Source organism: Poromitra crassiceps, assembly GCF_964638095.1.
Source record: "Poromitra crassiceps genome assembly, contig: HAP1_SCAFFOLD_69, whole genome shotgun sequence".
Classification (NCBI taxonomy): Eukaryota; Metazoa; Chordata; class Actinopteri; order Beryciformes; family Melamphaidae; genus Poromitra; species Poromitra crassiceps.
In genome coordinates this window covers 1,117,683-1,184,440 of record NW_028152254.1, presented here as the reverse complement: position 1 = coordinate 1,184,440, position 66,758 = coordinate 1,117,683, and positions in this window count along the sequence as shown.

Sequence of the window (66,758 nt, the reverse complement as noted above, 5' to 3'; positions counted from 1 at the left end):
GAGAGTGTATGTTTATTAGGAGAGTAGTAGGAATAGAGTGTCCAGTCTGAGTAGTGAAAGTGTGGGTATAGGAGAGTGAATGTTGAGTAGGAGAGTAGGAGGAATACAGTGTGAGCAGTGAAAGTGTGAGTAGTAGAGTGAGTGTGGAGTATAGGAGAGTAGTAGGTATACAGTGTGCAGTGTGAATAGTGAAAGTGTGAGTAGTAGAGTGTGTGTTGAGTAGGAGAGTAGTAGGGATAGTGTGTGCAGTGTGAGTAGTGGAAGTGTGAGTAGGAGAGTGCGTGTTTAGTAGGAGAGTAGTAGGAATAGAGTGTGCAGTCTGAGTAGTGAAAGTGTGGGTAGGAGAGTGAGTGTTGAGTAGGAGAGTAGTAGGAATACAGTGTGCAGTGTGAGTAGTGAAAGTGTCAGTAGTAGAGTGAGTGTTGAGTAGGAGCGTAGTAGGAATACTGTGTGCAGTGTGAGTAGTGAAAGTGTGAGTATTAGAGTGATTGTGGAGTATAGGAGAGTAGTAGGTATACAGTGTGCAGTGTGAGTAGTGAAAGTGTGAGTAGTAGAGTGAGTGTGGAGTAGGAGAGTAGTAGGTATTCAGTGTGCAGTGTGAGTAGTGAAAGTGTGAGTAGTAGAGTGTGTGTTGAGTAGGAGAGTAGTAGGAATAGTGTGTGCAGTTTCAGTAGTGAAAGTGTGAGTAGGAGAGTGCATGTTTAGTAGGAGAGTAGTAGGAATATAGTGTGCAGTCTGAGTATTGAAAGTGTGGGTAGGAGAGTGAGTGTTGAGTAGGAGAGTAGAATTAATACAGTGTGCAGTGTGAGTAGTGAAAGTGTGAGTAGTAGAGTGTTTAGTAGGAGAGTAGTAGGAATAGTGTGCAGTCTGAGTAGTGAAAGTGTGAGTAGTTGAGTGAGTGTTGAGTAGGAGAGTAGTAGGAATAGAGTGTGCAGTGAGTAGTAAAAGTGGGAGTAGTAGAGTGAGTGTGGAGTAGGAGAGTAGTAGGTATACAGTGTGCAGTGTGAGTAGTGAAAGTGTGAGTAGTAGAGTGTGTGTTGAGTAGGAGAGTAGTAGGAATAGTGTGTGCAGTTTGAGTAGTGAAAGTGTGAGTAGGAGAGTGCATGTTTATTAGGAGAGTAGTAGGAATAGAGTGTCCAGTCTGAGTAGTGAAAGTGTGGGTATAGGAGAGTGAATGTTGAGTAGGAGAGTAGGAGGAATACAGTGTGAGCAGTGAAAGTATGAGTAGTAGAGTGAGTGTGGAGTATAGGAGAGTAGTAGGTATACAGTGTGCAGTGTGAATAGCGAAAGTGTGAGTAGTAGAGTGTGTGTTGAGTAGGAGAGTAGTAGGGATAGTGTGTGCAGTGTGAGTAGTGGAAATGTGAGTAGGAGAGTGCGTGTTGAGTAGGAGAGTAGTAGGAATAGTGTGTGTAGTTTGAGTAGTGAAAGTGTGAGTAGGAGAGTGCGTGTTTAGTAGGAGAGTAGTAGGAATAGAGTGTGCAGTCTGAGTAGTGAATGTGTGGGTTTGAGAGTGAGTGTTGAGTAGGAGAGTAGTAGGAATACAGTGTGGGTAGTGAAAGTGTGAGTAGTAGAGTGAGTGTGGAGTATAGGAGAGTAGTAGGTATACAGTGTGCAGTGTGAATAGTGAAAGTGTGAGTAGTATAGTTTGTGTTGAGTAGGAGAGTAGTAGGAATACAGTGTGCAGTGTGAGTAGTGAAAGTGTGAGTAGTAGTGTGTTTAGTAGGAGAGTAGTAGGACTAGTGTGCAGTCTGAGTAGTGAAAGTGTGAGTAGTAGAGTTAGTGTTGAGTAGGAGAGTAGTAGGACTAGAGTGTGCAGTGTGAGTATTAAAAGTGTGAGTAGTAGAGTGAGTGTTGAGTAGGAGAGTAGTAGGAATAGTGTGCAGTCTGAGTAGTGAAAGTGTGAGTAGTATAGTGAGTGTTGAGTAGGAGAGTAGTAGGAATAGAGTGTGCAGTGAGTAGTAAAAGTGGGAGTAGTAGAGTGAGTTTGGAGTAGGAGAGTAGTATGTATAAAGTGTGCATTGTGAGTAGTAGAGTGTGTGTTGAGTAGGAGAGTAATAGGAATAGTGTGTGCAGTTTGAGTAGTGAAACTGTGAGTAGGAGAGTACGTGTTTAGTAGGAGAGTAGTAGGAATATAGTGTACAGTCTGAGTAGTGAAAGTGTGGGTAGGAGAGTGAGTGTTGAGTAGGAGAGTAGTAGGAATACAGTGTGAGTAGTGAAAGTGTGAGTAGTAGAGTGAGTGTGCAGTAGGATAGTAGTAGGTATACAGTGTACAGTGTGAGTAGTGAAAGTGTGAGTAGTAGAGTGTGTGTTGAGTAGGAGAGTAGTAGGGATAGTGTGTACAGTGTGAGTAGTGGAAGTGTGAGTAGGAGAGTGAGTGTTGAGTGGGAGTAGTAGGAATAGAGTGTGCAGTGCGAGTAGTGAAAGTGTGAGTAGGAGAGTGCATGTTTAGTAGGAGAGTAGTAGGAATAGAGTGTGCAGTCTGAGTAGTGAAAGTGTGGGTAGGAGAGTGAGTGTTGAGTAGGAGAGTAGTAGGAATACAGTGTGCAGTGTGAGTAGTGAAAGTGTGAGTAGTAGAGTGAGTGTTGAGTAGGAGCATAGTAGGAATACTGGGTGCAGTGTGAGTAGTGAAAGTGTGAGTAGTAGAGTGATTGTGGAGTATAGGAGAGTAGTAGGTATACAGTGTGCAGTGTGAGTAGTGAAAGTGTGAGTAGTAGAGTGAGTGTGGAGTAGGAGAGTAGTAGGTATTCAGTGTGCAGTGTGAGTAGTGAAAGTGTGAGTAGTAGAGTGTGTGTTGAGTAGGAGAGTAGTAGGAATAGTGTGTGCAGTTTCAGTAGTGAAAGTGTGAGTAGGAGAGTGCGTGTTTAGTAGGAGAGTAGTAGGAATATAGTGTGCAGTCTGAGTAGTGAAAGTGTGAGTAGTTGAGTGAGTGTTGAGTAGGAGAGTATTAGGACTAGAGTGTGCAGTGAGTAGTAAAAGTGGGAGTAGTAGAGTGAGTGTGGAGTAGGAGAGTAGTAGGTATACAGTGTGCAGTGTGAGTAGTGAAAGTGTGAGTAGTAGAGTGTGTGTTGAATAGGAGAGTAGTAGGAATAGTGTGTGCAGTTTGAGTAGTGAAAGTGTGACTAGGAGAGTGCATGTTTAGTAGGAGAGTAGTAGGAATATAGTGTGCAGTCTGAGTAGTGAAAATGTGGGTAGGATAGTGAGTGTTGAGTAAGGGAGTAGTAGGAATAGAGTGTGCAGTGTGAGTAGTAAAAGTGTGAGTAGTAGAGTGAGTGTGGAGTAGAAGAGTAGTATGTATACAGTGTGCATTGTGAGTAGTAGAGTGTGTGTTGAGTAGGAGAGTAGTAGGAATAGTGTGTGCAGTTTGAGTAGTGAAAGTGTGAGTAGGAGAGTGCGTGTTTAGTAGGAGAGTAGTAGGAATAGAGTGTGCAGTCTGAGTAGTGAAAGTGTGGGTAGGAGAGTGAGTGTTGAGTAGGAGAGTAGTAGGAATACAGTGTGAGTAGTGAAAGTGTGAGTAGTAGAGTGAGTGTGGAGTAAGAGAGTAGTAGGTATACAGTGTGCAGTGTGAGTAGTGAAAGTGTGGGTAGGAGAGTGAGTGTTGAGTAGGAGAGTAGAATGAATACAGTGTGCAGCGTGAGTAGTGAAAGTGTAAGTAGTAGAGGGAGTGTTGAGTAGGAGAGTATTAGGACTAGAGTGTGCATTGTGAGTATTAAAAGTGTGAGTAAGACAGTGAGTGTTGAGTAGGAGAGTAGTATGAATAGTGTGCAGTCTGAGTAGTGAAAGTGTGAGTAGTTGAGTGAGTGTGGAGTAGGAGAGTATTAGGACTAGAGTGTGCAGTGAGTAGTAAAAGTGGGAGTAGTAGAGTGAGTGTGGAGTAGGAGAGTAGTAGGTATACAGTGTGCAGTGTGAGTAGTGAAAGTGTGAGTAGTATAGTGTGTGTTGAATAGGAGAGTAGTAGGAATAGTGTGTGCAGTTTGAGTAGTGAAAGTGTGACTAGGAGAGTGCATGTTTAGTAGGAGAGTAGTAGGAATATAGTGTGCAGTCTGAGTAGTGAAAATGTGGGTAGGATAGTGAGTGTTGAGTAAGGGAGTAGTAGGAATAGAGTGTGCAGTGTGAGTAGTAAAAGTGTGAGTAGTAGAGTGAGTGTGGAGTAGAAGAGTAGTATGTATACAGTGTGCATTGTGAGTAGTAGAGTGTGTGTTGAGTAGGAGAGTAGTAGGAATAGTGTGTGCAGTTTGAGTAGTGAAAGTGTGAGTAGGAGAGTGCGTGTTTAGTAGGAGAGTAGTAGGAATAGAGTGTGCAGTCTGAGTAGTGAAAGTGTGGGTAGGAGAGTGAGTGTTGAGTAGGAGAGTAGTAGGAATACAGTGTGAGTAGTGAAAGTGTGAGTAGTAGAGTGAGTGTGGAGTAAGAGAGTAGTAGGTATACAGTGTGCAGTGTGAGTAGTGAAAGTGTGGGTAGGAGAGTGAGTGTTGAGTAGGAGAGTAGAATGAATACAGTGTGCAGCGTGAGTAGTGAAAGTGTGAGTAGTAGAGGGAGTGTTGAGTAGGAGAGTATTAGGACTAGAGTGTGCATTGTGAGTATTAAAAGTGTGAGTAAGACAGTGAGTGTTGAGTAGGAGAGTAGTATGAATAGTGTGCAGTCTGAGTAGTGAAAGTGTGAGTAGTTGAGTGAGTGTTGAGTAGGAGAGTATTAGGACTAGAGTGTGCAGTGAGTAGTAAAAGTGGGAGTAGTAGAGTGAGTGTGGAGTAGGAGAGTAGTAGGTATACAGTGTGCAGTGTGAGTAGTGAAAGTGTGAGTAGTAGAGTGTGTGTTGAATAGAAGAGTAGTAGGAATAGTGTGTGCAGTTTGAGTAGTGAAAGTGTGACTAGGAGAGTGCATGTTTAGTAGGAGAGTAGTAGGAATATAGTGTGCAGTCTGAGTAGTGAAAATGTGGGTAGGATAGTGAGTGTTGAGTAAGGGAGTAGTAGGAATAGAGTGTGCAGTGTGAGTAGTAAAAGTGTGAGTAGTAGAGTGAGTGTGGAGTAGAAGAGTAGTATGTATACAGTGTGCATTGTGAGTAGTAGAGTGTGTGTTGAGTGGGAGAGTAGTAGGAATAGTGTGTGCAGTGTGAGTATTAAAAGTGTGAGTAGTAGAGTGAGTGTTGAGTAGGAGAGTAGTAGGAATAGTGTGCAGTGTGAGTATTAAAAGTGTGAGTAGTAGAGTGAGTGTTGAGTAGGAGAGTAGTAGGAATAGTGTGCAGTCTGAGTAGTGAAAGTGTGAGTAGTATAGTGAGTGTTGAGTAGGAGAGTAGTAGGAATAGAGTGTGCAGTGAGTAGTAAAAGTGGGAGTAGTAGAGTGAGTTTGGAGTAGGAGAGTAGTATGTATAAAGTGTGCATTGTGAGTAGTAGAGTGTGTGTTGAGTAGGAGAGTAATAGGAATAGTGTGTGCAGTTTGAGTAGTGAAACTGTGAGTAGGAGAGTACGTGTTTAGTAGGAGAGTAGTAGGAATATAGTGTACAGTCTGAGTAGTGAAAGTGTGGGTAGGAGAGTGAGTGTTGAGTAGGAGAGTAGTAGGAATACAGTGTGAGTAGTGAAAGTGTGAGTAGTAGAGTGAGTGTGCAGTAGGATAGTAGTAGGTATACAGTGTACAGTGTGAGTAGTGAAAGTGTGAGTAGTAGAGTGTGTGTTGAGTAGGAGAGTAGTAGGGATAGTGTGTACAGTGTGAGTAGTGGAAGTGTGAGTAGTAGAGTGTGTGTTGAGTAGGAGAGTAGTAGGGATAGTGTGTACAGTGTGAGTAGTGGAAGTGTGAGTAGGAGAGTGAGTGTTGAGTGGGAGTAGTAGGAATAGAGTGTGCAGTGCGAGTAGTGAAAGTGTGAGTAGGAGAGTGCATGTTTAGTAGGAGAGTAGTAGGAATAGAGTGTGCAGTCTGAGTAGTGAAAGTGTGGGTAGGAGAGTGAGTGTTGAGTAGGAGAGTAGTAGGAATACAGTGTGCAGTGTGAGTAGTGAAAGTGTGAGTAGTAGAGTGAGTGTTGAGTAGGAGCATAGTAGGAATACTGTGTGCAGTGTGAGTAGTGAAAGTGTGAGTAGTAGAGTGATTGTGGAGTATAGGAGAGTAGTAGGTATACAGTGTGCAGTGTGAGTAGTGAAAGTGTGAGTAGTAGAGTGAGTGTGGAGTAGGAGAGTAGTAGGTATTCAGTGTGCAGTGTGAGTAGTGAAAGTGTGAGTAGTAGAGTGTGTGTTGAGTAGGAGAGTAGTAGGAATAGTGTGTACAGTTTCAGTAGTGAAAGTGTGAGTAGGAGAGTGCGTGTTTAGTAGGAGAGTAGTAGGAATATAGTGTGCAGTCTGAGTAGTGAAAGTGTGAGTAGTTGAGTGAGTGTTGAGTAGGAGAGTATTAGGACTAGAGTGTGCAGTGAGTAGTAAAAGTGGGAGTAGTAGAGTGAGTGTGGAGTAGGAGAGTAGTAGGTATACAGTGTGCAGTGTGAGTAGTGAAAGTGTGAGTAGTAGAGTGTGTGTTGAATAGGAGAGTAGTAGGAATAGTGTGTGCAGTTTGAGTAGTGAAAGTGTGACTAGGAGAGTGCATGTTTAGTAGGAGAGTAGTAGGAATATAGTGTGCAGTCTGAGTAGTGAAAATGTGGGTAGGATAGTGAGTGTTGAGTAAGGGAGTAGTAGGAATAGAGTGTGCAGTGTGAGTAGTAAAAGTGTGAGTAGTAGAGTGAGTGTGGAGTAGAAGAGTAGTATGTATACAGTGTGCATTGTGAGTAGTAGAGTGTGTGTTGAGTAGGAGAGTAGTAGGAATAGTGTGTGCAGTTTGAGTAGTGAAAGTGTGAGTAGGAGAGTGCGTGTTTAGTAGGAGAGTAGTAGGAATAGAGTGTGCAGTCTGAGTAGTGAAAGTGTGGGTAGGAGAGTGAGTGTTGAGTAGGAGAGTAGTAGGAATACAGTGTGAGTAGTGAAAGTGTGAGTAGTAGAGTGAGTGTGGAGTAAGAGAGTAGTAGGTATACAGTGTGCAGTGTGAGTAGTGAAAGTGTGGGTAGGAGAGTGAGTGTTGAGTAGGAGAGTAGAATGAATACAGTGTGCAGCGTGAGTAGTGAAAGTGTGAGTAGTAGAGGGAGTGTTGAGTAGGAGAGTATTAGGACTAGAGTGTGCATTGTGAGTATTAAAAGTGTGAGTAAGACAGTGAGTGTTGAGTAGGAGGGTAGTATGAATAGTGTGCAGTCTGAGTAGTGAAAGTGTGAGTAGTTGAGTGAGTGTTGAGTAGGAGAGTATTAGGACTAGAGTGTGCAGTGAGTAGTAAAAGTGGGAGTAGTAGAGTGAGTGTGGAGTAGGAGAGTAGTAGGTATACAGTGTGCAGTGTGAGTAGTGAAAGTGTGAGTAGTAGAGTGTGTGTTGAATAGGAGAGTAGTAGGAATAGTGTGTGCAGTTTGAGTAGTGAAAGTGTGACTAGGAGAGTGCATGTTTAGTAGGAGAGTAGTAGGAATATAGTGTGCAGTCTGAGTAGTGAAAATGTGGGTAGGATAGTGAGTGTTGAGTAAGGGAGTAGTAGGAATAGAGTGTGCAGTGTGAGTAGTAAAAGTGTGAGTAGTAGAGTGAGTGTGGAGTAGAAGAGTAGTATGTATACAGTGTGCATTGTGAGTAGTAGAGTGTGTGTTGAGTAGGAGAGTAGTAGGAATAGTGTGTGCAGTTTGAGTAGTGAAAGTGTGAGTAGGAGAGTGCGTGTTTAGTAGGAGAGTAGTAGGAATAGAGTGTGCAGTCTGAGTAGTGAAAGTGTGGGTAGGAGAGTGAGTGTTGAGTAGGAGAGTAGTAGGAATACAGTGTGAGTAGTGAAAGTGTGAGTAGTAGAGTGAGTGTGGAGTAAGAGAGTAGTAGGTATACAGTGTGCAGTGTGAGTAGTGAAAGTGTGGGTAGGAGAGTGAGTGTTGAGTAGGAGAGTAGAATGAATACAGTGTGCAGCGTGAGTAGTGAAAGTGTGAGTAGTAGAGGGAGTGTTGAGTAGGAGAGTATTAGGACTAGAGTGTGCATTGTGAGTATTAAAAGTGTGAGTAAGACAGTGAGTGTTGAGTAGGAGAGTAGTATGAATAGTGTGCAGTCTGAGTAGTGAAAGTGTGAGTAGTTGAGTGAGTGTTGAGTAGGAGAGTATTAGGACTAGAGTGTGCAGTGAGTAGTAAAAGTGGGAGTAGTAGAGTGAGTGTGGAGTAGGAGAGTAGTAGGTATACAGTGTGCAGTGTGAGTAGTGAAAGTGTGAGTAGTAGAGTGTGTGTTGAATAGGAGAGTAGTAGGAATAGTGTGTGCAGTTTGAGTAGTGAAAGTGTGACTAGGAGAGTGCATGTTTAGTAGGAGAGTAGTAGGAATATAGTGTGCAGTCTGAGTAGTGAAAATGTGGGTAGGATAGTGAGTGTTGAGTAAGGGAGTAGTAGGAATAGAGTGTGCAGTGTGAGTAGTAAAAGTGTGAGTAGTAGAGTGAGTGTGGAGTAGAAGAGTAGTATGTATACAGTGTGCATTGTGAGTAGTAGAGTGTGTGTTGAGTAGGAGAGTAGTAGGAATAGTGTGTGCAGTTTGAGTAGTGAAAGTGTGAGTAGGAGAGTGCGTGTTTAGTAGGAGAGTAGTAGGAATAGAGTGTGCAGTCTGAGTAGTGAAAGTGTGGGTAGGAGAGTGAGTGTTGAGTAGGAGAGTAGTAGGAATACAGTGTGAGTAGTGAAAGTGTGAGTAGTAGAGTGAGTGTGGAGTAAGAGAGTAGTAGGTATACAGTGTGCAGTGTGAGTAGTGAAAGTGTGGGTAGGAGAGTGAGTGTTGAGTAGGAGAGTAGAATGAATACAGTGTGCAGCGTGAGTAGTGAAAGTGTGAGTAGTAGAGGTAGTGTTGAGTAGGAGAGTATTAGGACTAGAGTGTGCATTGTGAGTATTAAAAGTGTGAGTAAGACAGTGAGTGTTGAGTAGGAGAGTAGTATGAATAGTGTGCAGTCTGAGTAGTGAAAGTGTGAGTAGTTGAGTGAGTGTTGAGTAGGAGAGTATTAGGACTAGAGTGTGCAGTGAGTAGTACAAGTGGGAGTAGTAGAGTGAGTGTGGAGTAGGAGAGTAGTAGGTATACAGTGTGCAGTGTGAGTAGTGAAAGTGTGAGTAGTAGAGTGTGTGTTGAATAGGAGAGTAGTAGGAATAGTGTGTGCAGTTTGAGTAGTGAAAGTGTGACTAGGAGAGTGCATGTTTAGTAGGAGAGTAGTAGGAATATAGTGTGCAGTCTGAGTAGTGAAAATGTGGCTAGGATAGTGAGTGTTGAGTAAGGGAGTAGTAGGAATAGAGTGTGCAGTGTGAGTAGTAAAAGTGTGAGTAGTAGAGTGAGTGTGGAGTAGAGGAGTAGTATGTATACAGTGTGCATTGTGAGTAGTAGAGTGTGTGTTGAGTAGGAGAGTAGTAGGAATAGTGTGTGCAGTTTGAGTAGTGAAAGTGTGAGTAGGAGAGTGCATGTTTAGTAGGAGAGTAGTAGGAATAGAGTGTGCAGTCTGAGTAGTGAAAGTGTGGGTAGGAGAGTGAGTGTTGAGTAGGATAGTAGTAGGAATACAGTGTGAGTAGTGAAAGTGTGAGTAGTAGAGTGAGTGTGGAGTAAGAGAGTAGTAGGTATACAGTGTGCAGTGTGAGTAGTGAAAGTGTGAGTAGGAGAGTGAGTGTTGAGTAGGAGTATAGGAATAGTGCGCAGTGTGAGTAGTAAAAGTGTGAGTAGTAGAGTGAGTGTGGAGTAAGAGAGTAGTAGGTATACAGTGTGCAGTGTGAGTAGTGAAAGTGTAAGTAGTAGAGTGTGTGTTGAGTAGGAGAGTAGTAGGAATAGAGTGTGCAGTCCGAGTAGTGAAAGTGTGGGTAGGAGAGTGAGTGTTGAGTATGAGAGTAGTAGGAATACAGTGTGCAGTGTGAGTAGTGAAAGTGTGAGTAGTAGAGTGAGTGTTGACTATGAGAGTAGTAGGAATACAGTGTGCAGTGTGAGTAGTGAAAGTGTGAGTAGTAGAGTGAGTGTGGAGTAGGAGAGTAGTAGGGGTAGTGTGTGCAGTGTGAGTAGTGGAAGTGTGAGTAGTAGAGTGTGTGTTGAGTAGGAGAGTAGTAGGTATTCAGTGTGCAGTGTGAGTAGTGAAAGTGTGAGTAGTAGAGTGTGTGTTGAGTAGGAGAGTAGTAGGAATAGTGTGTGCAGTTTCAGTAGTGAAAGTGTGAGTAGGAGAGTGCGTGTTTAGTAGGAGAGTAGTAGGAATATAGTGTGCAGTCTGAGTATTGAAAGTGTGGGTAGGAGAGTGAGTGTTGAGTAGGAGAGTAGAATGAATACAGTGTGCAGTGTGAGTAGTGAAAGTGTGAGTAGTAGAGTGTTTAGTAGGAGAGTAGTAGGAATAGTGTGCAGTCTGAGTAGTGAAAGTGTGAGTAGTAGAGATAGTGTTGAGTAGGAGAGTATTAGGACTAGAGTGTGCATTGTGAGTATTAAAAGTGTGAGTAATACAGTGAGTGTTGAGTAGGAGAGTAGTAGGAATAGTGTGCAGTCTGAGTAGTGAAAGTGTGAGTAGTTGAGTGAGTGTTGAGTAGGAGAGTAGTAGGAATAGAGTGTGCAGTGAGTAGTAAAAGTGGGAGTAGTAGAGTGAGTGTGGAGTAGGAGAGTAGTAGGTATACAGTGTGCAGTGTGAGTAGTGAAAGTGTGAGTAGTAGAGTGTGTGTTGAATAGGAGAGTAGTAGGAATAGTGTGTGCAGTTTGAGTAGTGAAAGTGTGACTAGGAGAGTGCATGTTTAGTAGGAGAGTAGTAGGAATATAGTGTGCAGTCTGAGTAGTGAAAATGTGGGTAGGAGAGTGAGTGTTGAGTAACGGAGTAGTAGGAACACAGTGTGCAGTGTGAGTAGTGAAAGTGTGAGTAGTAGAGTGAGTGTTGAGTAGGAGAGTAGTAGGAATAGAGTGTGCAGTGTGAGTAGTAAAAGTGTGAGTAGTAGAGTGAGTGTGGAGTAGGAGAGTAGTATGTATACAGTGTGCATTGTGAGTAGTAGAGTGTGTGTTGAGTAGGAGAGTAGTAGGAATAGTGTGTGCAGTTTGAGTAATGAAAGTGTGAGTAGGAGAGAGCGTGTTTAGTAGGAGAGTAGTAGGAATAGAGTTTGCAGTCTGAGTAGTGAAAGTGTGGGTAGGAGAGTGAGTGGTGAGTAGGAGAGTAGTAGGAATACAGTGTGAGTAGTAGAGTGACTGTGGAGTAAGAGAGTAGTAGGTATACAGTGTGCAGTGTGAGTAGTGAAAGTGTGAGTAGGAGAGTGAGTGTTGAGTAGGAGTATAGGAATAGTGTGCAGTGTGAGTAGTAAAAGTGTGAGTAGTAGAGTGAGTGTGGAGTAAGAGAGTAGTAGGTATACAATGTGCAGTGTGAGTAGTGAAAGTGTGAGTAGTAGAGTGTGTGTTGAGTAGGAGAGTAGTAGGGATAGTGTGTGCAGTGTGAGTAGTGGAAGTGTGAGTAGGAGAGTGCATGTTGAGTAGGAGAGTAGTAGGAATACAGTGTGCAGTGTGAGTAGTGAAAGTGTGAGTAGTAGAGTGTGTGTTGAGTAGGAGAGTAGTAGGGATTGTGTGCAGTCTGAGTAGTGAAAGTGTGAGTAGTAGAGTGAGTGTTGAGTAGGAGAGGAGTAGGACTAGAGTGTGCAGTGTGAGTATTAAAAGTGTGAGTAGTAGAGTGAGTGTTGAGTAGGAGAGTAGTAGGAATAGAGTGTGCAGTCCGAGTAGTGAAAGTGTGGGTAGGAGAGTGAGTGTTGAGTATGAGAGTAGTAGGAATACAGTGTGCAGTGTGAGTAGTGAAAGTGTGAGTAGTAGAGTGTGTGTTGAGTAGGAGAGTAGTAGGGATTGTGTGCAGTCTGAGTAGTGAAAGTGTGAGTAGTAGAGTGAGTGTTGAGTAGGAGAGTAGTAGGACTAGAGTGTGCAGTGTGAGTATTAAAAGTGTGAGTAGTAGAGTGAGTGTTGAGTAGGAGAGTAGTAGGAATAGTGTGCACTCTGAGTAGTGAAAGTGTGAGTAGTAGAGTGAGTGTTGAGTAGGAGAGTAGTAGGAATAGTGTGCACCCTGAGTAGTGAAAGTGTGAGTAGTAGAGTGAGTGTTGAGTAGGAGAGTAGTAGGAATACAGTGTGCAGTGAGTAGTAAAAGTGGGAGTAGTAAAGTGAGTGTGGAGTAGGAGAGTAGTAGGAATAGTGTGTGCAGTTTGAGTAGTGAAAGTGTGACTAGGAGAGTGCGTGTTTAGTAGGAGAGTAGTAGGAATAGAGTGTGCAGTCTGAGTAGTGAAAGTGTGGGTAGGAGAGTGAGTGTTGAGTAGGAGAGTAGTAGGAATAGAGTGTGCAGTGTGAGTAGTAAAAGTGTGAGTAGTAGAGTGAGTGTGGAGTAGGAGAGTAGTAGGTATAGTGTGCAGTGTGAGTAGTAGAGTGTGTGTTGAGTAGGATAGTAGTAGGAATAGTGTGTGCAGTTTGAGTAGTGAAAGTGTGAGTAGGAGAGTGCGTGTTTAGTAGGAAAGTAGTAGGAATATAGTGTGCAGTCTGAGTAGTGAAAGTGTGGGTAGGAGAGTGAGTGTTGAGTAGGAGAGTAGTAGGAATACAGTGTGAGTAGTGAAAGTGTGAGTAGAGTGAGTGTGGAGTATAGGAGAGTAGTAGGTATACAGTGTGCAGTGTGAATAGTGAAAGTGTGAGTAGTATAGTGTGTGTTGAGTAGGAGAGTAGTAGGGATAGTGTGTGCAGTGTGAGTAGGAGACTGCGTGTTGAGTAGGAGAGTAGTAGGAATACAGTGTGCAGTGTGAGTAGTGAAAGTGTGAGTAGTAGAGTGTTTAGTAGGAGAGTAGTAGGAATAGTGTGCAGTCTGAGTAGTGAAAGTGTGAGTAGTAGAGTGAGTGTTGAGTAGGAGAGTATTAGGACTAGAGTGTGCAGTGAGTAGTAAAAGTGGGAGTAGTAGAGTGAGTGTGGAGTAGGAGAGTAGTAGGTATACAGTGTGCAGTGTGAGTAGTGAAAGTGTGAGTAGTAGAGTGTGTGTTGAATAGGAGAGTAGTAGGAATAGTGTGTGCAGTTTGAGTAGTGAAAGTGTGACTAGGAGAGTGCATGTTTAGTAGGAGAGTAGTAGGAATATAGTGTGCAGTCTGAGTAGTGAAAATGTGGGTAGGATAGTGAGTGTTGAGTAAGGGAGTAGTAGGAATAGAGTGTGCAGTGTGAGTAGTAAAAGTGTGAGTAGTAGAGTGAGTGTGGAGTAGAAGAGTAGTATGTATACAGTGTGCATTGTGAGTAGTAGAGTGTGTGTTGAGTAGGAGAGTAGTAGGAATAGTGTGTGCAGTTTGAGTAGTGAAAGTGTGAGTAGGAGAGTGCGTGTTTAGTAGGAGAGTAGTAGGAATAGAGTGTGCAGTCTGAGTAGTGAAAGTGTGGGTAGGAGAGTGAGTGTTGAGTAGGAGAGTAGTAGGAATACAGTGTGAGTAGTGAAAGTGTGAGTAGTAGAGTGAGTGTGGAGTAAGAGAGTAGTAGGTATACAGTGTGCAGTGTGAGTAGTGAAAGTGTGGGTAGGAGAGTGAGTGTTGAGTAGGAGAGTAGAATGAATACAGTGTGCAGCGTGAGTAGTGAAAGTGTGAGTAGTAGAGGGAGTGTTGAGTAGGAGAGTATTAGGACTAGAGTGTGCATTGTGAGTATTAAAAGTGTGAGTAAGACAGTGAGTGTTGAGTAGGAGAGTAGTAGGAATAGTGTGCAGTCTGAGTAGTGAAAGTGTGAGTAGTTGAGTGAGTGTTGAGTAGGAGAGTATTAGGACTAGAGTGTGCAGTGAGTAGTAAAAGTGGGAGTAGTAGAGTGAGTGTGGAGTAGGAGAGTAGTAGGTATACAGTGTGCAGTGTGAGTAGTGAAAGTGTGAGTAGTAGAGTGTGTGTTGAATAGGAGAGTAGTAGGAATAGTGTGTGCAGTTTGAGTAGTGAAAGTGTGACTAGGAGAGTGCATGTTTAGTAGGAGAGTAGTAGGAATATAGTGTGCAGTCTGAGTAGTGAAAATGTGGCTAGGATAGTGAGTGTTGAGTAAGGGAGTAGTAGGAATAGAGTGTGCAGTGTGAGTAGTAAAAGTGTGAGTAGTAGAGTGAGTGTGGAGTAGAAGAGTAGTATGTATACAGTGTGCATTGTGAGTAGTAGAGTGTGTGTTGAGTAGGAGAGTAGTAGGAATAGTGTGTGCAGTTTGAGTAGTGAAAGTGTGAGTAGGAGAGTGCATGTTTAGTAGGAGAGTAGTAGGAATAGAGTGTGCAGTCTGAGTAGTGAAAGTGTGGGTAGGAGAGTGAGTGTTGAGTAGGATAGTAGTAGGAATACAGTGTGAGTAGTGAAAGTGTGAGTAGTAGAGTGAGTGTGGAGTAAGAGAGTAGTAGGTATACAGTGTGCAGTGTGAGTAGTGAAAGTGTGAGTAGGAGAGTGAGTGTTGAGTAGGAGTATAGGAATAGTGTGCAGTGTGAGTAGTAAAAGTGTGAGTAGTAGAGTGAGTGTGGAGTAAGAGAGTAGTAGGTATACAGTGTGCAGTGTGAGTAGTTAAAGTGTGAGTAGTAGAGTGAGTGTTGACTATGAGAGTAGTAGGAATACAGTGTGCAGTGTGAGTAGTGAAAGTGTGAGTAGTAGAGTGAGTGTGGAGTAGGAGAGTAGTAGGGGTAGTGTGTGCAGTGTGAGTAGTGGAAGTGTGAGTAGTAGAGTGTGTGTTGAGTAGGAGAGTAGTAGGTATTCAGTGTGCAGTGTGAGTAGTGAAAGTGTGAGTAGTAGAGTGTGTGTTGAGTAGGAGAGTAGTAGGAATAGTGTGTGCAGTTTCAGTAGTGAAAGTGTGAGTAGGAGAGTGCGTGTTTAGTAGGAGAGTAGTAGGAATATAGTGTGCAGTCTGAGTATTGAAAGTGTGGGTAGGAGAGTGAGTGTTGAGTAGGAGAGTATTAGGACTAGAGTGTGCAGTGAGTAGTAAAAGTGGGAGTAGTAGAGTGAGTGTGGAGTAGGAGAGTAGTAGGTATACAGTGTGCAGTGTGAGTAGTGAAAGTGTGAGTAGTAGAGTGTGTGTTGAATAGGAGAGTAGTAGGAATAGTGTGTGCAGTTTGAGTAGTGAAAGTGTGACTAGGAGAGTGCATGTTTAGTAGGAGAGTAGTAGAAATATAGTGTGCAGTCTGAGTAGTGAAAATGTGGGTAGGAGAGTGAGTGTTGAGTAAGGGAGTAGTAGGAATAGAGTGTGCAGTGTGAGTAGTAAACGTGTGAGTAGTAGAGTGAGTGTGGAGTAGGAGAGTAGTATGTATACAGTGTGCATTGTGAGTAGTAGAGTGTGTGTTGAGTAGGAGAGTAGTAGGAATAGTGTGTGCAGTTTGAGTAGTGAAAGTGTGAGTAGGAGAGTGCGTGTTTAGTAGGAGAGTAGTAGGAATAGAGTGTGCAGTCTGAGTAGTGAAAGTGTGGGTAGGAGAGTGAGTGTTGAGTAGGAGAGTAGTAGGAATACAGTGTGAGTAGTGAAAGTGTGAGTAGTAGAGTGAGTGTGGAGTAAGAGAGTAGTAGGTATACAGTGTGCAGTGTGAGTAGTGAAAGTGTGAGTAGGAGAGTGAGTGTTGAGTAGGAGTATAGGAATAGTGTGCAGTGTGAGTAGTAAAAGTGTGAGTAGTAGAGTGAGTGTGGAGTAAGAGAGTAGTAGGTATACAGTGTGCAGTGTGAGTAGTGAAAGTGTAAGTAGTAGAGTGTGTGTTGAGTAGGAGAGTAGTAGGAATAGAGTGTGCAGTCCGAGTAGTGAAAGTGTGGGTAGGAGAGTGAGTGTTGAGTATGAGAGTAGTAGGAATACAGTGTGCAGTGTGAGTAGTGAAAGTGTGAGTAGTAGAGTGAGTGTTGACTATGAGAGTAGTAGGAATACAGTGTGCAGTGTGAGTAGTGAAAGTGTGAGTAGTAGAGTGAGTGTGGAGTAGGAGAGTAGTAGGGGTAGTGTGTGCAGTGTGAGTAGTGGAAGTGTGAGTAGTAGAGTGTGTGTTGAGTAGGAGAGTAGTAGGTATTCAGTGTGCAGTGTGAGTAGTGAAAGTGTGAGTAGTAGAGTGTGTGTTGAGTAGGAGAGTAGTAGGAATAGTGTGTGCAGTTTCAGTAGTGAAAGTGTGAGTAGGAGAGTGCGTGTTTAGTAGGAGAGTAGTAGGAATATAGTGTGCAGTCTGAGTATTGAAAGTGTGGGTAGGAGAGTGAGTGTTGAGTAGGAGAGTAGAATGAATACAGTGTGCAGTGTGAGTAGTGAAAGTGTGAGTAGTAGAGTGTTTAGTAGGAGAGTAGTAGGAATAGTGTGCAGTCTGAGTAGTGAAAGTGTGAGTAGTAGAGATAGTGTTGAGTAGGAGAGTATTAGGACTAGAGTGTGCATTGTGAGTATTAAAAGTGTGAGTAATACAGTGAGTGTTGAGTAGGAGAGTAGTAGAAATAGTGTGCAGTCTGAGTAGTGAAAGTGTGAGTAGTTGAGTGAGTGTTGAGTAGGAGAGTAGTAGGAATAGAGTGTGCAGTGAGTAGTAAAAGTGGGAGTAGTAGAGTGAGTGTGGAGTAGGAGAGTAGTAGGTATACAGTGTGCAGTGTGAGTAGTGAAAGTGTGAGTAGTAGAGTGTGTGTTGAATAGGAGAGTAGTAGGAATAGTGTGTGCAGTTTGAGTAGTGAAAGTGTGACTAGGATAGTGCGTGTTTAGTAGGAGAGTAGTAGGAATAGAGTGTGCAGTCTGAGTAGTGAAAGTGTGGGTAGGAGAGTGAGTGTTGAGTAGGAGAGTAGTAGGAATAGAGTGTGCAGTGTGAGTAGTAAAAGTGTGAGTAGTAGAGTGAGTGTGGAGTAGGAGAGTAGTAGGTATAGTGTGCAGTGTGAGTAGTAGAGTGTGTGTTGAGTATGAGAGTAGTAGGAATAGTGTGTGCAGTTTGAGTAGTGAAAGTGTGAGTAGGAGAGTGCGTGTTTAGTAGGAAAGTAGTAGGAATATAGTGTGCAGTCTGAGTAGTGAAAGTGTGGGTAGGAGAGTGAGTGTTGAGTAGGAGAGTAGTAGGAATACAGTGTGAGTAGTGAAAGTGTGAGTAGAGTGAGTGTGGAGTATAGGAGAGTAGTAGGTATACAGTGTGCAGTGTGAATAGTGAAAGTGTGAGTAGTATAGTGTGTGTTGAGTAGGAGAGTAGTAGGGATAGTGTGTGCAGTGTGAGTAGGAGACTGCGTGTTGAGTAGGAGAGTAGTAGGAATACAGTGTGCAGTGTGAGTAGTGAAAGTGTGAGTAGTAGAGTGTTTAGTAGGAGAGTAGTAGGAATAGTGTGCAGTCTGAGTAGTGAAAGTGTGAGTAGTAGAGTGAGTGTTGAGTAGGAGAGTAGTAGGACTAGAGTGTGCAGTGTGAGTAGTAAAAGTGTGAGTAGTAGAGTGAGTGTGGAGTAGGAGAGTAGTAGGTATACAGTGTGCAGTGTGAGTAGTAGTGTGTGTTGAGTAGTAGAGTAGTAGGAATAGTGTGTGCAGTTTGAGTAGTGAAAGTGTGAGTAGGAGAGTGCGTGTTTAGTAGGAGAGTAGTAGGAATAGAGTGTGCAGTCTGAGTAGTGAAAGTGTGGGTAGGAGAGTGAGTGTTGAGTAGGAGAGTAGTAGGAATACAGTGTGAGTAGTGAAAGTGTGAGTAGTAGAGTGAGTGTGGAGTATAGGAGAGTAGTAGGTATACAGTGTGCAGTGTGAATAGTGAAAGTGTGAGTAGTAGAGTGTGTGTTGAGTAGGAGAGTAGTAGGGATAGTGTGTGCAGTGTGAGTAGTGGAAGTGTGAGTAGGAGAGTGCGTGTTGAGTAGGAGAGTAGTATGAATAGTGTGTACAGTTTGAGTAGTGAAAGTGTGAGTAGGAGAGTGCGTGTTGAGTAGGAGAGTAGTAGGAATAGTGTGTGTAGTTTGAGTAGTGAAAGTGTGAGTAGGAGAGTGTGTGTTTAGTAGGAGAGTAGTAGGAATAGAGTGTGCAGTCTGAGTAGTGAAAGTGTGGGTTCGAGAGTGAGTGTTGAGTAGGAGAGTAGTAGGAATACAGTGTGGGTAGTGAAAGTGTGAGTAGTAGAGTGAGTGTGGAGTATAGGAGAGTAGTAGGTATACAGTGTGCAGTGTGAATAGTGAAAGTGTGAGTAGTATAGTTTGTGTTGAGTCGGAGAGTAGTAGGAATACAGTGTGCAGTGTGAGTAGTGAAAGTGTGAGTAGTAGTGTGTTTAGTAGGAGAGTAGTAGGACTAGTGTGCAGTCTGAGTAGTGAAAGTGTGAGTAGTAGAGTTAGTGTTGAGTAGGAGAGTAGTAGGACTAGAGTGTGCAGTGTGAGTATTACAAGTGTGAGTAGTAGAGTGAGTGTTGAGTAGGAGAGTAGTAGGAATAGTGTGCAGTCTGAGTAGTGAAAGTGTGAGTAGTAGAGTGAGTGTTGAGTAGGAGAGTAGTAGGAATAGAGTGTGCAGTGAGTAGTAAAAGTGGGAGTAGTAGAGTGAGTTTGGAGTAGGAGAAGTGTGAGTAGTGAAAGTGTGAGTAGTAGAGGGAGTGTTGAGTAGGAGAGTATTAGGACTAGAGTGTGCAGTGTGAGTATTAAAAGTGTGAGTAAGACAGTGAGTGTTGAGTAGGAGAGTAGTAGGAATAGTGTGCAGTCTGAGTAGTGAAAGTGTGAGTAGTTGAGTGAGTGTTGAGTAGGAGAGTATTAGGACTAGAGTGTGCAGTGAGTAGTAAAAGTGGGAGTAGTAGAGTGAGTGTGGAGTAGGAGAGTAGTAGGTATACAGTGTGCAGTGTGAGTAGTGAAAGTGTGAGTAGTAGAGTGTGTGTTGAATAGGAGAGTAGTAGGAATAGTGTGTGCAGTTTGAGTAGTGAAAGTGTGACTAGGAGAGTGCATGTTTAGTAGGAGAGTAGTAGGAATATAGTGTGCAGTCTGAGTAGTGAAAATGTGGCTAGGATAGTGAGTGTTGAGTAAGGGAGTAGTAGGAATAGAGTGTGCAGTGTGAGTAGTAAAAGTGTGAGTAGTAGAGTGAGTGTGGAGTAGAAGAGTAGTATGTATACAGTGTGCATTGTGAGTAGTAGAGTGTGTGTTGAGTAGGAGAGTAGTAGGAATAGTGTGTGCAGTTTGAGTAGTGAAAGTGTGAGTAGGAGAGTGCATGTTTAGTAGGAGAGTAGTAGGAATAGAGTGTGCAGTCTGAGTAGTGAAAGTGTGGGTAGGAGAGTGAGTGTTGAGTAGGATAGTAGTAGGAATACAGTGTGAGTAGTGAAAGTGTGAGTAGTAGAGTGAGTGTGGAGTAAGAGAGTAGTAGGTATACAGTGTGCAGTGTGAGTAGTGAAAGTGTGAGTAGGAGAGTGAGTGTTGAGTAGGAGTATAGGAATAGTGTGCAGTGTGAGTAGTAAAAGTGTGAGTAGTAGAGTGAGTGTGGAGTAAGAGAGTAGTAGGTATACAGTGTGCAGTGTGAGTAGTGAAAGTGTAAGTAGTAGAGTGTGTGTTGAGTAGGAGAGTAGTAGGAATAGAGTGTGCAGTCCGAGTAGTGAAAGTGTGGGTAGGAGAGTGAGTGTTGAGTATGAGAGTAGTAGGAATACAGTGTGCAGTGTGAGTAGTGAAAGTGTGAGTAGTAGAGTGAGTGTTGACTATGAGAGTAGTAGGAATACAGTGTGCAGTGTGAGTAGTGAAAGTGTGAGTAGTAGAGTGAGTGTGGAGTAGGAGAGTAGTAGGGGTAGTGTGTGCAGTGTGAGTAGTGGAAGTGTGAGTAGTAGAGTGTGTGTTGAGTAGGAGAGTAGTAGGTATTCAGTGTGCAGTGTGAGTAGTGAAAGTGTGAGTAGTAGAGTGTGTGTTGAGTAGGAGAGTAGTAGGAATAGTGTGTGCAGTTTCAGTAGTGAAAGTGTGAGTAGGAGAGTGCGTGTTTAGTAGGAGAGTAGTAGGAATATAGTGTGCAGTCTGAGTATTGAAAGTGTGGGTAGGAGAGTGAGTGTTGAGTAGGAGAGTATTAGGACTAGAGTGTGCAGTGAGTAGTAAAAGTGGGAGTAGTAGAGTGAGTGTGGAGTAGGAGAGTAGTAGGTATACAGTGTGCAGTGTGAGTAGTGAAAGTGTGAGTAGTAGAGTGTGTGTTGAATAGGAGAGTAGTAGGAATAGTGTGTGCAGTTTGAGTAGTGAAAGTGTGACTAGGAGAGTGCATGTTTAGTAGGAGAGTAGTAGAAATATAGTGTGCAGTCTGAGTAGTGAAAATGTGGGTAGGAGAGTGAGTGTTGAGTAAGGGAGTAGTAGGAATAGAGTGTGCAGTGTGAGTAGTAAACGTGTGAGTAGTAGAGTGAGTGTGGAGTAGGAGAGTAGTATGTATACAGTGTGCATTGTGAGTAGTAGAGTGTGTGTTGAGTAGGAGAGTAGTAGGAATAGTGTGTGCAGTTTGAGTAGTGAAAGTGTGAGTAGGAGAGTGCGTGTTTAGTAGGAGAGTAGTAGGAATAGAGTGTGCAGTCTGAGTAGTGAAAGTGTGGGTAGGAGAGTGAGTGTTGAGTAGGAGAGTAGTAGGAATACAGTGTGAGTAGTGAAAGTGTGAGTAGTAGAGTGAGTGTGGAGTAAGAGAGTAGTAGGTATACAGTGTGCAGTGTGAGTAGTGAAAGTGTGAGTAGGAGAGTGAGTGTTGAGTAGGAGTATAGGAATAGTGTGCAGTGTGAGTAGTAAAAGTGTGAGTAGTAGAGTGAGTGTGGAGTAAGAGAGTAGTAGGTATACAGTGTGCAGTGTGAGTAGTGAAAGTGTAAGTAGTAGAGTGTGTGTTGAGTAGGAGAGTAGTAGGAATAGAGTGTGCAGTCCGAGTAGTGAAAGTGTGGGTAGGAGAGTGAGTGTTGAGTATGAGAGTAGTAGGAATACAGTGTGCAGTGTGAGTAGTGAAAGTGTGAGTAGTAGAGTGAGTGTTGACTATGAGAGTAGTAGGAATACAGTGTGCAGTGTGAGTAGTGAAAGTGTGAGTAGTAGAGTGAGTGTGGAGTAGGAGAGTAGTAGGGGTAGTGTGTGCAGTGTGAGTAGTGGAAGTGTGAGTAGTAGAGTGTGTGTTGAGTAGGAGAGTAGTAGGTATTCAGTGTGCAGTGTGAGTAGTGAAAGTGTGAGTAGTAGAGTGTGTGTTGAGTAGGAGAGTAGTAGGAATAGTGTGTGCAGTTTCAGTAGTGAAAGTGTGAGTAGGAGAGTGCGTGTTTAGTAGGAGAGTAGTAGGAATATAGTGTGCAGTCTGAGTATTGAAAGTGTGGGTAGGAGAGTGAGTGTTGAGTAGGAGAGTAGAATGAATACAGTGTGCAGTGTGAGTAGTGAAAGTGTGAGTAGTAGAGTGTTTAGTAGGAGAGTAGTAGGAATAGTGTGCAGTCTGAGTAGTGAAAGTGTGAGTAGTAGAGATAGTGTTGAGTAGGAGAGTATTAGGACTAGAGTGTGCATTGTGAGTATTAAAAGTGTGAGTAATACAGTGAGTGTTGAGTAGGAGAGTAGTAGAAATAGTGTGCAGTCTGAGTAGTGAAAGTGTGAGTAGTTGAGTGAGTGTTGAGTAGGAGAGTAGTAGGAATAGAGTGTGCAGTGAGTAGTAAAAGTGGGAGTAGTAGAGTGAGTGTGGAGTAGGAGAGTAGTAGGTATACAGTGTGCAGTGTGAGTAGTGAAAGTGTGAGTAGTAGAGTGTGTGTTGAATAGGAGAGTAGTAGGAATAGTGTGTGCAGTTTGAGTAGTGAAAGTGTGACTAGGAGAGTGCATGTTTAGTAGGAGAGTAGTAGGAATATAGTGTGCAGTCTGAGTAGTGAAAATGTGGGTAGGAGAGTGAGTGTTGAGTAACGGAGTAGTAGGAACACAGTGTGCAGTGTGAGTAGTGAAAGTGTGAGTAGTAGAGTGAGTGTTGAGTAGGAGAGTAGTAGGAATAGAGTGTGCAGTGTGAGTAGTAAAAGTGTGAGTAGTAGAGTGAGTGTGGAGTAGGAGAGTAGTATGTATACAGTGTGCATTGTGAGTAGTAGAGTGTGTGTTGAGTAGGAGAGTAGTAGGAATAGTGTGTGCAGTTTGAGTAATGAAAGTGTGAGTAGGAGAGAGCGTGTTTAGTAGGAGAGTAGTAGGAATAGAGTGTGCAGTCTGAGTAGTGAAAGTGTGGGTAGGAGAGTGAGTGTTGAGTAGGAGAGTAGTAGGAATACAGTGTGAGTAGTGAAAGTGTGAGTAGTAGAGTGAGTGTGGAGTAAGAGAGTAGTAGGTATACAGTGTGCAGTGTGAGTAGTGAAAGTGTGAGTAGGAGAGTGAGTGTTGAGTAGGAGTATAGGAATAGTGTGCAGTGTGAGTAGTAAAAGTGTGAGTAGTAGAGTGAGTGTGGAGTAAGAGAGTAGTAGGTATACAGTGTGCAGTGTGAGTAGTGAAAGTGTAAGTAGTAGAGTGTGTGTTGAGTAGGAGAGTAGTAGGAATAGAGTGTGCAGTCCGAGTAGTGAAAGTGTGGGTAGGAGAGTGAGTGTTGAGTATGAGAGTAGTAGGAATACAGTGTGCAGTGTGAGTAGTGAAAGTGTGAGTAGTAGAGTGAGTGTTGACTATGAGAGTAGTAGGAATACAGTGTGCAGTGTGAGTAGTGAAAGTGTGAGTAGTAGAGTGAGTGTGGAGTAGGAGAGTAGTAGGGGTAGTGTGTGCAGTGTGAGTAGTGGAAGTGTGAGTAGTAGAGTGTGTGTTGAGTAGGAGAGTAGTAGGTATTCAGTGTGCAGTGTGAGTAGTGAAAGTGTGAGTAGTAGAGTGTGTGTTGAGTAGGAGAGTAGTAGGAATAGTGTGTGCAGTTTCAGTAGTGAAAGTGTGAGTAGGAGAGTGCGTGTTTAGTAGGAGAGTAGTAGGAATATAGTGTGCAGTCTGAGTATTGAAAGTGTGGGTAGGAGAGTGAGTGTTGAGTAGGAGAGTAGAATGAATACAGTGTGCAGTGTGAGTAGTGAAAGTGTGAGTAGTAGAGTGTTTAGTAGGAGAGTAGTAGGAATAGTGTGCAGTCTGAGTAGTGAAAGTGTGAGTAGTAGAGATAGTGTTGAGTAGGAGAGTATTAGGACTAGAGTGTGCATTGTGAGTATTAAAAGTGTGAGTAATACAGTGAGTGTTGAGTAGGAGAGTAGTAGAAATAGTGTGCAGTCTGAGTAGTGAAAGTGTGAGTAGTTGAGTGAGTGTTGAGTAGGAGAGTAGTAGGAATAGAGTGTGCAGTGAGTAGTAAAAGTGGGAGTAGTAGAGTGAGTGTGGAGTAGGAGAGTAGTAGGTATACAGTGTGCAGTGTGAGTAGTGAAAGTGTGAGTAGTAGAGTGTGTGTTGAATAGGAGAGTAGTAGGAATAGTGTGTGCAGTTTGAGTAGTGAAAGTGTGACTAGGAGAGTGCATGTTTAGTAGGAGAGTAGTAGGAATATAGTGTGCAGTCTGAGTAGTGAAAATGTGGGTAGGAGAGTGAGTGTTGAGTAACGGAGTAGTAGGAACACAGTGTGCAGTGTGAGTAGTGAAAGTGTGAGTAGTAGAGTGAGTGTTGAGTAGGAGAGTAGTAGGAATAGAGTGTGCAGTGTGAGTAGTAAAAGTGTGAGTAGTAGAGTGAGTGTGGAGTAGGAGAGTAGTATGTATACAGTGTGCATTGTGAGTAGTAGAGTGTGTGTTGAGTAGGAGAGTAGTAGGAATAGTGTGTGCAGTTTGAGTAATGAAAGTGTGAGTAGGAGAGAGCGTGTTTAGTAGGAGAGTAGTAGGAATAGAGTGTGCAGTCTGAGTAGTGAAAGTGTGGGTAGGAGAGTGAGTGTTGAGTAGGAGAGTAGTAGGAATACAGTGTGAGTAGTGAAAGTGTGAGTAGTAGAGTGAGTGTGGAGTAAGAGAGTAGTAGGTATACAGTGTGCAGTGTGAGTAGTGAAAGTGTGAGTAGGAGAGTGAGTGTTGAGTAGGAGTATAGGAATAGTGTGCAGTGTGAGTAGTAAAAGTGTGAGTAGTAGAGTGAGTGTGGAGTAAGAGAGTAGTAGGTATACAATGTGCAGTGTGAGTAGTGAAAGTGTGAGTAGTAGAGTGTGTGTTGAGTAGGAGAGTAGTAGGGATAGTGTGTGCAGTGTGAGTAGTGGAAGTGTGAGTAGGAGAGTGCATGTTGAGTAGGAGAGTAGTAGGAATACAGTGTGCAGTGTGAGTAGTGAAAGTGTGAGTAGTAGAGTGTGTGTTGAGTAGGAGAGTAGTAGGGATTGTGTGCAGTCTGAGTAGTGAAAGTGTGAGTAGTAGAGTGAGTGTTGAGTAGGAGAGTAGTAGGACTAGAGTGTGCAGTGTGAGTATTAAAAGTGTGAGTAGTAGAGTGAGTGTTGAGTAGGAGAGTAGTAGGAATAGAGTGTGCAGTCCGAGTAGTGAAAGTGTGGGTAGGAGAGTGAGTGTTGAGTATGAGAGTAGTAGGAATACAGTGTGCAGTGTGAGTAGTGAAAGTGTGAGTAGTAGAGTGTGTGTTGAGTAGGAGAGTAGTAGGGATTGTGTGCAGTCTGAGTAGTGAAAGTGTGAGTAGTAGAGTGAGTGTTGAGTAGGAGAGTAGTAGGACTAGAGTGTGCAGTGTGAGTATTAAAAGTGTGAGTAGTAGAGTGAGTGTTGAGTAGGAGAGTAGTAGGAATAGTGTGCACTCTGAGTAGTGAAAGTGTGAGTAGTAGAGTGAGTGTTGAGTAGGAGAGTAGTAGGAATAGTGTGCACCCTGAGTAGTGAAAGTGTGAGTAGTAGAGTGAGTGTTGAGTAGGAGAGTAGTAGGAATACAGTGTGCAGTGAGTAGTAAAAGTGGGAGTAGTAAAGTGAGTGTGGAGTAGGAGAGTAGTAGGAATAGTGTGTGCAGTTTGAGTAGTGAAAGTGTGACTAGGAGAGTGCGTGTTTAGTAGGAGAGTAGTAGGAATAGAGTGTGCAGTCTGAGTAGTGAAAGTGTGGGTAGGAGAGTGAGTGTTGAGTAGGAGAGTAGTAGGAATAGAGTGTGCAGTGTGAGTAGTAAAAGTGTGAGTAGTAGAGTGAGTGTGGAGTAGGAGAGTAGTAGGTATAGTGTGCAGTGTGAGTAGTAGAGTGTGTGTTGAGTATGAGAGTAGTAGGAATAGTGTGTGCAGTTTGAGTAGTGAAAGTGTGAGTAGGAGAGTGCGTGTTTAGTAGGAAAGTAGTAGGAATATAGTGTGCAGTCTGAGTAGTGAAAGTGTGGGTAGGAGAGTGAGTGTTGAGTAGGAGAGTAGTAGGAATACAGTGTGAGTAGTGAAAGTGTGAGTAGAGTGAGTGTGGAGTATAGGAGAGTAGTAGGTATACAGTGTGCAGTGTGAATAGTGAAAGTGTGAGTAGTATAGTGTGTGTTGAGTAGGAGAGTAGTAGGGATAGTGTGTGCAGTGTGAGTAGGAGACTGCGTGTTGAGTAGGAGAGTAGTAGGAATACAGTGTGCAGTGTGAGTAGTGAAAGTGTGAGTAGTAGAGTGTTTAGTAGGAGAGTAGTAGGAATAGTGTGCAGTCTGAGTAGTGAAAGTGTGAGTAGTAGAGTGAGTGTTGAGTAGGAGAGTAGTAGGACTAGAGTGTGCAGTGTGAGTAGTAAAAGTGTGAGTAGTAGAGTGAGTGTGGAGTAGGAGAGTAGTAGGTATACAGTGTGCAGTGTGAGTAGTAGTGTGTGTTGAGTAGTAGAGTAGTAGGAATAGTGTGTGCAGTTTGAGTAGTGAAAGTGTGAGTAGGAGAGTGCGTGTTTAGTAGGAGAGTAGTAGGAATAGAGTGTGCAGTCTGAGTAGTGAAAGTGTGGGTAGGAGAGTGAGTGTTGAGTAGGAGAGTAGTAGGAATACAGTGTGAGTAGTGAAAGTGTGAGTAGTAGAGTGAGTGTGGAGTATAGGAGAGTAGTAGGTATACAGTGTGCAGTGTGAATAGTGAAAGTGTGAGTAGTAGAGTGTGTGTTGAGTAGGAGAGTAGTAGGGATAGTGTGTGCAGTGTGAGTAGTGGAAGTGTGAGTAGGAGAGTGCGTGTTGAGTAGGAGAGTAGTATGAATAGTGTGTACAGTTTGAGTAGTGAAAGTGTGAGTAGGAGAGTGCGTGTTGAGTAGGAGAGTAGTAGGAATAGTGTGTGTAGTTTGAGTAGTGAAAGTGTGAGTAGGAGAGTGCGTGTTTAGTAGGAGAGTAGTAGGAATAGAGTGTGCAGTCTGAGTAGTGAAAGTGTGGGTTCGAGAGTGAGTGTTGAGTAGGAGAGTAGTAGGAATACAGTGTGGGTAGTGAAAGTGTGAGTAGTAGAGTGAGTGTGGAGTATAGGAGAGTAGTAGGTATACAGTGTGCAGTGTGAATAGTGAAAGTGTGAGTAGTATAGTTTGTGTTGAGTCGGAGAGTAGTAGGAATACAGTGTGCAGTGTGAGTAGTGAAAGTGTGAGTAGTAGTGTGTTTAGTAGGAGAGTAGTAGGACTAGTGTGCAGTCTGAGTAGTGAAAGTGTGAGTAGTAGAGTTAGTGTTGAGTAGGAGAGTAGTAGGACTAGAGTGTGCAGTGTGAGTATTACAAGTGTGAGTAGTAGAGTGAGTGTTGAGTAGGAGAGTAGTAGGAATAGTGTGCAGTCTGAGTAGTGAAAGTGTGAGTAGTAGAGTGAGTGTTGAGTAGGAGAGTAGTAGGAATAGAGTGTGCAGTGAGTAGTAAAAGTGGGAGTAGTAGAGTGAGTTTGGAGTAGGAGAAGTGTGAGTAGTGAAAGTGTGAGTAGTAGAGGGAGTGTTGAGTAGGAGAGTATTAGGACTAGAGTGTGCAGTGTGAGTATTAAAAGTGTGAGTAAGACAGTGAGTGTTGAGTAGGAGAGTAGTAGGAATAGTGTGCAGTCTGAGTAGTGAAAGTGTGAGTAGTTGAGTGAGTGTTGAGTAGGAGAGTATTAGGACTAGAGTGTGCAGTGAGTAGTAAAAGTGGGAGGAGTAGAGTGAGTGTGGAGTAGGAGAGTAGTAGGTATACAGTGTGCAGTGTGAGTAGTGAAAGTGTGAGTAGTAGAGTGTGTGTTGAATAGGAGAGTAGTAGGAATAGTGTGTGCAGTTTGAGTAGTGAAAGTGTGACTAGGAGAGTGCATGTTTAGTAGGAGAGTAGTAGAAATATAGTGTGCAGTCTGAGTAGTGAAAATGTGGGTAGGAGAGTGAGTGTTGAGTAAGGGAGTAGTAGGAATAGAGTGTGCAGTGTGAGTAGTAAAAGTGTGAGTAGTAGAGTGAGTGTGGAGTAGGAGAGTAGTATGTATACAGTGTGCATTGTGAGTAGTAGAGTGTGTGTTGAGTAGGAGAGTAGTAGGAATAGTGTGTGCAGTTTGAGTAGTGAAAGTGTGAGTAGGAGAGTGCGTGTTTAGTAGGAGAGTAGTAGGAATAGAGTGTGCAGTCTGAGTAGTGAAAGTGTGGGTAGGAGAGTGAGTGTTGAGTATGAGAGTAGTAGGAATACAGTGTGCAGTGTGAGTAGTGAAAGTGTGAGTAGTAGAGTGTGTGTTGAGTAGGAGAGTAGTAGGGATTGTGTGCAGTCTGAGTAGTGAAAGTGTGAGTAGTAGAGTGAGTGTTGAGTAGGAGAGTAGTAGGACTAGAGTGTGCAGTGTGAGTATTAAAAGTGTGAGTAGTAGAGTGAGTGTTGAGTAGGAGAGTAGTAGGAATAGTGTGCACTCTGAGTAGTGAAAGTGTGAGTAGTAGAGTGAGTGTTGAGTAGGAGAGTAGTAGGAATAGTGTGCACCCTGAGTAGTGAAAGTGTGAGTAGTAGAGTGAGTGTTGAGTAGGAGAGTAGTAGGAATACAGTGTGCAGTGAGTAGTAAAAGTGGGAGTAGTAAAGTGAGTGTGGAGTAGGAGAGTAGTAGGAATAGTGTGTGCAGTTTGAGTAGTGAAAGTGTGACTAGGAGAGTGCGTGTTTAGTAGGAGAGTAGTAGGAATAGAGTGTGCAGTCTGAGTAGTGAAAGTGTGGGTAGGAGAGTGAGTGTTGAGTAGGAGAGTAGTAGGAATAGAGTGTGCAGTGTGAGTAGTAAAAGTGTGAGTAGTAGAGTGAGTGTGGAGTAGGAGAGTAGTAGGTATAGTGTGCAGTGTGAGTAGTAGAGTGTGTGTTGAGTATGAGAGTAGTAGGAATAGTGTGTGCAGTTTGAGTAGTGAAAGTGTGAGTAGGAGAGTGCGTGTTTAGTAGGAAAGTAGTAGGAATATAGTGTGCAGTCTGAGTAGTGAAAGTGTGGGTAGGAGAGTGAGTGTTGAGTAGGAGAGTAGTAGGAATACAGTGTGAGTAGTGAAAGTGTGAGTAGAGTGAGTGTGGAGTATAGGAGAGTAGTAGGTATACAGTGTGCAGTGTGAATAGTGAAAGTGTGAGTAGTATAGTGTGTGTTGAGTAGGAGAGTAGTAGGGATAGTGTGTGCAGTGTGAGTAGGAGACTGCGTGTTGAGTAGGAGAGTAGTAGGAATACAGTGTGCAGTGTGAGTAGTGAAAGTGTGAGTAGTAGAGTGTTTAGTAGGAGAGTAGTAGGAATAGTGTGCAGTCTGAGTAGTGAAAGTGTGAGTAGTAGAGTGAGTGTTGAGTAGGAGAGTAGTAGGACTAGAGTGTGCAGTGTGAGTAGTAAAAGTGTGAGTAGTAGAGTGAGTGTGGAGTAGGAGAGTAGTAGGTATACAGTGTGCAGTGTGAGTAGTAGTGTGTGTTGAGTAGTAGAGTAGTAGGAATAGTGTGTGCAGTTTGAGTAGTGAAAGTGTGAGTAGGAGAGTGCGTGTTTAGTAGGAGAGTAGTAGGAATAGAGTGTGCAGTCTGAGTAGTGAAAGTGTGGGTAGGAGAGTGAGTGTTGAGTAGGAGAGTAGTAGGAATACAGTGTGAGTAGTGAAAGTGTGAGTAGTAGAGTGAGTGTGGAGTATAGGAGAGTAGTAGGTATACAGTGTGCAGTGTGAATAGTGAAAGTGTGAGTAGTAGAGTGTGTGTTGAGTAGGAGAGTAGTAGGGATAGTGTGTGCAGTGTGAGTAGTGGAAGTGTGAGTAGGAGAGTGCGTGTTGAGTAGGAGAGTAGTATGAATAGTGTGTACAGTTTGAGTAGTGAAAGTGTGAGTAGGAGAGTGCGTGTTGAGTAGGAGAGTAGTAAAAATAGTGTGTGTAGTTTGAGTAGTGAAAGTGTGAGTAGGAGAGTGCGTGTTTAGTAGGAGAGTAGTAGGAATAGAGTGTGCAGTCTGAGTAGTGAAAGTGTGGGTTCGAGAGTGAGTGTTGAGTAGGAGAGTAGTAGGAATACAGTGTGGGTAGTGAAAGTGTGAGTAGTAGAGTGAGTGTGGAGTATAGGAGAGTAGTAGGTATACAGTGTGCAGTGTGAATAGTGAAAGTGTGAGTAGTATAGTTTGTGTTGAGTCGGAGAGTAGTAGGAATACAGTGTGCAGTGTGAGTAGTGAAAGTGTGAGTAGTAGTGTGTTTAGTAGGAGAGTAGTAGGACTAGTGTGCAGTCTGAGTAGTGAAAGTGTGAGTAGTAGAGTTAGTGTTGAGTAGGAGAGTAGTAGGACTAGAGTGTGCAGTGTGAGTATTACAAGTGTGAGTAGTAGAGTGAGTGTTGAGTAGGAGAGTAGTAGGAATAGTGTGCAGTCTGAGTAGTGAAAGTGTGAGTAGTAGAGTGAGTGTTGAGTAGGAGAGTAGTAGGAATAGAGTGTGCAGTGAGTAGTAAAAGTGGGAGTAGTAGAGTGAGTTTGGAGTAGGAGAAGTGTGAGTAGTGAAAGTGTGAGTAGTAGAGGGAGTGTTGAGTAGGAGAGTATTAGGACTAGAGTGTGCAGTGTGAGTATTAAAAGTGTGAGTAAGACAGTGAGTGTTGAGTAGGAGAGTAGTAGGAATAGTGTGCAGTCTGAGTAGTGAAAGTGTGAGTAGTTGAGTGAGTGTTGAGTAGGAGAGTATTAGGACTAGAGTGTGCAGTGAGTAGTAAAAGTGGGAGGAGTAGAGTGAGTGTGGAGTAGGAGAGTAGTAGGTATACAGTGTGCAGTGTGAGTAGTGAAAGTGTGAGTAGTAGAGTGTGTGTTGAATAGGAGAGTAGTAGGAATAGTGTGTGCAGTTTGAGTAGTGAAAGTGTGACTAGGAGAGTGCATGTTTAGTAGGAGAGTAGTAGAAATATAGTGTGCAGTCTGAGTAGTGAAAATGTGGGTAGGAGAGTGAGTGTTGAGTAAGGGAGTAGTAGGAATAGAGTGTGCAGTGTGAGTAGTAAAAGTGTGAGTAGTAGAGTGAGTGTGGAGTAGGAGAGTAGTATGTATACAGTGTGCATTGTGAGTAGTAGAGTGTGTGTTGAGTAGGAGAGTAGTAGGAATAGTGTGTGCAGTTTGAGTAGTGAAAGTGTGAGTAGGAGAGTGCGTGTTTAGTAGGAGAGTAGTAGGAATAGAGTGTGCAGTCTGAGTAGTGAAAGTGTGGGTAGGAGAGTGAGTGTTGAGTAGGAGAGTAGTAGGAATACAGTGTGAGTAGTGAAAGTGTGAGTAGTAGAGTGAGTGTGGAGTAAGAGAGTAGTAGGTATACAGTGTGCAGTGTGAGTAGTGAAAGTGTGAGTAGGAGAGTGAGTGTTGAGTAGGAGTATAGGAATAGTGTGCAGTGTGAGTAGTAAAAGTGTGAGTAGTAGAGTGAGTGTGGAGTAAGAGAGTAGTAGGTATACAGTGTGCAGTGTGAGTAGTGAAAGTGTGAGTAGTAGAGTGTGTGTTGAGTAGGAGAGTAGTAGGAATAGAGTGTGCAGTCCGAGTAGTGAAAGTGTGGGTAGGAGAGTGAGTGTTGAGTATGAGAGTAGTAGGAATACAGTGTGCAGTGTGAGTAGTGAAAGTGTGAGTAGTAGAGTGAGTGTGGAGTAGGAGAGTAGTAGGGGTAGTGTGTGCAGTGTGAGTAGTGGAAGTGTGAGTAGTAGAGTGTGTGTTGATTAGGAGAGTAGTAGGAATAGTGTGTGCAGTTTCAGTAGTGAAAGTGTGAGTAGGAGAGTGCGTGTTTAGTAGGAGAGTAGTAGGAATATAGTGTGCAGTCTGAGTATTGAAAGTGTGGGTAGGAGAGTGAGTGTTGAGTAGGAGAGTAGAATGAATACAGTGTGCAGTGTGAGTAGTGAAAGTGTGAGTAGTAGAGTGTTTAGTAGGAGAGTAGTAGGAATAGTGTGCAGTCTGAGTAGTGAAAGTGTGAGTAGTAGAGATAGTGTTGAGTAGGAGAGTATTAGGACTAGAGTGTGCATTGTGAGTATTAAAAGTGTGAGTAATACAGTGAGTGTTGAGTAGGAGAGTAGTAGGAATAGTGTGCAGTCTGAGTAGTGAAAGTGTGAGTAGTTGAGTGAGTGTTGAGTAGGAGAGTAGTAGGAATAGAGTGTGCAGTGAGTAGTAAAAGTGGGAGTAGTAGAGTGAGTGTGGAGTAGGAGAGTAGTAGGTATACAGTGTGCAGTGTGAGTAGTGAAAGTGTGAGTAGTAGAGTGTGTGTTGAATAGGAGAGTAGTAGGAATAGTGTGTGCAGTTTGAGTAGTGAAAGTGTGACTAGGAGAGTGCATGTTTAGTAGGAGAGTAGTAGGAATATAGTGTGCAGTCTGAGTAGTGAAAATGTGGGTAGGAGAGTGAGTGTTGAGTAACGGAGTAGTAGGAACACAGTGTGCAGTGTGAGTAGTGAAAGTGTGAGTAGTAGAGTGAGTGTTGAGTAGGAGAGTAGTAGGAATAGAGTGTGCAGTGTGAGTAGTAAAAGTGTGAGTAGTAGAGTGAGTGTGGAGTAGGAGAGTAGTATGTATACAGTGTGCATTGTGAGTAGTAGAGTGTGTGTTGAGTAGGAGAGTAGTAGGAATAGTGTGTGCAGTTTGAGTAATGAAAGTGTGAGTAGGAGAGAGCGTGTTTAGTAGGAGAGTAGTAGGAATAGAGTGTGCAGTCTGAGTAGTGAAAGTGTGGGTAGGAGAGTGAGTGTTGAGTAGGAGAGTAGTAGGAATACAGTGTGAGTAGTGAAAGTGTGAGTAGTAGAGTGAGTGTGGAGTAAGAGAGTAGTAGGTATACAGTGTGCAGTGTGAGTAGTGAAAGTGTGAGTAGGAGAGTGAGTGTTGAGTAGGAGTATAGGAATAGTGTGCAGTGTGAGTAGTAAAAGTGTGAGTAGTAGAGTGAGTGTGGAGTAAGAGAGTAGTAGGTATACAATGTGCAGTGTGAGTAGTGAAAGTGTGAGTAGTAGAGTGTGTGTTGAGTAGGAGAGTAGTAGGGATAGTGTGTGCAGTGTGAGTAGTGGAAGTGTGAGTAGGAGAGTGCATGTTGAGTAGGAGAGTAGTAGGAATACAGTGTGCAGTGTGAGTAGTGAAAGTGTGAGTAGTAGAGTGTGTGTTGAGTAGGAGAGTAGTAGGGATTGTGTGCAGTCTGAGTAGTGAAAGTGTGAGTAGTAGAGTGAGTGTTGAGTAGGAGAGTAGTAGGACTAGAGTGTGCAGTGTGAGTATTAAAAGTGTGAGTAGTAGAGTGAGTGTTGAGTAGGAGAGTAGTAGGAATAGAGTGTGCAGTCCGAGTAGTGAAAGTGTGGGTAGGAGAGTGAGTGTTGAGTATGAGAGTAGTAGGAATACAGTGTGCAGTGTGAGTAGTGAAAGTGTGAGTAGTAGAGTGTGTGTTGAGTAGGAGAGTAGTAGGGATTGTGTGCAGTCTGAGTAGTGAAAGTGTGAGTAGTAGAGTGAGTGTTGAGTAGGAGAGTAGTAGGACTAGAGTGTGCAGTGTGAGTATTAAAAGTGTGAGTAGTAGAGTGAGTGTTGAGTAGGAGAGTAGTAGGAATAGTGTGCACTCTGAGTAGTGAAAGTGTGAGTAGTAGAGTGAGTGTTGAGTAGGAGAGTAGTAGGAATAGTGTGCACCCTGAGTAGTGAAAGTGTGAGTAGTAGAGTGAGTGTTGAGTAGGAGAGTAGTAGGAATACAGTGTGCAGTGAGTAGTAAAAGTGGGAGTAGTAAAGTGAGTGTGGAGTAGGAGAGTAGTAGGAATAGTGTGTGCAGTTTGAGTAGTGAAAGTGTGACTAGGAGAGTGCGTGTTTAGTAGGAGAGTAGTAGGAATAGAGTGTGCAGTCTGAGTAGTGAAAGTGTGGGTAGGAGAGTGAGTGTTGAGTAGGAGAGTAGTAGGAATAGAGTGTGCAGTGTGAGTAGTAAAAGTGTGAGTAGTAGAGTGAGTGTGGAGTAGGAGAGTAGTAGGTATAGTGTGCAGTGTGAGTAGTAGAGTGTGTGTTGAGTAGGAGAGTAGTAGGAATAGTGTGTGCAGTTTGAGTAGTGAAAGTGTGAGTAGGAGAGTGCGTGTTTAGTAGGAAAGTAGTAGGAATATAGTGTGCAGTCTGACTAGTGAAAGTGTGGGTAGGAGAGTGAGTGTTGAGTAGGAGAGTAGTAGGAATACAGTGTGAGTAGTGAAAGTGTGAGTAGAGTGAGTGTGGAGTATAGGAGAGTAGTAGGTATACAGTGTGCAGTGTGAATAGTGAAAGTGTGAGTAGTATAGTGTGTGTTGAGTAGGAGAGTAGTAGGGATAGTGTGTGCAGTGTGAGTAGGAGACTGCGTGTTGAGTAGGAGAGTAGTAGGAATACAGTGTGCAGTGTGAGTAGTGAAAGTGTGAGTAGTAGAGTGTTTAGTAGGAGAGTAGTAGGAATAGTGTGCAGTCTGAGTAGTGAAAGTGTGAGTAGTAGAGTGAGTGTTGAGTAGGAGAGTAGTAGGACTAGAGTGTGCAGTGTGAGTAGTAAAAGTGTGAGTAGTAGAGTGAGTGTGGAGTAGGAGAGTAGTAGGTATACAGTGTGCAGTGTGAGTAGTAGTGTGTGTTGAGTAGGAGAGTAGTAGGAATAGTGTGTGCAGTTTGAGTAGTGAAAGTGTGAGTAGGAGAGTGCGTGTTTAGTAGGAGAGTAGTAGGAATAGAGTGTGCAGTCTGAGTAGTGAAAGTGTGAGTAGGAGAGTGCGTGTTTAGTAGGAGAGTAGTAGGAATAGAGTGTGCAGTCTGAGTAGTGAAAGTGGGAGTAGTAGAGTGAGTGTGGAGTAGGAGAGTAGTAGGTATACAGTGTGCAGTGTGAGTAGTGAAAGTGTGAGTAGTAGAGTGTGTGTTGAATAGGAGAGTAGTAGGAATAGTGTGTGCAGTTTGAGTAGTGAAAGTGTGACTAGGAGAGTGCATGTTTAGTAGGAGAGTAGTAGAAATATAGTGTGCAGTCTGAGTAGTGAAAATGTGGGTAGGAGAGTGAGTGTTGAGTAAGGGAGTAGTAGGAATAGAGTGTGCAGTGTGAGTAGTAAACGTGTGAGTAGTAGAGTGAGTGTGGAGTAGGAGAGTAGTATGTATACAGTGTGCATTGTGAGTAGTAGAGTGTGTGTTGAGTAGGAGAGTAGTAGGAATAGTGTGTGCAGTTTGAGTAGTGAAAGTGTGAGTAGGAGAGTGCGTGTTTAGTAGGAGAGTAGTAGGAATAGAGTGTGCAGTCTGAGTAGTGAAAGTGTGGGTAGGAGAGTGAGTGTTGAGTAGGAGAGTAGTAGGAATACAGTGTGAGTAGTGAAAGTGTGAGTAGTAGAGTGAGTGTGGAGTAAGAGAGTAGTAGGTATACAGTGTGCAGTGTGAGTAGTGAAAGTGTGAGTAGGAGAGTGAGTGTTGAGTAGGAGTATAGGAATAGTGTGCAGTGTGAGTAGTAAAAGTGTGAGTAGTAGAGTGAGTGTGGAGTAAGAGAGTAGTAGGTATACAGTGTGCAGTGTGAGTAGTGAAAGTGTAAGTAGTAGAGTGTGTGTTGAGTAGGAGAGTAGTAGGAATAGAGTGTGCAGTCCGAGTAGTGAAAGTGTGGGTAGGAGAGTGAGTGTTGAGTATGAGAGTAGTAGGAATACAGTGTGCAGTGTGAGTAGTGAAAGTGTGAGTAGTAGAGTGAGTGTTGACTATGAGAGTAGTAGGAATACAGTGTGCAGTGTGAGTAGTGAAAGTGTGAGTAGTAGAGTGAGTGTGGAGTAGGAGAGTAGTAGGGGTAGTGTGTGCAGTGTGAGTAGTGGAAGTGTGAGTAGTAGAGTGTGTGTTGAGTAGGAGAGTAGTAGGTATTCAGTGTGCAGTGTGAGTAGTGAAAGTGTGAGTAGTAGAGTGTGTGTTGAGTAGGAGAGTAGTAGGAATAGTGTGTGCAGTTTCAGTAGTGAAAGTGTGAGTAGGAGAGTGCGTGTTTAGTAGGAGAGTAGTAGGAATATAGTGTGCAGTCTGAGTATTGAAAGTGTGGGTAGGAGAGTGAGTGTTGAGTAGGAGAGTAGAATGAATACAGTGTGCAGTGTGAGTAGTGAAAGTGTGAGTAGTAGAGTGTTTAGTAGGAGAGTAGTAGGAATAGTGTGCAGTCTGAGTAGTGAAAGTGTGAGTAGTAGAGATAGTGTTGAGTAGGAGAGTATTAGGACTAGAGTGTGCATTGTGAGTATTAAAAGTGTGAGTAATACAGTGAGTGTTGAGTAGGAGAGTAGTAGAAATAGTGTGCAGTCTGAGTAGTGAAAGTGTGAGTAGTTGAGTGAGTGTTGAGTAGGAGAGTAGTAGGAATAGAGTGTGCAGTGAGTAGTAAAAGTGGGAGTAGTAGAGTGAGTGTGGAGTAGGAGAGTAGTAGGTATACAGTGTGCAGTGTGAGTAGTGAAAGTGTGAGTAGTAGAGTGTGTGTTGAATAGGAGAGTAGTAGGAATAGTGTGTGCAGTTTGAGTAGTGAAAGTGTGACTAGGAGAGTGCATGTTTAGTAGGAGAGTAGTAGGAATATAGTGTGCAGTCTGAGTAGTGAAAATGTGGGTAGGAGAGTGAGTGTTGAGTAACGGAGTAGTAGGAACACAGTGTGCAGTGTGAGTAGTGAAAGTGTGAGTAGTAGAGTGAGTGTTGAGTAGGAGAGTAGTAGGAATAGAGTGTGCAGTGTGAGTAGTAAAAGTGTGAGTAGTAGAGTGAGTGTGGAGTAGGAGAGTAGTATGTATACAGTGTGCATTGTGAGTAGTAGAGTGTGTGTTGAGTAGGAGAGTAGTAGGAATAGTGTGTGCAGTTTGAGTAATGAAAGTGTGAGTAGGAGAGAGCGTGTTTAGTAGGAGAGTAGTAGGAATAGAGTGTGCAGTCTGAGTAGTGAAAGTGTGGGTAGGAGAGTGAGTGTTGAGTAGGAGAGTAGTAGGAATACAGTGTGAGTAGTGAAAGTGTGAGTAGTAGAGTGAGTGTGGAGTAAGAGAGTAGTAGGTATACAGTGTGCAGTGTGAGTAGTGAAAGTGTGAGTAGGAGAGTGAGTGTTGAGTAGGAGTATAGGAATAGTGTGCAGTGTGAGTAGTAAAAGTGTGAGTAGTAGAGTGAGTGTGGAGTAAGAGAGTAGTAGGTATACAGTGTGCAGTGTGAGTAGTGAAAGTGTAAGTAGTAGAGTGTGTGTTGAGTAGGAGAGTAGTAGGAATAGAGTGTGCAGTCCGAGTAGTGAAAGTGTGGGTAGGAGAGTGAGTGTTGAGTATGAGAGTAGTAGGAATACAGTGTGCAGTGTGAGTAGTGAAAGTGTGAGTAGTAGAGTGAGTGTTGACTATGAGAGTAGTAGGAATACAGTGTGCAGTGTGAGTAGTGAAAGTGTGAGTAGTAGAGTGAGTGTGGAGTAGGAGAGTAGTAGGGGTAGTGTGTGCAGTGTGAGTAGTGGAAGTGTGAGTAGTAGAGTGTGTGTTGAGTAGGAGAGTAGTAGGTATTCAGTGTGCAGTGTGAGTAGTGAAAGTGTGAGTAGTAGAGTGTGTGTTGAGTAGGAGAGTAGTAGGAATAGTGTGTGCAGTTTCAGTAGTGAAAGTGTGAGTAGGAGAGTGCGTGTTTAGTAGGAGAGTAGTAGGAATATAGTGTGCAGTCTGAGTATTGAAAGTGTGGGTAGGAGAGTGAGTGTTGAGTAGGAGAGTAGAATGAATACAGTGTGCAGTGTGAGTAGTGAAAGTGTGAGTAGTAGAGTGTTTAGTAGGAGAGTAGTAGGAATAGTGTGCAGTCTGAGTAGTGAAAGTGTGAGTAGTAGAGATAGTGTTGAGTAGGAGAGTATTAGGACTAGAGTGTGCATTGTGAGTATTAAAAGTGTGAGTAATACAGTGAGTGTTGAGTAGGAGAGTAGTAGAAATAGTGTGCAGTCTGAGTAGTGAAAGTGTGAGTAGTTGAGTGAGTGTTGAGTAGGAGAGTAGTAGGAATAGAGTGTGCAGTGAGTAGTAAAAGTGGGAGTAGTAGAGTGAGTGTGGAGTAGGAGAGTAGTAGGTATACAGTGTGCAGTGTGAGTAGTGAAAGTGTGAGTAGTAGAGTGTGTGTTGAATAGGAGAGTAGTAGGAATAGTGTGTGCAGTTTGAGTAGTGAAAGTGTGACTAGGAGAGTGCATGTTTAGTAGGAGAGTAGTAGGAATATAGTGTGCAGTCTGAGTAGTGAAAATGTGGGTAGGAGAGTGAGTGTTGAGTAACGGAGTAGTAGGAACACAGTGTGCAGTGTGAGTAGTGAAAGTGTGAGTAGTAGAGTGAGTGTTGAGTAGGAGAGTAGTAGGAATAGAGTGTGCAGTGTGAGTAGTAAAAGTGTGAGTAGTAGAGTGAGTGTGGAGTAGGAGAGTAGTATGTATACAGTGTGCATTGTGAGTAGTAGAGTGTGTGTTGAGTAGGAGAGTAGTAGGAATAGTGTGTGCAGTTTGAGTAATGAAAGTGTGAGTAGGAGAGAGCGTGTTTAGTAGGAGAGTAGTAGGAATAGAGTGTGCAGTCTGAGTAGTGAAAGTGTGGGTAGGAGAGTGAGTGTTGAGTAGGAGAGTAGTAGGAATACAGTGTGAGTAGTGAAAGTGTGAGTAGTAGAGTGAGTGTGGAGTAAGAGAGTAGTAGGTATACAGTGTGCAGTGTGAGTAGTGAAAGTGTGAGTAGGAGAGTGAGTGTTGAGTAGGAGTATAGGAATAGTGTGCAGTGTGAGTAGTAAAAGTGTGAGTAGTAGAGTGAGTGTGGAGTAAGAGAGTAGTAGGTATACAATGTGCAGTGTGAGTAGTGAAAGTGTGAGTAGTAGAGTGTGTGTTGAGTAGGAGAGTAGTAGGGATAGTGTGTGCAGTGTGAGTAGTGGAAGTGTGAGTAGGAGAGTGCATGTTGAGTAGGAGAGTAGTAGGAATACAGTGTGCAGTGTGAGTAGTGAAAGTGTGAGTAGTAGAGTGTGTGTTGAGTAGGAGAGTAGTAGGGATTGTGTGCAGTCTGAGTAGTGAAAGTGTGAGTAGTAGAGTGAGTGTTGAGTAGGAGAGTAGTAGGACTAGAGTGTGCAGTGTGAGTATTAAAAGTGTGAGTAGTAGAGTGAGTGTTGAGTAGGAGAGTAGTAGGAATAGAGTGTGCAGTCCGAGTAGTGAAAGTGTGGGTAGGAGAGTGAGTGTTGAGTATGAGAGTAGTAGGAATACAGTGTGCAGTGTGAGTAGTGAAAGTGTGAGTAGTAGAGTGTGTGTTGAGTAGGAGAGTAGTAGGGATTGTGTGCAGTCTGAGTAGTGAAAGTGTGAGTAGTAGAGTGAGTGTTGAGTAGGAGAGTAGTAGGACTAGAGTGTGCAGTGTGAGTATTAAAAGTGTGAGTAGTAGAGTGAGTGTTGAGTAGGAGAGTAGTAGGAATAGTGTGCACTCTGAGTAGTGAAAGTGTGAGTAGTAGAGTGAGTGTTGAGTAGGAGAGTAGTAGGAATAGTGTGCACCCTGAGTAGTGAAAGTGTGAGTAGTAGAGTGAGTGTTGAGTAGGAGAGTAGTAGGAATACAGTGTGCAGTGAGTAGTAAAAGTGGGAGTAGTAAAGTGAGTGTGGAGTAGGAGAGTAGTAGGAATAGTGTGTGCAGTTTGAGTAGTGAAAGTGTGACTAGGAGAGTGCGTGTTTAGTAGGAGAGTAGTAGGAATAGAGTGTGCAGTCTGAGTAGTGAAAGTGTGGGTAGGAGAGTGAGTGTTGAGTAGGAGAGTAGTAGGAATAGAGTGTGCAGTGTGAGTAGTAAAAGTGTGAGTAGTAGAGTGAGTGTGGAGTAGGAGAGTAGTAGGTATAGTGTGCAGTGTGAGTAGTAGAGTGTGTGTTGAGTATGAGAGTAGTAGGAATAGTGTGTGCAGTTTGAGTAGTGAAAGTGTGAGTAGGAGAGTGCGTGTTTAGTAGGAAAGTAGTAGGAATATAGTGTGCAGTCTGAGTAGTGAAAGTGTGGGTAGGAGAGTGAGTGTTGAGTAGGAGAGTAGTAGGAATACAGTGTGAGTAGTGAAAGTGTGAGTAGAGTGAGTGTGGAGTATAGGAGAGTAGTAGGTATACAGTGTGCAGTGTGAATAGTGAAAGTGTGAGTAGTATAGTGTGTGTTGAGTAGGAGAGTAGTAGGGATAGTGTGTGCAGTGTGAGTAGGAGACTGCGTGTTGAGTAGGAGAGTAGTAGGAATACAGTGTGCAGTGTGAGTAGTGAAAGTGTGAGTAGTAGAGTGTTTAGTAGGAGAGTAGTAGGAATAGTGTGCAGTCTGAGTAGTGAAAGTGTGAGTAGTAGAGTGAGTGTTGAGTAGGAGAGTAGTAGGACTAGAGTGTGCAGTGTGAGTAGTAAAAGTGTGAGTAGTAGAGTGAGTGTGGAGTAGGAGAGTAGTAGGTATACAGTGTGCAGTGTGAGTAGTAGTGTGTGTTGAGTAGTAGAGTAGTAGGAATAGTGTGTGCAGTTTGAGTAGTGAAAGTGTGAGTAGGAGAGTGCGTGTTTAGTAGGAGAGTAGTAGGAATAGAGTGTGCAGTCTGAGTAGTGAAAGTGTGGGTAGGAGAGTGAGTGTTGAGTAGGAGAGTAGTAGGAATACAGTGTGAGTAGTGAAAGTGTGAGTAGTAGAGTGAGTGTGGAGTATAGGAGAGTAGTAGGTATACAGTGTGCAGTGTGAATAGTGAAAGTGTGAGTAGTAGAGTGTGTGTTGAGTAGGAGAGTAGTAGGGATAGTGTGTGCAGTGTGAGTAGTGGAAGTGTGAGTAGGAGAGTGCGTGTTGAGTAGGAGAGTAGTATGAATAGTGTGTACAGTTTGAGTAGTGAAAGTGTGAGTAGGAGAGTGCGTGTTGAGTAGGAGAGTAGTAGGAATAGTGTGTGTAGTTTGAGTAGTGAAAGTGTGAGTAGGAGAGTGCGTGTTTAGTAGGAGAGTAGTAGGAATAGAGTGTGCAGTCTGAGTAGTGAAAGTGTGGGTTCGAGAGTGAGTGTTGAGTAGGAGAGTAGTAGGAATACAGTGTGGGTAGTGAAAGTGTGAGTAGTAGAGTGAGTGTGGAGTATAGGAGAGTAGTAGGTATACAGTGTGCAGTGTGAATAGTGAAAGTGTGAGTAGTATAGTTTGTGTTGAGTCGGAGAGTAGTAGGAATACAGTGTGCAGTGTGAGTAGTGAAAGTGTGAGTAGTAGTGTGTTTAGTAGGAGAGTAGTAGGACTAGTGTGCAGTCTGAGTAGTGAAAGTGTGAGTAGTAGAGTTAGTGTTGAGTAGGAGAGTAGTAGGACTAGAGTGTGCAGTGTGAGTATTACAAGTGTGAGTAGTAGAGTGAGTGTTGAGTAGGAGAGTAGTAGGAATAGTGTGCAGTCTGAGTAGTGAAAGTGTGAGTAGTAGAGTGAGTGTTGAGTAGGAGAGTAGTAGGAATAGAGTGTGCAGTGAGTAGTAAAAGTGGGAGTAGTAGAGTGAGTTTGGAGTAGGAGAAGTGTGAGTAGTGAAAGTGTGAGTAGTAGAGGGAGTGTTGAGTAGGAGAGTATTAGGACTAGAGTGTGCAGTGTGAGTATTAAAAGTGTGAGTAAGACAGTGAGTGTTGAGTAGGAGAGTAGTAGGAATAGTGTGCAGTCTGAGTAGTGAAAGTGTGAGTAGTTGAGTGAGTGTTGAGTAGGAGAGTATTAGGACTAGAGTGTGCAGTGAGTAGTAAAAGTGGGAGGAGTAGAGTGAGTGTGGAGTAGGAGAGTAGTAGGTATACAGTGTGCAGTGTGAGTAGTGAAAGTGTGAGTAGTAGAGTGTGTGTTGAATAGGAGAGTAGTAGGAATAGTGTGTGCAGTTTGAGTAGTGAAAGTGTGACTAGGAGAGTGCATGTTTAGTAGGAGAGTAGTAGAAATATAGTGTGCAGTCTGAGTAGTGAAAATGTGGGTAGGAGAGTGAGTGTTGAGTAAGGGAGTAGTAGGAATAGAGTGTGCAGTGTGAGTAGTAAAAGTGTGAGTAGTAGAGTGAGTGTGGAGTAGGAGAGTAGTATGTATACAGTGTGCATTGTGAGTAGTAGAGTGTGTGTTGAGTAGGAGAGTAGTAGGAATAGTGTGTGCAGTTTGAGTAGTGAAAGTGTGAGTAGGAGAGTGCGTGTTTAGTAGGAGAGTAGTAGGAATAGAGTGTGCAGTCTGAGTAGTGAAAGTGTGGGTAGGAGAGTGAGTGTTGAGTATGAGAGTAGTAGGAATACAGTGTGCAGTGTGAGTAGTGAAAGTGTGAGTAGTAGAGTGTGTGTTGAGTAGGAGAGTAGTAGGGATTGTGTGCAGTCTGAGTAGTGAAAGTGTGAGTAGTAGAGTGAGTGTTGAGTAGGAGAGTAGTAGGACTAGAGTGTGCAGTGTGAGTATTAAAAGTGTGAGTAGTAGAGTGAGTGTTGAGTAGGAGAGTAGTAGGAATAGTGTGCACTCTGAGTAGTGAAAGTGTGAGTAGTAGAGTGAGTGTTGAGTAGGAGAGTAGTAGGAATAGTGTGCACCCTGAGTAGTGAAAGTGTGAGTAGTAGAGTGAGTGTTGAGTAGGAGAGTAGTAGGAATACAGTGTGCAGTGAGTAGTAAAAGTGGGAGTAGTAAAGTGAGTGTGGAGTAGGAGAGTAGTAGGAATAGTGTGTGCAGTTTGAGTAGTGAAAGTGTGACTAGGAGAGTGCGTGTTTAGTAGGAGAGTAGTAGGAATAGAGTGTGCAGTCTGAGTAGTGAAAGTGTGGGTAGGAGAGTGAGTGTTGAGTAGGAGAGTAGTAGGAATAGAGTGTGCAGTGTGAGTAGTAAAAGTGTGAGTAGTAGAGTGAGTGTGGAGTAGGAGAGTAGTAGGTATAGTGTGCAGTGTGAGTAGTAGAGTGTGTGTTGAGTATGAGAGTAGTAGGAATAGTGTGTGCAGTTTGAGTAGTGAAAGTGTGAGTAGGAGAGTGCGTGTTTAGTAGGAAAGTAGTAGGAATATAGTGTGCAGTCTGAGTAGTGAAAGTGTGGGTAGGAGAGTGAGTGTTGAGTAGGAGAGTAGTAGGAATACAGTGTGAGTAGTGAAAGTGTGAGTAGAGTGAGTGTGGAGTATAGGAGAGTAGTAGGTATACAGTGTGCAGTGTGAATAGTGAAAGTGTGAGTAGTATAGTGTGTGTTGAGTAGGAGAGTAGTAGGGATAGTGTGTGCAGTGTGAGTAGGAGACTGCGTGTTGAGTAGGAGAGTAGTAGGAATACAGTGTGCAGTGTGAGTAGTGAAAGTGTGAGTAGTAGAGTGTTTAGTAGGAGAGTAGTAGGAATAGTGTGCAGTCTGAGTAGTGAAAGTGTGAGTAGTAGAGTGAGTGTTGAGTAGGAGAGTAGTAGGACTAGAGTGTGCAGTGTGAGTAGTAAAAGTGTGAGTAGTAGAGTGAGTGTGGAGTAGGAGAGTAGTAGGTATACAGTGTGCAGTGTGAGTAGTAGTGTGTGTTGAGTAGTAGAGTAGTAGGAATAGTGTGTGCAGTTTGAGTAGTGAAAGTGTGAGTAGGAGAGTGCGTGTTTAGTAGGAGAGTAGTAGGAATAGAGTGTGCAGTCTGAGTAGTGAAAGTGTGGGTAGGAGAGTGAGTGTTGAGTAGGAGAGTAGTAGGAATACAGTGTGAGTAGTGAAAGTGTGAGTAGTAGAGTGAGTGTGGAGTATAGGAGAGTAGTAGGTATACAGTGTGCAGTGTGAATAGTGAAAGTGTGAGTAGTAGAGTGTGTGTTGAGTAGGAGAGTAGTAGGGATAGTGTGTGCAGTGTGAGTAGTGGAAGTGTGAGTAGGAGAGTGCGTGTTGAGTAGGAGAGTAGTATGAATAGTGTGTACAGTTTGAGTAGTGAAAGTGTGAGTAGGAGAGTGCGTGTTGAGTAGGAGAGTAGTAAAAATAGTGTGTGTAGTTTGAGTAGTGAAAGTGTGAGTAGGAGAGTGCGTGTTTAGTAGGAGAGTAGTAGGAATAGAGTGTGCAGTCTGAGTAGTGAAAGTGTGGGTTCGAGAGTGAGTGTTGAGTAGGAGAGTAGTAGGAATACAGTGTGGGTAGTGAAAGTGTGAGTAGTAGAGTGAGTGTGGAGTATAGGAGAGTAGTAGGTATACAGTGTGCAGTGTGAATAGTGAAAGTGTGAGTAGTATAGTTTGTGTTGAGTCGGAGAGTAGTAGGAATACAGTGTGCAGTGTGAGTAGTGAAAGTGTGAGTAGTAGTGTGTTTAGTAGGAGAGTAGTAGGACTAGTGTGCAGTCTGAGTAGTGAAAGTGTGAGTAGTAGAGTTAGTGTTGAGTAGGAGAGTAGTAGGACTAGAGTGTGCAGTGTGAGTATTACAAGTGTGAGTAGTAGAGTGAGTGTTGAGTAGGAGAGTAGTAGGAATAGTGTGCAGTCTGAGTAGTGAAAGTGTGAGTAGTAGAGTGAGTGTTGAGTAGGAGAGTAGTAGGAATAGAGTGTGCAGTGAGTAGTAAAAGTGGGAGTAGTAGAGTGAGTTTGGAGTAGGAGAAGTGTGAGTAGTGAAAGTGTGAGTAGTAGAGGGAGTGTTGAGTAGGAGAGTATTAGGACTAGAGTGTGCAGTGTGAGTATTAAAAGTGTGAGTAAGACAGTGAGTGTTGAGTAGGAGAGTAGTAGGAATAGTGTGCAGTCTGAGTAGTGAAAGTGTGAGTAGTTGAGTGAGTGTTGAGTAGGAGAGTATTAGGACTAGAGTGTGCAGTGAGTAGTAAAAGTGGGAGGAGTAGAGTGAGTGTGGAGTAGGAGAGTAGTAGGTATACAGTGTGCAGTGTGAGTAGTGAAAGTGTGAGTAGTAGAGTGTGTGTTGAATAGGAGAGTAGTAGGAATAGTGTGTGCAGTTTGAGTAGTGAAAGTGTGACTAGGAGAGTGCATGTTTAGTAGGAGAGTAGTAGAAATATAGTGTGCAGTCTGAGTAGTGAAAATGTGGGTAGGAGAGTGAGTGTTGAGTAAGGGAGTAGTAGGAATAGAGTGTGCAGTGTGAGTAGTAAAAGTGTGAGTAGTAGAGTGAGTGTGGAGTAGGAGAGTAGTATGTATACAGTGTGCATTGTGAGTAGTAGAGTGTGTGTTGAGTAGGAGAGTAGTAGGAATAGTGTGTGCAGTTTGAGTAGTGAAAGTGTGAGTAGGAGAGTGCGTGTTTAGTAGGAGAGTAGTAGGAATAGAGTGTGCAGTCTGAGTAGTGAAAGTGTGGGTAGGAGAGTGAGTGTTGAGTAGGAGAGTAGTAGGAATACAGTGTGAGTAGTGAAAGTGTGAGTAGTAGAGTGAGTGTGGAGTAAGAGAGTAGTAGGTATACAGTGTGCAGTGTGAGTAGTGAAAGTGTGAGTAGGAGAGTGAGTGTTGAGTAGGAGTATAGGAATAGTGTGCAGTGTGAGTAGTAAAAGTGTGAGTAGTAGAGTGAGTGTGGAGTAAGAGAGTAGTAGGTATACAGTGTGCAGTGTGAGTAGTGAAAGTGTGAGTAGTAGAGTGTGTGTTGAGTAGGAGAGTAGTAGGAATAGAGTGTGCAGTCCGAGTAGTGAAAGTGTGGGTAGGAGAGTGAGTGTTGAGTATGAGAGTAGTAGGAATACAGTGTGCAGTGTGAGTAGTGAAAGTGTGAGTAGTAGAGTGAGTGTGGAGTAGGAGAGTAGTAGGGGTAGTGTGTGCAGTGTGAGTAGTGGAAGTGTGAGTAGTAGAGTGTGTGTTGATTAGGAGAGTAGTAGGAATAGTGTGTGCAGTTTCAGTAGTGAAAGTGTGAGTAGGAGAGTGCGTGTTTAGTAGGAGAGTAGTAGGAATATAGTGTGCAGTCTGAGTATTGAAAGTGTGGGTAGGAGAGTGAGTGTTGAGTAGGAGAGTAGAATGAATACAGTGTGCAGTGTGAGTAGTGAAAGTGTGAGTAGTAGAGTGTTTAGTAGGAGAGTAGTAGGAATAGTGTGCAGTCTGAGTAGTGAAAGTGTGAGTAGTAGAGATAGTGTTGAGTAGGAGAGTATTAGGACTAGAGTGTGCATTGTGAGTATTAAAAGTGTGAGTAATACAGTGAGTGTTGAGTAGGAGAGTAGTAGGAATAGTGTGCAGTCTGAGTAGTGAAAGTGTGAGTAGTTGAGTGAGTGTTGAGTAGGAGAGTAGTAGGAATAGAGTGTGCAGTGAGTAGTAAAAGTGGGAGTAGTAGAGTGAGTGTGGAGTAGGAGAGTAGTAGGTATACAGTGTGCAGTGTGAGTAGTGAAAGTGTGAGTAGTAGAGTGTGTGTTGAATAGGAGAGTAGTAGGAATAGTGTGTGCAGTTTGAGTAGTGAAAGTGTGACTAGGAGAGTGCATGTTTAGTAGGAGAGTAGTAGGAATATAGTGTGCAGTCTGAGTAGTGAAAATGTGGGTAGGAGAGTGAGTGTTGAGTAACGGAGTAGTAGGAACACAGTGTGCAGTGTGAGTAGTGAAAGTGTGAGTAGTAGAGTGAGTGTTGAGTAGGAGAGTAGTAGGAATAGAGTGTGCAGTGTGAGTAGTAAAAGTGTGAGTAGTAGAGTGAGTGTGGAGTAGGAGAGTAGTATGTATACAGTGTGCATTGTGAGTAGTAGAGTGTGTGTTGAGTAGGAGAGTAGTAGGAATAGTGTGTGCAGTTTGAGTAATGAAAGTGTGAGTAGGAGAGAGCGTGTTTAGTAGGAGAGTAGTAGGAATAGAGTGTGCAGTCTGAGTAGTGAAAGTGTGGGTAGGAGAGTGAGTGTTGAGTAGGAGAGTAGTAGGAATACAGTGTGAGTAGTGAAAGTGTGAGTAGTAGAGTGAGTGTGGAGTAAGAGAGTAGTAGGTATACAGTGTGCAGTGTGAGTAGTGAAAGTGTGAGTAGGAGAGTGAGTGTTGAGTAGGAGTATAGGAATAGTGTGCAGTGTGAGTAGTAAAAGTGTGAGTAGTAGAGTGAGTGTGGAGTAAGAGAGTAGTAGGTATACAATGTGCAGTGTGAGTAGTGAAAGTGTGAGTAGTAGAGTGTGTGTTGAGTAGGAGAGTAGTAGGGATAGTGTGTGCAGTGTGAGTAGTGGAAGTGTGAGTAGGAGAGTGCATGTTGAGTAGGAGAGTAGTAGGAATACAGTGTGCAGTGTGAGTAGTGAAAGTGTGAGTAGTAGAGTGTGTGTTGAGTAGGAGAGTAGTAGGGATTGTGTGCAGTCTGAGTAGTGAAAGTGTGAGTAGTAGAGTGAGTGTTGAGTAGGAGAGTAGTAGGACTAGAGTGTGCAGTGTGAGTATTAAAAGTGTGAGTAGTAGAGTGAGTGTTGAGTAGGAGAGTAGTAGGAATAGAGTGTGCAGTCCGAGTAGTGAAAGTGTGGGTAGGAGAGTGAGTGTTGAGTATGAGAGTAGTAGGAATACAGTGTGCAGTGTGAGTAGTGAAAGTGTGAGTAGTAGAGTGTGTGTTGAGTAGGAGAGTAGTAGGGATTGTGTGCAGTCTGAGTAGTGAAAGTGTGAGTAGTAGAGTGAGTGTTGAGTAGGAGAGTAGTAGGACTAGAGTGTGCAGTGTGAGTATTAAAAGTGTGAGTAGTAGAGTGAGTGTTGAGTAGGAGAGTAGTAGGAATAGTGTGCACTCTGAGTAGTGAAAGTGTGAGTAGTAGAGTGAGTGTTGAGTAGGAGAGTAGTAGGAATAGTGTGCACCCTGAGTAGTGAAAGTGTGAGTAGTAGAGTGAGTGTTGAGTAGGAGAGTAGTAGGAATACAGTGTGCAGTGAGTAGTAAAAGTGGGAGTAGTAAAGTGAGTGTGGAGTAGGAGAGTAGTAGGAATAGTGTGTGCAGTTTGAGTAGTGAAAGTGTGACTAGGAGAGTGCGTGTTTAGTAGGAGAGTAGTAGGAATAGAGTGTGCAGTCTGAGTAGTGAAAGTGTGGGTAGGAGAGTGAGTGTTGAGTAGGAGAGTAGTAGGAATAGAGTGTGCAGTGTGAGTAGTAAAAGTGTGAGTAGTAGAGTGAGTGTGGAGTAGGAGAGTAGTAGGTATAGTGTGCAGTGTGAGTAGTAGAGTGTGTGTTGAGTAGGAGAGTAGTAGGAATAGTGTGTGCAGTTTGAGTAGTGAAAGTGTGAGTAGGAGAGTGCGTGTTTAGTAGGAAAGTAGTAGGAATATAGTGTGCAGTCTGACTAGTGAAAGTGTGGGTAGGAGAGTGAGTGTTGAGTAGGAGAGTAGTAGGAATACAGTGTGAGTAGTGAAAGTGTGAGTAGAGTGAGTGTGGAGTATAGGAGAGTAGTAGGTATACAGTGTGCAGTGTGAATAGTGAAAGTGTGAGTAGTATAGTGTGTGTTGAGTAGGAGAGTAGTAGGGATAGTGTGTGCAGTGTGAGTAGGAGACTGCGTGTTGAGTAGGAGAGTAGTAGGAATACAGTGTGCAGTGTGAGTAGTGAAAGTGTGAGTAGTAGAGTGTTTAGTAGGAGAGTAGTAGGAATAGTGTGCAGTCTGAGTAGTGAAAGTGTGAGTAGTAGAGTGAGTGTTGAGTAGGAGAGTAGTAGGACTAGAGTGTGCAGTGTGAGTAGTAAAAGTGTGAGTAGTAGAGTGAGTGTGGAGTAGGAGAGTAGTAGGTATACAGTGTGCAGTGTGAGTAGTAGTGTGTGTTGAGTAGGAGAGTAGTAGGAATAGTGTGTGCAGTTTGAGTAGTGAAAGTGTGAGTAGGAGAGTGCGTGTTTAGTAGGAGAGTAGTAGGAATAGAGTGTGCAGTCTGAGTAGTGAAAGTGTGGGTAGGAGAGTGAGTGTTGAGTAGGAGAGTAGTAGGAATACAGTGTGAGTAGTGAAAGTGTGAGTAGTAGAGTGAGTGTGGAGTAGGAGAGTAGTAGGTATACAGTGTGCAGTGTGAGTAGTGAAATTGTGAGTAGTAGAGTGTGTGTTGAGTAGGAGAGTAGTATGAATAGTGTGTGCAGTTTGAGTAGTGAAAGTGTGAGTAGGAGAGTGCATGTTTATTAGGAGAGTAGTAGGAATAGAGTATCCAGTCTGAGTAGTGAAAGTGTGGGTATAGGAGAGTGAATGTTGAGTAGGAGAGTAGGAGGAATACAGTGTGAGCAGTGAAAGTGTGAGTAGTAGAGTGAGTGTGGAGTATAGGAGAGTAGTAGGTATACAGTGTGCAGTGTGAATAGTGAAAGTGTGAGTAGTAGAGTGTGTGTTGAGTAGGAGAGTAGTAGGGATAGTGTGTGCAGTGTGAGTAGTGGAAGTGTGAGTAGGAGAGTGCGTGTTGAGTAGGAGAGTAGTATGAATAGTGTGTACAGTTTGAGTAGTGAAAGTGTGAGTAGGAGAGTGCGTGTTGAGTAGGAGAGTAGTAGGAATAGTGTGTGTAGTTTGAGTAGTGAAAGTGTGAGTAGGAGAGTGCGTGTTTAGTAGGAGAGTAGTAGGAATAGAGTGTGCAGTCTGAGTAGTGAAAGTGTGGGTTCGAGAGTGAGTGTTGAGTAGGAGAGTAGTAGGAATACAGTGTGGGTAGTGAAAGTGTGAGTAGTAGAGTGAGTGTGGAGTATAGGAGAGTAGTAGGTATACAGTGTGCAGTGTGAATAGTGAAAGTGTGAGTAGTAGAGTGTGTGTTGAGTAGGAGAGTAGTAGGGATAGTGTGTGCAGTGTGAGTAGTGGAAGTGTGAGTAGGAGAGTGCGTGTTGAGTAGGAGAGTAGTATGAATAGTGTGTACAGTTTGAGTAGTGAAAGTGTGAGTAGGAGAGTGCGTGTTGAGTAGGAGAGTAGTAGGAATAGTGTGTGTAGTTTGAGTAGTGAAAGTGTGAGTAGGAGAGTGCGTGTTTAGTAGGAGAGTAGTAGGAATAGAGTGTGCAGTCTGAGTAGTGAAAGTGTGGGTTCGAGAGTGAGTGTTGAGTAGGAGAGTAGTAGGAATACAGTGTGGGTAGTGAAAGTGTGAGTAGTAGAGTGAGTGTGGAGTATAGGAGAGTAGTAGGTATACAGTGTGCAGTCTGAGTAGTGAAAGTGTGGGTAGGAGAGTGAGTGTTGAGTAGGAGAGTAGTAGGAATACAGTGTGAGTAGTGAAAGTGTGAGTAGTAGAGTGAGTGTGGAGTAAGAGAGTAGTAGGTATACAGTGTGCAGTGTGAGTAGTGAAAGTGTGAGTAGGAGAGTGTGTGTTGAGTAGGAGAGTAGTAGGGATAGTGTGTGCAGTGTGAGTAGGAGACTGCGTGTTGAGTAGGAGAGTAGTAGGAATACAGTGTGCAGTGTGAGTAGTGAAAGTGTGAGTAGTAGAGTGTTTAGTAGGAGAGTAGTAGGAATAGTGTGCAGTCTGAGTAGTGAAAGTGTGAGTAGTAGAGTGAGTGTTGAGTAGGAGAGTAGTAGGACTAGAGTGTGCAGTGTGAGTAGTAAAAGTGTGAGTAGTAGAGTGAGTGTGGAGTAGGAGAGTAGTAGGTATACAGTGTGCAGTGTGAGTAGTAGTGTGTGTTGAGTAGGAGAGTAGTAGGAACAGTGTGTGCAGTTTGAGTAGTGAAAGTGTGAGTAGGAGAGTGCGTGTTTAGTAGGAGAGTAGTAGGAATAGAGTGTGCAGTCTGAGTAGTGAAAGTGTGGGTAGGAGAGTGAGTGTTGAGTAGGAGAGTAGTAGGAATACAGTGTGAGTAGTGAAAGTGTGAGTAGGAGAGTGCGTGTTGAGTAGGAGAGTAGTATGAATAGTGTGTACAGTTTGAGTAGTGAAAGTGTGAGTAGGAGAGTGCGTGTTGAGTAGGAGAGTAGTAGGAATAGTGTGTGTAGTTTGAGTAGTGAAAGTGTGAGTAGGAGAGTGCGTGTTTAGTAGGAGAGTAGTAGGAATAGAGTGTGCAGTCTGAGTAGTGAAAGTGTGGGTTCGAGAGTGAGTGTTGAGTAGGAGAGTAGTAGGAATACAGTGTGGGTAGTGAAAGTGTGAGTAGTAGAGTGAGTGTGGAGTATAGGAGAGTAGTAGGTATACAGTGTGCAGTGTGAATAGTGAAAGTGTGAGTAGTATAGTTTGTGTTGAGTCGGAGAGTAGTAGGAATACAGTGTGCAGTGTGAGTAGTGAAAGTGTGAGTAGTAGTGTGTTTAGTAGGAGAGTAGTAGGACTAGTGTGCAGTCTGAGTAGTGAAAGTGTGAGTAGTAGAGTTAGTGTTGAGTAGGAGAGTAGTAGGACTAGAGTGTGCAGTGTGAGTATTACAAGTGTGAGTAGTAGAGTGAGTGTTGAGTAGGAGAGTAGTAGGAATAGTGTGCAGTCTGAGTAGTGAAAGTGTGAGTAGTAGAGTGAGTGTTGAGTAGGAGAGTAGTAGGAATAGAGTGTGCAGTGAGTAGTAAAAGTGGGAGTAGTAGAGTGAGTTTGGAGTAGGAGAAGTGTGAGTAGTGAAAGTGTGAGTAGTAGAGGGAGTGTTGAGTAGGAGAGTATTAGGACTAGAGTGTGCAGTGTGAGTATTAAAAGTGTGAGTAAGACAGTGAGTGTTGAGTAGGAGAGTAGTAGGAATAGTGTGCAGTCTGAGTAGTGAAAGTGTGAGTAGTTGAGTGAGTGTTGAGTAGGAGAGTATTAGGACTAGAGTGTGCAGTGAGTAGTAAAAGTGGGAGGAGTAGAGTGAGTGTGGAGTAGGAGAGTAGTAGGTATACAGTGTGCAGTGTGAGTAGTGAAAGTGTGAGTAGTAGAGTGTGTGTTGAATAGGAGAGTAGTAGGAATAGTGTGTGCAGTTTGAGTAGTGAAAGTGTGACTAGGAGAGTGCATGTTTAGTAGGAGAGTAGTAGAAATATAGTGTGCAGTCTGAGTAGTGAAAATGTGGGTAGGAGAGTGAGTGTTGAGTAAGGGAGTAGTAGGAATATAGTGTGCAGTGTGAGTAGTAAAAGTGTGAGTAGTAGAGTGAGTGTGGAGTAGGAGAGTAGTATGTATACAGTGTGCATTGTGAGTAGTAGAGTGTGTGTTGAGTAGGAGAGTAGTAGGAATAGTGTGTGCAGTTTGAGTAGTGAAAGTGTGAGTAGGAGAGTGCGTGTTTAGTAGGAGAGTAGTAGGAATAGAGTGTGCAGTCTGAGTAGTGAAAGTGTGGGTAGGAGAGTGAGTGTTGAGTAGGAGAGTAGTAGGAATACAGTGTGAGTAGTGAAAGTGTGAGTAGTAGAGTGAGTGTGGAGTAAGAGAGTAGTAGGTATACAGTGTGCAGTGTGAGTAGTGAAAGTGTGAGTAGGAGAGTGAGTGTTGAGTAGGAGTATAGGAATAGTGTGCAGTGTGAGTAGTAAAAGTGTGAGTAGTAGAGTGAGTGTGGAGTAAGAGAGTAGTAGGTATACAGTGTGCAGTGTGAGTAGTGAAAGTGTGAGTAGTAGAGTGTGTGTTGAGTAGGAGAGTAGTAGGAATAGAGTGTGCAGTCTGAGTAGTGAAAGTGTGGGTAGGAGAGTGAGTGTTGAGTATGAGAGTAGTAGGAATACAGTGTGCAGTGTGAGTAGTGAAAGTGTGAGTAGTAGAGTGAGTGTTGACTATGAGAGTAGTAGGAATACAGTGTGCAGTGTGAGTAGTGAAAGTGTGAGTAGTAGAGTGAGTGTGGAGTAGGAGAGTAGTAGGGGTAGTGTGTGCAGTGTGAGTAGTGGAAGTGTGAGTAGTAGAGTGTGTGTTGAGTAGGAGAGTAGTAGGTATTCAGTGTGCAGTGTGAGTAGTGAAAGTGTGAGTAGTAGAGTGTGTGTTGATTAGGAGAGTAGTAGGAATAGTGTGTGCAGTTTCAGTAGTGAAAGTGTGAGTAGGAGAGTGCGTGTTTAGTAGGAGAGTAGTAGGAATATAGTGTGCAGTCTGAGTATTGAAAGTGTGGGTAGGAGAGTGAGTGTTGAGTAGGAGAGTAGAATGAATACAGTGTGCAGTGTGAGTAGTGAAAGTGTGAGTAGTAGAGTGTTTAGTAGGAGAGTAGTAGGAATAGTGTGCAGTCTGAGTAGTGAAAGTGTGAGTAGTAGAGATAGTGTTGAGTAGGAGAGTATTAGGACTAGAGTGTGCATTGTGAGTATTAAAAGTGTGAGTAATACAGTGAGTGTTGAGTAGGAGAGTAGTAGGAATAGTGTGCAGTCTGAGTAGTGAAAGTGTGAGTAGTTGAGTGAGTGTTGAGTAGGAGAGTAGTAGGAATAGAGTGTGCAGTGAGTAGTAAAAGTGGGAGTAGTAGAGTGAGTGTGGAGTAGGAGAGTAGTAGGTATACAGTGTGCAGTGTGAGTAGTGAAAGTGTGAGTAGTAGAGTGTGTGTTGAATAGGAGAGTAGTAGGAATAGTGTGTGCAGTTTGAGTAGTGAAAGTGTGACTAGGAGAGTGCATGTTTAGTAGGAGAGTAGTAGGAATATAGTGTGCAGTCTGAGTAGTGAAAATGTGGGTAGGAGAGTGAGTGTTGAGTAACGGAGTAGTAGGAACACAGTGTGCAGTGTGAGTAGTGAAAGTGTGAGTAGTAGAGTGAGTGTTGAGTAGGAGAGTAGTAGGAATAGAGTGTGCAGTGTGAGTAGTAAAAGTGTGAGTAGTAGAGTGAGTGTGGAGTAGGAGAGTAGTATGTATACAGTGTGCATTGTGAGTAGTAGAGTGTGTGTTGAGTAGGAGAGTAGTAGGAATAGTGTGTGCAGTTTGAGTAATGAAAGTGTGAGTAGGAGAGAGCGTGTTTAGTAGGAGAGTAGTAGGAATAGAGTGTGCAGTCTGAGTAGTGAAAGTGTGGGTAGGAGAGTGAGTGTTGAGTAGGAGAGTAGTAGGAATACAGTGTGAGTAGTGAAAGTGTGAGTAGTAGAGTGAGTGTGGAGTAAGAGAGTAGTAGGTATACAGTGTGCAGTGTGAGTAGTGAAAGTGTGAGTAGGAGAGTGAGTGTTGAGTAGGAGTATAGGAATAGTGTGCAGTGTGAGTAGTAAAAGTGTGAGTAGTAGAGTGAGTGTGGAGTAAGAGAGTAGTAGGTATACAATGTGCAGTGTGAGTAGTGAAAGTGTGAGTAGTAGAGTGTGTGTTGAGTAGGAGAGTAGTAGGGATAGTGTGTGCAGTGTGAGTAGTGGAAGTGTGAGTAGGAGAGTGCATGTTGAGTAGGAGAGTAGTAGGAATACAGTGTGCAGTGTGAGTAGTGAAAGTGTGAGTAGTAGAGTGTGTGTTGAGTAGGAGAGTAGTAGGGATTGTGTGCAGTCTGAGTAGTGAAAGTGTGAGTAGTAGAGTGAGTGTTGAGTAGGAGAGTAGTAGGACTAGAGTGTGCAGTGTGAGTATTAAAAGTGTGAGTAGTAGAGTGAGTGTTGAGTAGGAGAGTAGTAGGAATAGAGTGTGCAGTCCGAGTAGTGAAAGTGTGGGTAGGATAGTGAGTGTTGAGTATGAGAGTAGTAGGAATACAGTGTGCAGTGTGAGTAGTGAAAGTGTGAGTAGTAGAGTGTGTGTTGAGTAGGAGAGTAGTAGGGATTGTGTGCAGTCTGAGTAGTGAAAGTGTGAGTAGTAGAGTGAGTGTTGAGTAGGAGAGTAGTAGGACTAGAGTGTGCAGTGTGAGTATTAAAAGTGTGAGTAGTAGAGTGAGTGTTGAGTAGGAGAGTAGTAGGAATAGTGTGCACTCTGAGTAGTGAAAGTGTGAGTAGTAGAGTGAGTGTTGAGTAGGAGAGTAGTAGGAATAGTGTGCACCCTGAGTAGTGAAAGTGTGAGTAGTAGAGTGAGTGTTGAGTAGGAGAGTAGTAGGAATACAGTGTGCAGTGAGTAGTAAAAGTGGGAGTAGTAAAGTGAGTGTGGAGTAGGAGAGTAGTAGGAATAGTGTGTGCAGTTTGAGTAGTGAAAGTGTGACTAGGAGAGTGCGTGTTTAGTAGGAGAGTAGTAGGAATAGAGTGTGCAGTCTGAGTAGTGAAAGTGTGGGTAGGAGAGTGAGTGTTGAGTAGGAGAGTAGTAGGAATAGAGTGTGCAGTGTGAGTAGTAAAAGTGTGAGTAGTAGAGTGAGTGTGGAGTAGGAGAGTAGTAGGTATAGTGTGCCGTGTGAGTAGTAGAGTGTGTGTTGAGTAGGAGAGTAGTAGGAATAGTGTGTGCAGTTTGAGTAGTGAAAGTGTGAGTAGGAGAGTGCGTGTTTAGTAGGAAAGTAGTAGGAATATAGTGTGCAGTCTGACTAGTGAAAGTGTGGGTAGGAGAGTGAGTGTTGAGTAGGAGAGTAGTAGGAATACAGTGTGAGTAGTGAAAGTGTGAGTAGAGTGAGTGTGGAGTATAGGAGAGTAGTAGGTATACAGTGTGCAGTGTGAATAGTGAAAGTGTGAGTAGTATAGTGTGTGTTGAGTAGGAGAGTAGTAGGGATAGTGTGTGCAGTGTGAGTAGGAGACTGCGTGTTGAGTAGGAGAGTAGTAGGAATACAGTGTGCAGTGTGAGTAGTGAAAGTGTGAGTAGTAGAGTGTTTAGTAGGAGAGTAGTAGGAATAGTGTGCAGTCTGAGTAGTGAAAGTGTGAGTAGTAGAGTGAGTGTTGAGTAGGAGAGTAGTAGGACTAGAGTGTGCAGTGTGAGTAGTAAAAGTGTGAGTAGTAGAGTGAGTGTGGAGTAGGAGAGTAGTAGGTATACAGTGTGCAGTGTGAGTAGTAGTGTGTGTTGAGTAGGAGAGTAGTAGGAATAGTGTGTGCAGTTTGAGTAGTGAAAGTGTGAGTAGGAGAGTGCGTGTTTAGTAGGAGAGTAGTAGGAATAGAGTGTGCAGTCTGAGTAGTGAAAGTGTGGGTAGGAGAGTGAGTGTTGAGTAGGAGAGTAGTAGGAATACAGTGTGAGTAGTGAAAGTGTGAGTAGTAGAGTGAGTGTGGAGTAGGAGAGTAGTAGGTATACAGTGTGCAGTGTGAGTAGTGAAATTGTGAGTAGTAGAGTGTGTGTTGAGTAGGAGAGTAGTATGAATAGTGTGTGCAGTTTGAGTAGTGAAAGTGTGAGTAGGAGAGTGCATGTTTATTAGGAGAGTAGTAGGAATAGAGTATCCAGTCTGAGTAGTGAAAGTGTGGGTATAGGAGAGTGAATGTTGAGTAGGAGAGTAGGAGGAATACAGTGTGAGCAGTGAAAGTGTGAGTAGTAGAGTGAGTGTGGAGTATAGGAGAGTAGTAGGTATACAGTGTGCAGTGTGAATAGTGAAAGTGTGAGTAGTAGAGTGTGTGTTGAGTAGGAGAGTAGTAGGGATAGTGTGTGCAGTGTGAGTAGTGGAAGTGTGAGTAGGAGAGTGCGTGTTGAGTAGGAGAGTAGTATGAATAGTGTGTACAGTTTGAGTAGTGAAAGTGTGAGTAGGAGAGTGCGTGTTGAGTAGGAGAGTAGTAGGAATAGTGTGTGTAGTTTGAGTAGTGAAAGTGTGAGTAGGAGAGTGCGTGTTTAGTAGGAGAGTAGTAGGAATAGAGTGTGCAGTCTGAGTAGTGAAAGTGTGGGTTCGAGAGTGAGTGTTGAGTAGGAGAGTAGTAGGAATACAGTGTGGGTAGTGAAAGTGTGAGTAGTAGAGTGAGTGTGGAGTATAGGAGAGTAGTAGGTATACAGTGTGCAGTGTGAATAGTGAAAGTGTGAGTAGTATAGTTTGTGTTGAGTCGGAGAGTAGTAGGAATACAGTGTGCAGTGTGAGTAGTGAAAGTGTGAGTAGTAGTGTGTTTAGTAGGAGAGTAGTAGGACTAGTGTGCAGTCTGAGTAGTGAAAGTGTGAGTAGTAGAGTTAGTGTTGAGTAGGAGAGTAGTAGGACTAGAGTGTGCAGTGTGAGTATTACAAGTGTGAGTAGTAGAGTGAGTGTTGAGTAGGAGAGTAGTAGGAATAGTGTGCAGTCTGAGTAGTGAAAGTGTGAGTAGTAGAGTGAGTGTTGAGTAGGAGAGTAGTAGGAATAGAGTGTGCAGTAAGTAGTAAAAGTGGGAGTAGTAGAGTGAGTTTGGAGTAGGAGAAGTGTGAGTAGTGAAAGTGTGAGTAGTAGAGGGAGTGTTGAGTAGGAGAGTATTAGGACTAGAGTGTGCAGTGTGAGTATTAAAAGTGTGAGTAAGACAGTGAGTGTTGAGTAGGAGAGTAGTAGGAATAGTGTGCAGTCTGAGTAGTGAAAGTGTGAGTAGTTGAGTGAGTGTTGAGTAGGAGAGTATTAGGACTAGAGTGTGCAGTGAGTAGTAAAAGTGGGAGTAGTAGAGTGAGTGTGGAGTAGGAGAGTAGTAGGTATACAGTGTGCAGTGTGAGTAGTGAAAGTGTTAGTAGTAGAGTGTGTGTTGAATAGGAGAGTAGTAGGAATAGTGTGTGCAGTTTGAGTAGTGAAAGTGTGACTAGGAGAGTGCATGTTTAGTAGGAGAGTAGTAGAAATATAGTGTGCAGTCTGAGTAGTGAAAATGTGGGTAGGAGAGTGAGTGTTGAGTAAGGGAGTAGTAGGAATAGAGTGTGCAGTGTGAGTAGTAAAAGTGTGAGTAGTAGAGTGAGTGTGGAGTAGGAGAGTAGTATGTATACAGTGTGCATTGTGAGTAGTAGAGTGTGTGTTGAGTAGGAGAGTAGTAGGAATAGTGTGTGCAGTTTGAGTAGTGAAAGTGTGAGTAGGAGAGTGCGTGTTTAGTAGGAGAGTAGTAGGAATAGAGTGTGCAGTCTGAGTAGTGAAAGTGTGGGTAGGAGAGTGAGTGTTGAGTAGGAGAGTAGTAGGAATACAGTGTGAGTAGTGAAAGTGTGAGTAGTAGAGTGAGTGTGGAGTAAGAGAGTAGTAGGTATACAGTGTGCAGTGTGAGTAGTGAAAGTGTGAGTAGTAGAGTGTGTGTTGAGTAGGAGAGTAGTAGGGATAGTGTGTGCAGTGTGAGTAGTGGAAGTGTGAGTAGGAGAGTGCGTGTTGAGTAGGAGAGTAGTATGAATAGTGTGTACAGTTTGAGTAGTGAAAGTGTGAGTAGGAGAGTGCGTGTTGAGTAGGAGAGTAGTAGGAATAGTGTGTGTAGTTTGAGTAGTGAAAGTGTGAGTAGGAGAGTGCGTGTTTAGTAGGAGAGTAGTAGGAATAGAGTGTGCAGTCTGAGTAGTGAAAGTGTGGGTTCGAGAGTGAGTGTTGAGTAGGAGAGTAGTAGGAATACAGTGTGGGTAGTGAAAGTGTGAGTAGTAGAGTGAGTGTGGAGTATAGGAGAGTAGTAGGTATACAGTGTGCAGTGTGAATAGTGAAAGTGTGAGTAGTATAGTTTGTGTTGAGTCGGAGAGTAGTAGGAATACAGTGTGCAGTGTGAGTAGTGAAAGTGTGAGTAGTAGTGTGTTTAGTAGGAGAGTAGTAGGACTAGTGTGCAGTCTGAGTAGTGAAAGTGTGAGTAGTAGAGTTAGTGTTGAGTAGGAGAGTAGTAGGACTAGAGTGTGCAGTGTGAGTATTACAAGTGTGAGTAGTATAGTGAGTGTTGAGTAGGAGAGTAGTAGGAATAGTGTGCAGTCTGAGTAGTGAAAGTGTGAGTAGTAGAGTGAGTGTTGAGTAGGAGAGTAGTAGGAATAGAGTGTGCAGTGAGTAGTAAAAGTGGGAGTAGTAGAGTGAGTTTGGAGTAGGAGAAGTGTGAGTAGTGAAAGTGTGAGTAGTAGAGGGAGTGTTGAGTAGGAGAGTATTAGGACAAGAGTGTGCAGTGTGAGTATTAAAAGTGTGAGTAAGACAGTGAGTGTTGAGTAGGAGAGTAGTAGGAATAGTGTGCAGTCTGAGTAGTGAAAGTGTGAGTAGTTGAGTGAGTGTTGAGTAGGAGAGTATTAGGACTAGAGTGTGCAGTGAGTAGTAAAAGTGGGAGTAGTAGAGTGAGTGTGGAGTAGGAGAGTAGTAGGTATACAGTGTGCAGTGTGAGTAGTGAAAGTGTTAGTAGTAGAGTGTGTGTTGAATAGGAGAGTAGTAGGAATAGTGTGTGCAGTTTGAGTAGTGAAAGTGTGAGTAGGAGAGTGCGTGTTTAGTAGGAGAGTAGTAGGAATAGAGTGTGCAGTCTGAGTAGTGAAAGTGTGGGTAGGAGAGTGAGTGTTGAGTAGGAGAGTAGTAGGAATACAGTGTGAGTAGTGAAAGTGTGAGTAGTAGAGTGAGTGTGGAGTAAGAGAGTAGTAGGTATACAGTGTGCAGTGTGAGTAGTGAAAGTGTGAGTAGTAGAGTGTGTGTTGAGTAGGAGAGTAGTAGGAATAGAGTGTGCAGTCCGAGTAGTGAAAGTGTGGGTAGGAGAGTGAGTGTTGAGTATGAGAGTAGTAGGAATACAGTGTGCAGTGTGAGTAGTGAAAGTGTGAGTAGGAGAGTGAGTGTTGAGTAGGAGTATAGGAATAGTGTGCAGTGTGAGTAGTAAAAGTGTGAGTAGTAGAGTGAGTGTGGAGTAAGAGAGTAGTAGGTATACAGTGTGCAGTGTGAGTAGTGAAAGTGTGAGTAGTAGAGTGTGTGTTGAGTAGGAGAGTAGTAGGAATAGAGTGTGCAGTCCGAGTAGTGAAAGTGTGGGTAGGAGAGTGAGTGTTGAGTATGAGAGTAGTAGGAATACAGTGTGCAGTGTGAGTAGTGAAAGTGTGAGTAGTAGAGTGAGTGTTGACTATGAGAGTAGTAGGAATACAGTGTGCAGTGTGAGTAGTGAAAGTGTGAGTAGTAGAGTGAGTGTGGAGTAGGAGAGTAGTAGGGGTAGTGTGTGCAGTGTGAGTAGTGGAAGTGTGAGTAGTAGAGTGTGTGTTGAGTAGGAGAGTAGTAGGTATTCAGTGTGCAGTGTGAGTAGTGAAAGTGTGAGTAGTAGAGTGTGTGTTGATTAGGAGAGTAGTAGGAATAGTGTGTGCAGTTTCAGTAGTGAAAGTGTGAGTAGGAGAGTGCGTGTTTAGTAGGAGAGTAGTAGGAATATAGTGTGCAGTCTGAGTATTGAAAGTGTGGGTAGGAGAGTGAGTGTTGAGTAGGAGAGTAGAATGAATACAGTGTGCAGTGTGAGTAGTGAAAGTGTGAGTAGTAGAGTGTTTAGTAGGAGAGTAGTAGGAATAGTGTGCAGTCTGAGTAGTGAAAGTGTGAGTAGTAGAGGGAGTGTTGAGTAGGAGAGTATTAGGACTAGAGTGTGCAGTGTGAGTATTAAAAGTGTGAGTAATACAGTGAGTGTTGAGTAGGAGAGTAGTAGGAATAGTGTGCAGTCTGAGTAGTGAAAGTGTGAGTAGTTGAGTGAGTGTTGAGTAGGAGAGTAGTAGGAATATAGTGTGCAGTGAGTAGTAAAAGTGGGAGTAGTAGAGTGAGTGTGGAGTAGGAGAGTAGTAGGTATACAGTGTGCAGTTTCAGTAGTGAAAGTGTGAGTAGGAGAGTGCGTGTTTAGTAGGAGAGTAGTAGGAATATAGTGTGCAGTCTGAGTATTGAAAGTGTGGGTAGGAGAGTGAGTGTTGAGTAGGAGAGTAGAATGAATACAGTGTGCAGTGTGAGTAGTGAAAGTGTGAGTAGTAGAGTGTTTAGTAGGAGAGTAGTAGGAATAGTGTGCAGTCTGAGTAGTGAAAGTGTGAGTAGTAGAGGGAGTGTTGAGTAGGAGAGTATTAGGACTAGAGTGTGCAGTGTGAGTATTAAAAGTGTGAGTAATACAGTGAGTGTTGAGTAGGAGAGTAGTAGGAATAGTGTGCAGTCTGAGTAGTGAAAGTGTGAGTAGTTGAGTGAGTGTTGAGTAGGAGAGTAGTAGGAATATAGTGTGCAGTGAGTAGTAAAAGTGGGAGTAGTAGAGTGAGTGTGGAGTAGGAGAGTAGTAGGTATACAGTGTGCAGTGTGAGTAGTGAAAGTGTGAGTAGTAGAGTGTGTGTTGAATAGGAGAGTAGTAGGAATAGTGTGTGCAGTTTGAGTAGTGAAAGTGTGACTAGGAGAGTGCATGTTTAGTAGGAGAGTAGTAGGAATATAGTGTGCAGTCTGAGTAGTGAAAATGTGGCTAGGAGAGTGAGTGTTGAGTAAGGGAGTAGTAGGAACACAGTGTGCAGTGTGAGTAGTGAAAGTGTGAGTAGTAGAGTGAGTGTTGAGTAGGAGAGTAGTAGGAATAGAGTGTGCAGTGTGAGTAGTAAAAGTGTGAGTAGTAGAGTGAGTGTGGAGTAGGAGAGTAGTATGTATACAGTGTGCATTGTGAGTAGTAGAGTGTGTGTTGAGTAGGAGAGTAGTAGGAATAGTGTGTGCAGTTTGAGTAATGAAAGTGTGAGTAGGAGAGTGCGTGTTTAGTAGGAGAGTAGTAGGAATAGAGTGTGCAGTCTGAGTAGTGAAAGTGTGGGTAGGAGAGTGAGTGTTGAGTAGGAGAGTAGTAGGAATACAGTGTGAGTAGTGAAAGTGTGAGTAGTAGAGTGAGTGTGGAGTAAGAGAGTAGTAGGTATACAGTGTGCAGTGTGAGTAGTGAAAGTGTGAGTAGGAGAGTGAGTGTTGAGTAGGAGTATAGGAATAGTGTGCAGTGTGAGTAGTAAAAGTGTGAGTAGTAGAGTGAGTGTGGAGTAAGAGAGTGGTAGGTATACAGTGTGCAGTGTGAGTAGTGAAAGTGTGAGTAGTAGAGTGTGTGTTGAGTAGGAGAGTAGTAGGGATAGTGTGTGCAGTGTGAGTAGTGGAAGTGTGAGTAGGAGAGTGCATGTTGAGTAGGAGAGTAGTAGGAATACAGTGTGCAGTGTGAGTAGTGAAAGTGTGAGTAGTAGAGTGTGTGTTGAGTAGGAGAGTAGTAGGGATTGTGTGCAGTCTGAGTAGTGAAAGTGTGAGTAGTAGAGTGAGTGTTGAGTAGGAGAGTAGTAGGACTAGAGTGTGCAGTGTGAGTAGTAGAGTGAGTGTTGAGTAGGAGAGTAGTAGGAATAGTGTGCACTCTGAGTAGTGAAAGTGTGAGTAGTAGAGTGAGTGTTGAGTAGGAGAGTAGTAGGAATAGTGTGCACCCTGAGTAGTGAAAGTGTGAGTAGTAGAGTGAGTGTTGAGTAGGAGAGTAGTAGGAATACAGTGTGCAGTGAGTAGTAAAAGTGGGAGTAGTAAAGTGAGTGTGGAGTAGGAGAGTAGTAGGAATAGTGTGTGCAGTTTGAGTAGTGAAAGTGTGACTAGGAGAGTGCGTGTTTAGTAGGAGAGTAGTAGGAATAGAGTGTGCAGTCTGAGTAGTGAAAGTGTGGGTAGGAGAGTGAGTGTTGAGTAGGAGAGTAGTAGGAATAGAGTGTGCAGTGTGAGTAGTAAAAGTGTGAGTAGTAGAGTGAGTGTGGAGTAGGAGAGTAGTAGGTATAGTGTGCAGTGTGAGTAGTAGAGTGTGTGTTGAGTAGGAGAGTAGTAGGAATAGTGTGTGCAGTTTGAGTAGTGAAAGTGTGAGTAGGAGAGTGCGTGTTTAGTAGGAAAGTAGTAGGAATATAGTGTGCAGTCTGAGTAGTGAAAGTGTGGGTAGGAGAGTGAGTGTTGAGTAGGAGAGTAGTAGGAATACAGTGTGAGTAGTGAAAGTGTGAGTAGAGTGAGTGTGGAGTATAGGAGAGTAGTAGGTATACAGTGTGCAGTGTGAATAGTGAAAGTGTGAGTAGTATAGTGTGTGTTGAGTAGGAGAGTAGTAGGGATAGTGTGTGCAGTGTGAGTAGGAGACTGCGTGTTGAGTAGGAGAGTAGTAGGAATACAGTGTGCAGTATGAGTAGTGAAAGTGTGAGTAGTAGAGTGTTTAGTAGGGGAGTAGTAGGAATAGTGTGCAGTCTGAGTAGTGAAAGTGTGAGTAGTAGAGTGAGTGTTGAGTAGGAGAGTAGTAGGACTAGAGTGTGCAGTGTGAGTAGTAAAAGTGTGAGTAGTAGAGTGAGTGTGGAGTAGGAGAGTAGTAGGGATAGTGTGTACAGTGTGAGTAGTGGAAGTGTGAGTAGGAGAGTGAGTGTTGAGTGGGAGTAGTAGGAATAGAGTGTGCAGTGTGAGTAGTAAAAGTGTGAGTAGTAGAGTGAGTGTGGAGTAAGATAGTAGTATGTATACAGTGTGCAGTGCGAGTAGTGAAAGTGTGAGTAGGAGAGTGCATGTTTAGTAGGAGAGTAGTAGGAATAGAGTGTGCAGTCTGAGTAGTGAAAGTGTGGGTAGGAGAGTGAGTGTTGAGTAGGAGAGTAGTAGGAATACAGTGTGCAGTGTGAGTAGTGAAAGTGTGAGTAGTAGAGTGAGTGTTGAGTAGGAGCATAGTAGGAATACAGTGTGAGTAGTGAAAGTGTGAGTAGTAGAGTGAGTGTGGAGTAAGAGAGTAGTAGGTATACAGTGTGCAGTGTGAGTAGTGAAAGTGTGAGTAGGAGAGTGAGTGTTGAGTAGGAGTATATGAATAGTGTGCAGTGTGAGTAGTAAAAGTGTGAGTAGTAGAGTGAGTGTGGAGTAAGAGAGTAGTAGGTATACAGTGTGCAGTGTGAGTAGTGAAAGTGTGAGTAGTAGAGTGTGTGTTGAGTAGGAGAGTAGTAGGAATAGAGTGTGCAGTCCGAGTAGTGAAAGTGTGGGTAGGAGAGTGAGTGTTGAGTATGAGAGTAGTAGGAATACAGTGTGCAGTGTGAGTAGTGAAATTGTGAGTAGTAGAGTGAGTGTTGACTATGAGAGTAGTAGGAATACAGTGTGCAGTGTGAGTAGTGAAAGTGTGAGTAGTAGAGTGAGTGTGGAGTAGGAGAGTAGTAGGGGTAGTGTGTGCAGTGTGAGTAGTGGAAGTGTGAGTAGTAGAGTGTGTGTTGAGTAGGAGAGTAGTAGGTATTCAGTGTGCAGTGTGAGTAGTGAAAGTGTGAGTAGTAGAGTGTGTGTTGAATAGGAGAGTAGTAGGAATAGTGTGTGCAGTTTCAGTAGTGAAAGTGTGAGTAGGAGAGTGCGTGTTTAGTAGGAGAGTAGTAGGAATATAGTGTGCAGTCTGAGTATTGAAAGTGTGGGTAGGAGAGTGAGTGTTGAGTAGGAGAGTAGAATGAATACAGTGTGCAGTGTGAGTAGTGAAAGTGTGAGTAGTAGAGTGTTTAGTAGGAGAGTAGTAGGAATAGTGTGCAGTCTGAGTAGTGAAAGTGTGAGTAGTAGAGGGAGTGTTGCGTAGGAGAGTATTAGGACTAGAGTGTGCAGTGTGAGTATTAAAAGTGTGAGTAATACAGTGAGTGTTGAGTAGGAGAGTAGTAGGAATAGTGTGCAGTCTGAGTAGTGAAAGTGTGAGTAGTTGAGTGAGTGTTGAGTAGGAGAGTAGTAGGAATAGAGTGTGCAGTGAGTAGTAAAAGTGGGAGTAGTAGAGTGAGTGTGGAGTAGGAGAGTAGTAGGTATACAGTGTGCAGTGTGAGTAGTGAAAGTGTGAGTAGTAGAGTGTGTGTTGAATAGGAGAGTAGTAGGAATAGTGTGTGCAGTTTGAGTAGTGAAAGTGTGACTAGGAGAGTGCATGTTTAGTAGGAGAGTAGTAGGAATATAGTGTGCAGTCTGAGTAGTGAAAATGTGGGTAGGAGAGTGAGTGTTGAGTAAGGGAGTAGTAGGAACACAGTGTGCAGTGTGAGTAGTGAAAGTGTGAGTAGTAGAGTGAGTGTTGAGTAGGAGAGTAGTAGGAATAGAGTGTGCAGTGTGAGTAGTAAAAGTGTGAGTAGTAGAGTGAGTGTGGAGTAGGAGAGTAGTATGTATACAGTGTGCATTGTGAGTAGTAGAGTGTGTGTTGAGTAGGAGAGTAGTAGGAATAGTGTGTGCAGTTTGAGTAATGAAAGTGTGAGTAGGAGAGTGCGTGTTTAGTAGGAGAGTAGTAGGAATAGAGTGTGCAGTCTGAGTAGTGAAAGTGTGGGTAGGAGAGTGAGTGTTGAGTAGGAGAGTAGTAGGAATACAGTGTGAGTAGTGAAAGTGTGAGTAGTAGAGTGAGTGTGGAGTAAGAGAGTAGTAGGTATACAGTGTGCAGTGTGAGTAGTGAAAGTGTGAGTAGGAGAGTGAGTGTTGAGTAGGAGTATAGGAATAGTGTGCAGTGTGAGTAGTAAAAGTGTGAGTAGTAGAGTGAGTGTGGAGTAAGAGAGTAGTAGGTATACAGTGTGCAGTGTGAGTAGTGAAAGTGTGAGTAGTAGAGTGTGTGTTGAGTAGGAGAGTAGTAGGGATAGTGTGTGCAGTGTGAGTAGTGGAAGTGTGAGTAGGAGAGTGCATGTTGAGTAGGAGAGTAGTAGGAATGCAGTGTGCAGTGTGAGTAGTGAAAGTGTGAGTAGTAGAGTGTGTGTTGAGTAGGAGAGTAGTAGGGATTGTGTGCAGTCTGAGTAGTGAAAGTGTGAGTAGTAGAGTGAGTGTTGAGTAGGAGAGTAGTAGGACTAGAGTGTGCAGTGTGAGTATTAAAAGTGTGAGTAGTAGAGTGAGTGTTGAGTAGGAGAGTAGTAGGAATAGAGTGTGCAGTCCGAGTAGTGAAAGTGTGGGTAGGAGAGTGAGTGTTGAGTATGAGAGTAGTAGGAATACAGTGTGCAGTGTGAGTAGTGAAAGTGTGAGTAGTAGAGTGAGTGTTGACTATGAGAGTAGTAGGAATACAGTGTGCAGTGTGAGTAGTGAAAGTGTGAGTAGTAGAGTGAGTGTGGAGTAGGAGAGTAGTAGGGATAGTATGTGCAGTGTGAGTAGTGAAAGTGTGAGTAGTAGAGTGTGTGTTGAGTAGGAGAGTAGTAGGGATAGTGTGTGCAGTGTGAGTAGTGGAAGTGTGAGTAGGAGAGTGCATGTTGAGTAGGAGAGTAGTAGGAATACAGTGTGCAGTGTGAGTAGTGAAAGTGTGAGTAGTAGAGTGTGTGTTGAGTAGGAGAGTAGTAGGGATTGTGTGCAGTCTGAGTAGTGAAAGTGTGAGTAGTAGAGTGAGTGTTGATTAGGAGAGTAGTAGGACTAGAGTGTGCAGTGTGAGTATTAAAAGTGTGAGTAGTAGGGTGAGTGTTGAGTAGGAGAGTAGTAGGAATAGTGTGCACTCTGAGTAGTGAAAGTGTGAGTAGTAGAGTGAGTGTTGAGTAGGAGAGTAGTAGGAATAGTGTGCACCCTGAGTAGTGAAAGTGTGAGTAGTAGAGTGAGTGTTGAGTAGGAGAGTAGTAGGAATACAGTGTGCAGTGAGTAGTAAAAGTGGGAGTAGTAAAGTGAGTGTGGAGTAGGAGAGTAGTAGGAATAGTGTGTGCAGTTTGAGTAGTGAAAGTGTGACTAGGAGAGTGTGTGTTTAGTAGGAGAGTAGTAGGAATAGAGTGTGCAGTCTGAGTAGTGAAAGTGTGGGTAGGAGAGTGAGTGTTGAGTAGGAGAGTAGTAGGAATAGAGTGTGCAGTGTGAGTAGTAAAAGTGTGAGTAGTAGAGTGAGTGTGGAGTAGGAGAGTAGTAGGTATAGTGTGCAGTGTGAGTAGTAGAGTGTGTGTTGAGTAGGAGAGTAGTAGGAATAGTGTGTGCAGTTTGAGTAGTGAAAGTGTGAGTAGGAGAGTGCGTGTTTAGTAGGAAAGTAGTAGGAATATAGTGTGCAGTCTGAGTAGTGAAAGTGTGGGTAGGAGAGTGAGTGTTGAGTAGGAGAGTAGTAGGAATACAGTGTGAGTAGTGAAAGTGTGAGTAGAGTGAGTGTGGAGTATAGGAGAGTAGTAGGTATACAGTGTGCAGTGTGAATAGTGAAAGTGTGAGTAGTATAGTGTGTGTTGAGTAGGAGAGTAGTAGGGATAGTGTGTGCAGTGTGAGTAGGAGACTGCGTGTTGAGTAGGAGAGTAGTAGGAATACAGTGTGCAGTGTGAGTAGTGAAAGTGTGAGTAGTAGAGTGTTTAGTAGGAGAGTAGTAGGAATAGTGTGCAGTCTGAGTAGTGAAAGTGTGAGTAGTAGAGTGAGTGTTGAGTAGGAGAGTAGTAGGACTAGAGTGTGCAGTGTGAGTAGTAGAAGTGTGAGTAGTAGAGTGAGTGTGGAGTAGGAGAGTAGTAGGTATACAGTGTGCAGTGTGAGTAGTAGTGTGTGTTGAGTAGGAGAGTAGTATGAATAGTGTGTGCAGTTTGAGTAGTGAAAGTGTGAGTAGGAGAGTGCGTGTTTAGTAGGAGAGTAGTAGGAATAGAGTGTGCAGTCTGAGTAGTGAAAGTGTGGGTAGGAGAGTGAGTGTTGAGTAGGAGAGTAGTAGGAATACAGTGTGAGTAGTGAAAGTGTGAGTAGTAGAGTGAGTGTGGAGTAGGAGAGTAGTAGGTATACAGTGTGCAGTGTGAGTAGTGAAAGTGTGAGTAGTAGAGTGTGTGTTGAGTAGGAGAGTAGTATGAATAGTGTGTGCAGTTTGAGTAGTGAAAGTGTGAGTAGGAGAGTGCATGTTTATTAGGAGAGTAGTAGGAATAGAGTGTCCAGTCTGAGTAGTGAAAGTGTGGGTATAGGAGAGTGAATGTTGAGTAGGAGAGTAGGAGGAATACAGTGTGAGCAGTGAAAGTGTGAGTAGTAGAGTGAGTGTGGAGTATAGGAGAGTAGTAGGTATACAGTGTGCAGTGTGAATAGTGAAAGTGTGAGTAGTACACTCAAAAAAATTATTTGTAAGATTTACTTAATGAAATCTCTGCGACTATTTGCACGGCGATTTTCAAGTACATTTTAGTGCTGAAATACTAAGTACAACTCACTTGCCAGTATCAAGTAAGATCTACTTAAAACCTTTAAGTAAATGTTATTTAAAACTATCAAGTAAATCTTATTCATCTGTATTGTTCTCTGTTTGACATTTTAATTACTTAATAATTACTCACTATAATTAGACCCTTCTCAAGGGGGCCATTTTGTGTCGAAAAGGCAGGGTAAACACAGGTGTAAGCAAAACACTAATCAGGGTTTCCAACTTCCATGATTGGAATTTGGAAATCCTCATTAGTGTTTTGCTTGCACCTGTGTTTATTCTGCCTTTTCGACACAAAATGGCCCCCGTGAGAAGGGTCTATTATGTAAATGTTTTTACATGTTTTCCATAAATGTTACCAAATATTCACAAATCACAACTAAAATACCATTTAACAGTTTATTTTTTTCCCAACAATGAATCACCAACGTTCACATCACATGTGACATCTGGAAACATCTACTTAAGGTGCATTCCGTAAAACCTTCCAAATGGTTGAAACAACAAAACCGTGGAATTAGCTTGACCAGGGATGCAAACATGGATAATGAAAAAGGTGACATACCAGGGCAGACACAAGACCACTCAAAAATCATTCACTTAAAGGGATAGTTCGGTTTGTTTGAAGTGGGGTCCTATCAGCTAGTTCCATACACTAACTGAAATAGGTACAGTGTTCTGGACGCTGAGCACACCGTTTATCGAGACCCAGCACTCTGAAGCAGCAGCCTCCAGACCTCTGTCTCTCTAGTAGACGGGGCCAAGAACTAAAACGTAATTTAGCCACCTAAAACAACGGCCACCTAAA